The sequence below is a fragment of the Rutidosis leptorrhynchoides genome, chromosome 2, assembly GCF_046630445.1.
Source record: "Rutidosis leptorrhynchoides isolate AG116_Rl617_1_P2 chromosome 2, CSIRO_AGI_Rlap_v1, whole genome shotgun sequence".
NCBI classification, from domain to species: domain Eukaryota; kingdom Viridiplantae; phylum Streptophyta; class Magnoliopsida; order Asterales; family Asteraceae; genus Rutidosis; species Rutidosis leptorrhynchoides.
Window position 1 is genome coordinate 392,595,539 of NC_092334.1, and position 72,089 is coordinate 392,667,627.

Here is a 72,089-nt window from a genome sequence, read left to right on the forward strand (position 1 = left end):
AAGAAGTGGGCTTCGGCCCAACTGAATACATATTTATCTCGGCCCAATCTTCCATAATAGGACTCGGCCCAATCATAACAAGTCTCGGCCCAACAGCATAAAATGGAACACGGTTTTTTTTAAGAGGTCTTCAAGTTCACACAATAACTCTTGAACTTTATCTTCATCGTGACTAAAAAAAAATATGTATATCCCACAAGGTGTGGGTCTTGTAGTAAAAGAAAATATATACACACTCCTTTTATTCTGATGGACGAGTGTAATATCACAGGAGCCAAACGACTCCCTTAATCGATCCATTAACTTCTGGTAACAAGAGATTATTTTTTTTTATATATATATATCCAGTGGGGTTATCTAATCCATGGGTGTCGGCCACAATTAAAAACACTCCAAAAGCAATAGTCAAAAGTATGGTGTTCTTGTTAAAAATAAAATAAGCATACCATATCTCCTCAAGTGGCATGTGCGGTTTTATAATTTATCACATGTGGTTTTTGGGTGGACTAGAAGAAAAAACAGAAAGCTCACAGCAGGTATACAAATTCTTCGATTAGTCGTTTAATCAATGGTGGGTTTGGTGACCGGTTAAAGGTGAAGAAGAAATAACAAGGTGGTGGGTTTCGTTGATGTCAAAAAAAAAGATTGAGTTCGAATAAAAAAAATAAGGGTATGTTCATCATGTTAAATATTAAGATGGTGTTATGGTTGGCGATTGAGATAGGTGTCGTTTGTTGATTATTAAAAGAGAAAAGAAGAAATCACTCGACGTTTGTTGGTTTTGTACCGAACCCAAAACAGAAATTTGTCCGTGTAAAGGGTGCGTTTATGGTGTTGCATGTGTTGGTTTTTATGGTTCGTTTGATGGTGGGTTTTTTTTTTTTGAAGGTGGTTCATGGTGTTTGTAGATGATGGTGGTTCCTTTGGTTGTTCAAACCATGATCAAACGAGAGAGAAAATGATGATGGTGTTCTTGGGTGGTGTAGGTGGCGATTGAAGATGATTCAAGTGGGATAGAAAAGAGAAAGGGTTGATGGTTGCAGGGGTACTCGTTGGTTGTTTAAGATAGTGACTAAGGTGGTGGTGATGTCAAGGGTGATGGTAGTTTAAAGGTGGCCGGGTGGTAAGCCAATGAAATGGGTTTCATTTTGGTTCTATGATTAGTGTGTTGTTGATGTGTGGTGGCGATGGTACAAACCAAACAGAAGCAGTAGTATCTTGGAGCACAAAAAGGGTGATGAGCGTGATGTTTGTCGTTGGTTGGGATGTTGAAGCACTATTATGAGGGTGATGGTGGTTCCGTTGATTAAGGTGGCGATGACATTATTGAAGGAGAGGAACAATGTACAAGTTAGATGATTGATCAATTATTCCCATGCCATATGTAGCTTATATGTGTGTGTATATATATATATATATATATATATATATATATATATATATACCGTAAGTAGCCAAATAATAAAGATAATAATAATAAACAAAATATTAATAATTATTAAAAAAAAACGTGGAATAAGATACTGAAGTCTAGCCGCCCCCTATGTTCATCCGTGATTTGTTATTTTTATTTTTTTTTAACCCATATTGTTCACGGACTAGTATATCGTGCTCTCTTGTCAATTGGTGATGGGGTAAAAGTTTTCAGAAAAATTCCAAAATTTTAAATTAACCTTATTTATTTATTTTGATCATTATGGTATAAAATTTGATCATAAATTGTTAAATAAAAATTACATCAACTGTCCCTTCCATTTCTGGGTAAAATATAAAAAGTGTTGAAATTTATTAATTAGCTTCTAAATATATTTATAATAAGCCTAAAATTTATATGACTCATTTACGAATCACCGTTTATTTTAAAATCATGTAAGTTTGAATTTAACTTGTCTAATATCCATTGGATGACAATTGAGTGTTACCGTCGTTTACTATATAGATTCGAAATCACAAAATATATATTTAATATACTTTATTTATATACATAGATATGTTTTAAATAATAATTATCATAATATCATATTTTTATTTTATTTTATATAATTAATTTTAATACAACAACATATAATATTTAAAGTAAATTTCCAAATTATTATATTTATATATACATATATATTTAAATACACACAAATCTATTTACAATTATCTGTTCGTGAATCGTCCAAATTGGTCGAAGGTCAATTGAATATATGAAACAGTTCTAAATTTTTGAGACTCAACATTACACACTTTGCTTATCGTGTCGGAATTATAAAAGATTAAGTTTAAATTTGGTCGGAATTCTCCGGGTCGTCACAGTACCTACCCGTTAAAAAAATTTCGTCCCGAAATTTGAGTGAGATGGTCCTGGCTGACAATAAGTATGTTTTCATGACACATACGAGTTATAAATTAGTCTTTATCATCAGTGAGTAATATGAACAAGACAATTCGATTACTCGAAGCGTATGTGTGAAGCTATCACAAAATAGTGAAATGATGGAAATAAGATTTGTCTTGACTTTTGACGTAGTCCCGATTGAATTCCGGAATTCAAGGGATTTAGAGAAAATCTTCGAAATCTAAAAGATCTGATTCTTCGATAATTTAGGAAATTAAGATCTCCCTAATTAAATGTGAAGATCTGCCTTGATTTCCTTATCAGATATTTCACTATAAATTAACTTCTTCTGTTCCATTGATTTTACCATTCCTATACTAAATTTCCAAATTCAAAAGATTGTGAAAATGCTTAATCCAGTTCTGATCCTTGTCCTTATCCTGACTATTGCAACAATCATTCTCCTTTTCCAACTTTCACCGGAGGAATCCGTTTTCTTCTACTTCGCCCTTGGGGTTATAGTGTGTTTAATTCTCCCGTGTCTTTACGTTGTGATAAACATTGACATATACAGTTTGTAATTTATGTGTTGTTATCGGGCTTTATATTCTCCCTTATATTTCAAAGCTCTATGTTTTTTATTTTCTCTTCCCGACTTAAAGTCAAGCGAATAATGGTCCAGAATTTGTAGATATAGAGTTTCGAATTATTATAATGTTCTAAGCAGGAAGGAACGTGATAGTACGATTTGATTTTCAAATTTATCAACATCACGGAAGATAGAACTATCAAGAATACATTTTCTTGATTTGTTCAGGAGTTAAGTAGAATGAAAGAGTTATGTAACTTGGCACATGATGATGTTATGATCTGTGAATCATCACGTCCCATTAGAAACTCAGCATGACTTACTGTAATATAATCACGTTGATCAAGTGTCATTATATTATACTAACTCATGCATCAGTTCCCAACATTACTTCAATAACATTCATATTTTAAGCTCGAAAGTTTACAGAATATAGAAACTAACCGTTTCTATATGATGTAACACTGATAGTACTAAGAGATTAATGATTTCAGATAAGAATAATTATGAAAATATCTTCAGAAATATGGAGGATATTTATAATGAAAGATACGATGATATCTTGGAATTTCTAATATCGAAGGATGGTGAAGAAAATTTGTCCGCAAGAGTTTGGAGTCAAAAGCAAGGTATTCGTTAATGACTTCAGCAGGCATTGAATCATTTGGATTCTTTGAAGTCAAACTTATTCTTTGTGATTTGTCCACGGCTTCCTTCATAGTTTCGCATAATCCACTTTTCGGTACAAAATTTTCTATTGAGTGTTTCCAATACTCCATTCTTTATCATCAAACTTTTGATTGCTAAGGTGGTTTATAGTTTTTGCTGGTTCCATCAGCTTTTCAAAATTCAGAGCATTAATTTGCAGATTGGGTGCTTTTCAGAATTTCAGAATGAAAGATCATAACTCTAAGAGATAAGTGTCATACATATAACTGTTTATGTAGATATGCTGTGAGTTTTCAGAGTACTGATTGCTGATTCCTGGTAATTGGTATGGCAGTTCCCGTTACAAGATGCGGATGAGTATATGATAGGGTTTCAATGAATAAATATAATGATTTATCAGAGAGATTTAAGCCAAGAAGCATCGAGTTTGTTGGTACGTTTGCTGGTAATATAGTGGAATATAAAAGAATTCTCCGGTATCAAAAGGGTAATCGTATATATCAGGATTATAGTAAGACTACTTCGAATGAAAAGTCGAAGTTGACTTGCTGGAGCTGTGACAAAATTGGCTACTTTGAAAAGGGATCGCAAAGTTATTTTTGCTAATAAATGCCAAAGGATCTGACGCGGCTACGTGTTAAACTTTTACTCAGTTGCTGAGAGTTTCTCAGGTGCATAACTATATGCATAAATCTTTTCTTCTGTAGATGAAGTGTCGTTGGTTCATTCTCTCGATTGAGGTGTTTTTAAGAATCATGAAAGGTTTGAACGCAGAATGTGATCGTGAAGATACAAATGATGTTTAAGACGAAATCAAGTGGCAAACTTGAAGAATTGTTTAATTTCATATGTTATAATCAATATTTTAATTCATTTTAACTGTTCAATGTTGGTCCTCAGTCGATAGTCCACAGTTAATAATTCAATAATATATATACATACATACATATATTCGAATTAATTAATATGTAACGTGACCCGTATATGTCTCAGACTCGATCACAACTCAAATTATATATATTATTTGAGAATCAACCTCAACCCTGTATAGCTAACTCCCGCATTACTGCATATAGAGTGTCTATGGTTATTCCAAATAATATATATAGATGCGTCGATATGAAATGTCAAAACCTTGTATACGTGTCCCGACATTTAAAGTGCGTTAAATAAATAACAGAAATTAAATGACGATAAATAAAATTGCGAGAATTAAAATTGCGATAAATAAAATGCGATAAATAAATTGCGATAAATAAAAGGTAATACGGAATTAACAGTTAGCTAGGAACAGTTAGCTAGGAACAGTTAGCGTGGATTCTTAACAAATTTTCTCATAGTTAATTTGTTTGTTTCTAACAAATTTTATTTTGTCCAATGTTTTCTTCATTATGCCACTTGCTGGATTCTGATAGATCAAGATCCAAATATGAAATTGAATGAAAAGGGTTATTCTGCGGTGAACGAATACGTATATCTATGGGTGTAAGTAGGATAATAAATGATCGTTGAATCAGATTCGAAGAACGTACAATGTAACTTATTAATGTGAAATCTAAATATTCCTCGGGTATTACCTACCCGTTAAAATATTTTCACCATTAACAGTTTGTACAAAAGAATTTACAATCTTTATGAAAACATATATACTTATATATTTTTTTTTCAGATGTAATCATAGACTTAATGAGTTAATATGATATTAAATTCATTTGATTTACCGCTAGAACAAGAATATATAATCTCTAAAACATTAGAGATTACATAATTGCTATGTCGAACGAAGATAAATGATGGAGAACGTCATATAGAACGATGATTATACTCGAGGTACAGAATGATATGTTGATGCATGGATTGTTGATGATACTGGTGCTGTTGCTGATGGTACTGTTGGTACCGATGATGTTGCTGAAGCTGGTAAATTTTGCACCATATTTTCCAAATTTATTTCTCGAGCGCGAAGTTCGTTGATTTCTTCTATTATTCCGGGATGATTGTCGGTCGGAACGAGCGAATGAATAAAGTTTAGAATTGTGAATAGAATATAATCGTGTCGAGCTATTCTGGAAATGAGTGTGAAAATGGTGTTTCGGATAGGTTCGTCGGTAAGTACTTCAGATTCTTCACCAAGAGGGAACTGTGGTGGATGAAAGGGATCTTCTTCTTATCTCCAACGATTAAGTAGGCTACGAACCCATCAGATGAATTGGGGATGGCTGATTGGTTGATTCATTATGGTGACACCGCTTTCGAAGCTTAGGTGAATATCCATGTCGAAATAGTTGTCGGAATAACTATCGAAATAGCTATCGAAATCTGAGGGACTCGAACTAGTTGAGGGATTCATCCCGTACAATCAGATGAAGGATTTTCGATAAGAAATAGATTATAGGATATAGATTAGTACCCTGCAATACATAATTTACATATGCATATATAATACTTAAATCCCATAAGTTACGGAGAAATCTACGGAAGCTTTCAGGCAAAGGTAACAATAACAGATACGCTAAGATATGAATTAGCAGATACACTAAGATATGAATTTTGTCTATACACTATTCATGTAGTCAATGCAATAAGATGTGTCTAGACTAAGAATAATAAGCAGGTAATTTACTAAGGATGATAAGCAAATGATTTCCGACAAAAATGATAAGCAAAACTTTTGACATGCAGACACGGTCGAAGTCCCACCTGGGACATATACGTGATTGTAAATATTCGTGTTAATGAGTGTTGTGAATTTACCTTTCAAAAAAAAAAAAAAAAAGACACGGTCGAAGTCCAGACTCACTAATGCATCCTAACGACTTATCAGTTAGACACACTAATGCAGACCCGGTTCACTAAGACCACCGCTCTGATACCACATGTCAAACCCCGTCCTAATCCATCTGGACGAAGTCATCAACATCTGGTTCCATTGCGATGATCGACTTCAAATAATGTCTTTAAAATGAGCAAATGCACAGCGGAAGATTTCTTTCATACCTGAGAATAAACATGCTTTCAAGTGTCAACCAAAAGGTTGGTGAGTTCATAGGTTTATCATAAAACAATAAAATTCATCATTTTGATAGACCACAAGATTTAAATCCTGCATGGTACAAATGGGCCCGAATCCTATACCCACCTGTAATGTGCATGCAATATCTTTTAAATACAGTACACATTTCTCGTGTACGAAACCATTTTAACAGATCATAGTAACTGTACACATATTCCGTGCACAAAAATAACATACACATAACCTGTGTATAAAATCATTCTCTCAATACATAACTTTCATATCAATTGGTGGCAATTATCATGTCCACATAATTCGATGGTGGCAATTATCATGTCCACATAATTCAACAATAATCCGCAGAACTTCTGTCTGCATAATAATTCATTCGAGAAATGTTTTGCTTGTGTCTATCTCGTCAAACATTTATAAAAGCATTTCATGTATTCGCAGTTCAAAATGTATTTCAAAAGCATTTAATAAAGCAGTTATAAAAACAGCGCATGTATTCTCAGTCCCAAAAATATAAAGAGTAAAAGGGAGCAAATGAACTCACCTAATGTATTTTGTAGTAAAAATACATATGACTATATTGAACAATGCAGGGTTGGCCTCGGATTCACGAACCTATATCAAGTATATATATTAACATCTATACTTGTAATCGAACAACTAAGTTTATATATAATTAGTGATATAATTGTTGTTTTAGTAAGTTATATACTTTTATCAATAAGTAATTTAAATATTTCTATTTTTGTGTACCTTAACTAATTAATTAGTATTTATTTTAAAACGTTAATATAGATATGTTATATGTATTAACTATAGTGTTATATAACTAAAAATCATTTGATAACATAATATAAATGATAATGAATAAAAAGTTATATTATTTTATAATAATAATATTAGTAACTATACTTAATAATGACAACAATGATAAGTATGATAATAATTTTAGTAGAAACATTGTTAATACTAATAATAATAGTTTTAATGATAATGATAATAATACTTATAATAGTAATGAAGACGAAAATTTTAAATAAAATACCTTTGTTAAAATATATAATTTTAAAAATGATAATACTAGTACTAATGCTAATAATAACAATAACAATGATATTAATATTTATATAATGACATTAATGTAATAATAATACTTTGTATTATGATAGTAAAACTAATGAAATTCTTAACAATAATAACACTAACTAATAACAACAACAACAACAACAACAACAACAACAAACAATAACAATACAATAATAATAATAATAATAATAATAATAATAATAATAATAATAATAATAATAATAATAATAATAATAATAATAATAATAATAATAATACTAATACAAATTTTTAATATAAAAACTACCTCAAAAGAAGCCTTAAAAAGAAAACTGCGGCGAACGAGACTCGAACCCGTAACCTCTCGCCCACCCATAACATGGAACACCCCTTAACCATTACTCCATCCGTTTTTCCTGTTTTAACTCCCAAACTAAATCTATATAACCCGTCTTTTTTTTTTAAACAAAAGAAGTGGGCTTCGGCCCAACTGAATACATATTTATCTCGGCCCAATCTTCCATAATAGGACTCGGCCCAATCATAACAAGTCTCGGCCCAACAGCATAAAATGGAACACGGTTTTTTTTAAGAGGTCTTCAAGTTCACACAATAACTCTTGAACTTTATCTTCATCGTGACTAAAAAAAATATGTATATCCCACAAGGTGTGGGTCTTGTAGTAAAAGAAAATATATACACACTCCTTTTATTCTGATGGACGAGTGTAATATCACAGGAGCCAAACGACTCCCTTAATCGATCCATTAACTTCTGGTAACAAGCGATTATTTTTTTTTATATATATATATCCAGTGGGGTTATCTAATCCATGGGTGTCGGCCACAATTAAAAACACTCCAAAAGCAATAGTCAAAAGTATGGTGTTCTTGTTAAAAATAAAATAAGCATACCATATCTCCTCAAGTGGCATGTGCGGTTTTATAATTTATCACATGTGGTTTTCGGGTGGACTAGAAGAAAAAACAGAAAGCTCACAGCAGGTATACAAATTCTTCGATTAGTCGTTTAATCAATGGTGGGTTTGGTGACCGGTTAAAGGTGAAGAAGAAATAACAAGGTGGTGGGTTTCGTTGATGTCAAAAAAAAAGATTGAGTTCGAATAAAAAAAAATAAGGGTATGTTCATCATGTTAAATATTAAGATGGTGTTATGGTTGGCGATTGAGATAGGTGTCGTTTGTTGATTATTAAAAGAGAAAAGAAGAAATCACTCGACGTTTGTTGGTTTTGTACCGAACCCAAAACAGAAATTTGTCCGTGTAAAGGGTGCGTTTATGGTGTTGCATGTGTTGGTTTTTATGGTTCGTTTGATGGTGGGTTTTTTTTTTTTTGAAGGTGGTTCATGGTGTTTGTAGATGATGGTGGTTCCTTTGGTTGTTCAAACCATGATCAAACGAGAGAGAAAATGATGATGGTGTTCTTGGGTGGTGTAGGTGGCGATTGAAGATGATTCAAGTGGGATAGAAAAGAGAAAGGGTTGATGGTTGCAGGGGTACTCGTTGGTTGTTTAAGATAGTGACTAAGGTGGTGGTGATGTCAAGGGTGATGGTAGTTTAAAGGTGGCCGGGTGGTAAGCCAATGAAATGGGTTTCATTTTGGTTCTATGATTAGTGTGTTGTTGATGTGTGGTGGCGATGGTACAAACCAAACAGAAGCAGTAGTATCTTGGAGCACAAAAAGGGTGATGAGCGTGATGTTTGTCGTTGGTTGGGATGTTGAAGCACTATTATGAGGGTGATGGTGGTTCCGTTGATTAAGGTGGCGATGACATTATTGAAGGAGAGGAACAATGTACAAGTTAGATGATTGATCAATTATTCCCATGCCATATGTAGCTTATATGTGTGTGTGTGTGTGTATATATATATATATATATATATATATATATATATATATATATATATATATATATATATATACCGTAAGTAGCCAAATAATAAAGATAATAATAATAAACAAAATATTAATAATTATTAAAAAAAAACGTGGAATAAGATACTGAAGTCTAGCCGCCCCCTATGTTCATCCGTGATTTGTTATTTTTATTTTTTTTTAACCCATATTGTTCACGGACTAGTATATCGTGCTCTCTTGTCAATTGGTGATGGGGTAAAAGTTTTCAGAAAAATTCCAAAATTTTAAATTAACCTTATTTATTTATTTTGATCATTATGGTATAAAATTTGATCATAAATTGTTAAATAAAAATTACATCAACTGTCCCTTCCATTTCTGGGTAAAATATAAAAAGTGTTGAAATTTATTAATTAGCTTCTAAATATATTTATAATAAGCCTAAAATTTATATGACTCATTTACGAATCACCGTTTATTTTAAAATCATGTAAGTTTGAATTTAACTTGTCTAATATCCATTGGATGACAATTGAGTGTTACCGTCGTTTACTATATAGATTCGAAATCACAAAATATATATTTAATATACTTTATTTATATACATAGATATGTTTTAAATAATAATTATCATAATATCATATTTTTATTTTATTTTATATAATTAATTTTAATACAACAACATATAATATTTAAAGTAAATTTCCAAATTATTATATTTATATATACATATATATTTAAATACACACAAATCTATTTACAATTATCTGTTCGTGAATCGTCCAAATTGGTCGAAGGTCAATTGAATATATGAAACAGTTCTAAATTTTTGAGACTCAACATTACACACTTTGCTTATCGTGTCGAAATTATAAAAGATTAAGTTTAAATTTGGTCGGAATTCTCCGGGTCGTCACACAGACCATCTTGATTTCAATTTTCCAGGAAATAGCTTGAATCGTGAATTGAAAAGAAGAACTCTGTCTCCTTCTTTAAATTCTTTTGAACTTCTGATTCTTTTATCATGCCATTTCTTCGTTTTTTCTTTATAGATTAACGAATTTTCGTATGCTTCATGTCTTAATTCTTCTAATTCGTTTAGTTGACTTAATCGTAGACGTCCGGCTTCATGTAAATCAAGATTACATGTCTTCAAAGCCCAAAATGCTTTGTGTTCAATTTCTACTGGAAGATGACATGCTTTTCCATAAACAAGTCTAAAAGGTGTGGTTCCAATTGGAGTTTTGTAGGCTGTTCTAAAAGCCCAGAGTGCATCCACCAATTTAATGGACCATTCCTTCGGATTTGATCCTACGGTTTTCTCTAGAATACGTTTTAAAGCTCGGTTGGTATTTTCAACTTGTCCACTTGTTTGTGGATGATATGCGGTGGAGATTTTATGAGTTACTCCATATCTTTTAAGAACTTTCTCAAGTTGATTATTACAGAAATGAGTACCCCGATCACTTATTAAAGCTTTCGGTGTTCCAAACCTTGCAAAAAGACGTTTTAAAAAGTTGATTACAACTCGTGCATCGTTAGTTGGGAGAGCTTGTGCTTCCGCCCATTTAGATACATAATCAATGGCTACGAGTATATATAGATTATTATGAGATTTTGGAAATGGACCCATAAAGTCAATACCCCAAATGTCAAATACTTCACATACTTGGATGACATTTTGTGGCATTTCATCACGTTGACTTATTTTTCCGGCCCTTTGACATGCATCACAGGATTTGCAAAGAAGGTGTGCGTCTTTGTAAATTGTAGGCCAATAGAATCCAGCTTCATAAACTTTTCTTGCTGTTAGTTGAGGCCCATAATGCCCTCCTGTTGGTCCTGTGTGACAATGGTTTAAAATTTTACTAGCTTCATCTCCAAATACACATCGGCGTATTATTCCATCGGGACAACTTTTAAACAGATGTGGATCTTCCCAGAAATAGTGTTTTATATCACTGAAGAATTTCTTTCGTCTTTGGTACGATAATCCTTTTTCAAGGAATCCACAAACTAAGTAGTTTGCATAGTCTGCAAACAATGGGATTTCTTTGTAATCTATCTTCAATAGATATTCATCAGGAAAGTTGTCTTGTATGGCCGATTCATTCAGAACTTCTAATTCGGGATTTTCAAGACGAGAAAGATGATCAGCGGCGAGATTTTCTGCTCCTCTTTTATCTCGGATTTCAATATCAAACTCTTGTAAGAGTAAGATCCAACGGATTAATCTTGGTTTAGCATCTTGTTTTGAAAATAGGTATCTAAGAGCAGAATGGTCGGTATAGACCACCGTTTTTGCTAGAACGAGATATGATCGAAATTTGTCAAAAGCAAAGACAATAGCAAGGAGTTCTTTTTCAGTAGTTGTATAGTTCGTTTGTGCTCCTTGTAATGTCTTACTAGCATAATATATAGGTTGAAATCATTTTTCAATCCTTTGTCCTAAAACGGCTCCCATTGCAAAATCACTTGCATCGCACATTAGTTCAAATGGTAGATTCCAATTTGGTGTTATCATGATTGGTGCATTAGTGAGTTTTTCTTTAAGAATATTAAAAGATTTGATACATTCATCTGAAAAGATGAATGGAGCATCCTTTTCTAGGAGTTTATTCATAGGAGTGGCAATTTTAGAAAAATCTTTTATGAAACGTCGGTAAAAACCGGCATGCCCTAGAAAACTCCTAACTCCTCTAACATTTGTGGGATGTGGAAGTTTAGCAATTACATCTACTTTAGCTCTATCCACTTCAATTCCTTCTTTTGAAATTTTATGTCCAAGAACGATGCCTTCTTTAACCATGAAATGGCATTTCTCCCAATTAAGTACTAGATTTGATTTTTCGCATCTAATTAGCATTCGTTCCAGATTAACTAGACATGATTTAAATGTATCACCGAAGACTGAAAAGTCATCCATGAATACTTCCATGCATTCTTCTATCATGTCGTGAAAAATCGCCATCATACACCTTTGAAAGGTTGCAGGGGCGTTGCAAAGTCCAAATGGCATGCGTTTGTAAGCAAAAGTACCATAAGGGCACGTGAATGTGGTTTTCTCTTGGTCCTCGGGTGCTATTGGAATTTGAAAATATCCGGAAAATCCATCTAGAAAACAATAGTAACTATTTCCGGCTAATCTTTCCAACATTTGATCTATGAAAGGTAAGGGAAAGTGATCTTTTCTGGTGGCGTCATTTAATTTTCTATAATCAATACATACACGCCATCCTGTTACAGTCCTAGTAGGAATAAGCTCATTTTTCTCATTTGTAATGACAGTCATGCCACCCTTCTTAGGTACGCATTGAACTGGGCTTACCCATGGACTATCAGAGATTGGATATATTAAACCTGCATCTAGCAGTTTAATAATCTCTTTCTTAACTACATCTTGCATATTAGGATTTAGTCTTCGTTGGCGTTGCACATACGTTTTATGACCTTCTTCCATAAGGATTTTATGTGTGCAATACGAAGGACTTATTCCTTTAATATCATGAATCTTCCATGCAATGGCTGGTTTATGAGCTTTCAACACAGAAATGAGTTGTGATTTCTCATTTTCAGTAAGAGAAGACGATATTATTACAGGTAATTCAGATTCACCATGTAAATAAGCGTATTCCAAATGGTTTGGAAGTGGCTTTAACTCTAATTTCGGAGGTTCTTCTATCGATGATTTATATCGATATCTGTCTTCTTCTTTTAGCATTTGAATTTCTTCTGTTGTTGGTTCATATCCATTAGCTATGAGTGTAGCTAACATTTCAGCTTCATCAATTGGTTCATTACCTTCTCCTAAAGAACATTCTCCTGTTCCTTGTAATTCTGGAAATTCTTCTAATAATTCTGCATGTGCATCTATAGTTTGAATATAATAACATGTATCATCTGCAGATTGTGGTTGTTGCATTGCTCTATCAACTGAAAAGGTAACACTCTCATCCTCTATACTTAGGGTCAGTTTCTTACCGAACACGTCTATCATTGCTTTAGCCGTGTTTAAGAATGGTCTTCCTAATATGAGAGGAACTTGAGAATCTTCTTCCATGTCCAAAACAACAAAATCTACTGGAAATACTAAAGTACCAACTTTAACTAGCATGTTCTCCATTATCCCTCTAGGATATTTTATTGATCTATCGGCTAGTTGTATGCTTATTCTGGTTGGTTTCAATTCTCCAAGGTCTAGTTTAGCGTATAGTGAATACGGCATTAGATTTATACTAGCACCTAAGTCTGCCAATGCTTCTATTGAACTAAGACTACCCAGAAAACATGGAATTGTGAAACTTCCTGGATCAGATAATTTTTCTGGTATCTTATTCAACAGCACTGCTGAACAATTAGCATTCATAGTAACAGCCGAGAGTTCTTCCATTTTCTTTCTATTTGAGATTAGATCTTTCAAGAATTTAGCATATCTTGGCATTCCTGAAATCACATCAATGAAAGGAAGATTTACATTTATCTGTTTAAACATATCCAAGAATTTGGATTGCTCGGCTTCAAGTTTTTCTTTCTTCATTTTACTCGGATAAGGAAGTGGTGGTTGGTATGGTTTAACATAAGGTTTATCCTTAACTGTGTTATTTTCATTAATCTTTTCAACTACCGGTTCTTTTTCCTTATCTTGATCAGGTTGTGGTTCTTGTGGAGTAGGAATAGTTTCATCAGAAGTTACAGGTATTTCAGGTGGTTTAAGTGTTGTACCACTTCTTGTGGTAATAGCTTTAGCTGTTTCATTTCGGGGGTTAGCATTTGTATCGCTAGGTAGACTTCCCGGTTTTCTTTCACCTATTAACCTTGCTAGGTTACTTACTTCTTGTTCCAGATTTTGAATAGAAGCTTGTTGATTTCTAAATGCTTGAGCATTTTGTTCATTTGTTTGTTTCTGAGATGTGAAAAACTGTGTTTGAGTTTCAACTAGCTTCGTCATCATATCTTCTAAATTCGGCTTTTTATCATCGGTTTGTTGTGGTGGTTTGTTTTGAAAATTCGGTCTTTGCTGATTATAAGTATTATTGGATACTTGTTGATTGCTAGGACCTTGTTGGTTGTTGTATGGAATATTTCGGTTATAATTCTGGTTTTGATTGTAAATCGGTCTTGGCGGTTGATAATTATTCTGATAATTATTTCCAGGCCTTTGGTTTATGTATGAAATATTCTCTCTTTGTTCCATTGTTAATTCAATACTGAGACAATCTTTTGTCAAATGTGGTCCTCCACACTGCTCACAACTAATTCGTATTGAGTGAATATCTTTAGTCATCTTTTCCATTCGTCTCTCGAAAGCATCTATCTTTGCGGAAATGGAATCTAAGTCATGGCTAGAATCGGCTCTAGCTGCTTTAGATGATCTAATGATATCTTTTTCTTGGTGCCACTCATGTGAGTGGGAAGCAGTATTATCAATAATTTTGTAAGCATCAGTTTCGGTTTTCTTCATAATAGAACCACCAGCTGCTATATCTATATCTTTCCTTGTAGTGATGTCGCATCCTTGGTAGAATATTTGTACTATTTGACAGGTGTCTAAACCATATTGCGGACATCCTCTTAACAACTTTCCATATCTTGTCCACGCCTCATATAGAGTTTCATTTGGCTTTTGTGTGAACGTAACAATTTCTGCTTGAAGTCTTACGGCTTTAGATGCAGGAAAGAATTGTTTAAGAAATTTGTCAATTAAAACATCCCATGTATCAATCGCCCCTTCAGGTAACGATTCCAACCAATCTTTGGCTTCTCCCTTTAAAGTCCAGGGAAATAACATGAGATATATCTGTTCATCCTCCACTTCTCGGATTTTAAATAGTGTGCAGATCCTATTAAAGGTACGTAGATGTTCATTTGGATCTTCCTTCGGCGCACCACTAAATTGGCATTGATTAGTCACCATGTGTAGAATTTGTCCTTTGATTTCATAATCTGGCGCATTAATGTCTGGATGAGTAATTGCGTGACCTTGGCCAGTGCGTTTAGCTCTCATTCGGTCTTCCATACTTAAAGGTTCCAGATTCTCCATAATTGAATTTGTTGAATCGGTATCACTAGATGATTCTGATTTAATAGTTCGTTCCTCAACAATCTCTGTTTGAATGATTGGTGGTTCCGGAGGAAAGTTTAGTGGTTCAGGATCTATGAACCGTTCCTGAATATTCTCCGAATTCTCAATTGTGAGGTTGGGTTCAAAAAATGGATTATCGGAAATTTGAACTGAAGTACTTGGTCTACTGGATGACGATTCTAAAGAAAAATCAACGGCGGTTATATTTGCTAAATGTCTTGATCTAGTTACAGGTGGTGAACGTACAAAAGGTGACGAACGTCTTGCTCGGTGCATTCACTGAATATCCTATTAGTTTTTAAAAGGAAAGAAAAATTATAATAAGTTATCCAATCAATAGACTTTTCTGATTTTGCCCACGTTTCGAATAGCCAAAAGATGCAGCAGAGGGGCAGGATTCGTTTGGTCTCAATATAATTGAGGACTGTTTGGCTCCAATAACCCGGTCCACGTACAAATCCAACTATTACTACGAACCATAAAATTTTGATGTCTATCAATTTAACCACTTAAAATAAATTTTCGTAATTTTAAGAAATTTAGATAAGAAGTAGAAAAAATTCTAAGTCCTAAAAACTAGAATAGCGAGAAATAAGAGAGAAAAAGAGTTCGTCGCAAAAGGTCGAAAAAGAAAAAAAATGGTTGAAAAATAAAAGGTGACGGAAAAAAATAAAAGAAACTTATCAAAACTTAAAAATACTTTACTAACCTAACCTTATTACTACAACTAACTTAAAATTATAATCGCAAATTGAAATTACTAATTGGAATGATAATTGGTACATAGTAAAAGGTCTAAAAATATTAAAGCTTACAGGAAAAACTAAATCCCAAATGGAAATAACTTAAAAAGAAACTAAAACTTAAAAAGGCGTCGCAAAATTCTAAAGCACCTAAATCTTAGTCTAAAGAAAAAGCACTTAAGGAATTCTACGGCAAAGCCTAAAAATCTAGGAGTAAAAATAACTATGGCAAAAACTAAGTTTAAAATTAAATATGAGCGAAAAAATACAAATATTACGCTACAGCGATTAAAAAGGTACAAAATATAAAAATATACAAAAAGTTGTAAAAAGTACTATTTTTATAAAAATATTATTTTTATATTATTTATTTAATAAAACTACTAATTTTACAAATTAATAAAACTAATTAATACTAAATAAAACAAATTAAATAAAAAGTAAAAATAAAAATAAAACTAATAATAATAATAATACATAATTAGGTTTAAATAATAATAATAATAATTAATAACCCGTAATTAATGCAGTTTTAGGGTTTTTGTCCGTGTGTCAGACGGTCTCCGCGAGTTGCGGCAATTAAAGAAGAAAACCCCGCGAGTCGCGGGGTTCAGAAATTCAGTTGACAGCTTTCAATTTTTACGCGTTTTTCTTTATTTTTTTTTTATTTATTTTCTGTTTTCTGTTTTTTAATAAATAAAATATTTTAAAATAAAACTTATATTTTTATAAACTAAAATAAAAATAAAGAAACTTATAAAACTTAAATATTTAACAAAATCTTAAAAATACATATATTTTTGTTTTTCTTTTTATATTTTTCGAATATTTAAAACGTATTTTTACAAGACGAATTTTAATAAAAGTAAACTAAAATTTTTTTTTTTTATATTAGCGTTGCGCTTCCGGCTTTTAAGATGATTCCCCGGCAGCGGCGCCAAAAATACTTGATGTCAAAGCAGAGGGGTATAAAATACTATTAATTTTTAGTGCGAAAATACTATTAAATACGATACAATTTTACACAAGATATTTATTTATTTATAGAATGGATATACTTAAACCTTGCTACAACACTTATAGGCAGTGTACCTAATCGTACAGTAGTGTAGTTTTTAGTAAGTCCGGTTCGTTCCACAGGGAAATCTTTAAACAAAGCTCAACGCTATATTAGTTTACTTTTATAAAAATACAAATATATATATAAGTAATATTATTATTATAAAGGGGGGTTTTTACCGTTTAATGACCGGTTTGTCGATTTTAAGACTTTAGTCGCAGTTAAAACCTAATGTAAAATATAAAATAAATACAAGACTTAAATTAAAGCGTAAAGTAAATAACGATAATGAAATTGCGAATAATAAAAGTGCGATAAAATAAACTTACGATAATTAAAAAGTACGATAATTAAAATTGCGATTAAATAACAATAAATAAAAGTGCGATAATTAGAAGTGCAATTAAATATAAAATAAAGGAAATTAAATATGAAATAAAAGAATTATGCTTATTTAAACTTCCGTAATCATGATGTTTGACGTGTTGATTTTAGTTTTATGCCCATGGGTTAATTGTCCTTTGTCCTGGATTATTTAATATGTCCGTCTGGTTTTTGTCCATAACAGTCCATCAGTCATAAATATAAATTGCAAGTGTCCTTGTCAAATTATTATTATACCCGAAGATAAATATTCCAACTAATTGGGGATTCGAATTGTAACAAGGTTTTAATACTTTGTTTAATGAATACACCAGGTTATCGACTGCGTGTAAACCAAAGTTTTACTACTTTGTTAACAATTACACCAATTACCCTTGAATGTAATTTCACCCCTGTTTTAATTATTCTAGTGGCTATTAATCCATTCCCGTGTCCGGTTAAATGAACGATTATTCGTACATATAAATACCCCGCCCATCGTGTCCGATCGAGTGTATATGGTAATTTATAGGGACGCCCAATTGTAAATCTTTATATTAACATTAACAAACTTTCATTTAGTTAAATAAATATAAAGCCCATTAATAGCCCATAGTCTAATTTCCACAAGTGTCGTTCTTTTGTCCAAACCCCAATTATGGTACAAAGCCCAATTACCCAATTTTAGTAATTAGCCCAACATCATGATTACTTCGTTTTAAATAAGCATAATAATAACTTAGCTACGAGACATTAATGTAAAAAGGTTGAACATAACTTACAATGATTAAAAATAGCGTAGCGTTACACGGACAGAATTTCGACTTACACCCTTACAACATTCGCTAACATACCCTTATTATTAGAATTAAAATTAAAATTAAAATATAAATTATATATATATATATATATATATCGTATATATTGAGAGATGAGAGAAATAAGATATGAAATTTGATCAGAATTCGGTTTGCTTTATAGCCAGAGTTGAATTTTGGGGCTCCGCGACTCGCGGCAAAATCCCCTTCAAACTCCGCGAGTCGCGGAGATAGTATTTACAGCTCAGTCCTTGGAGTTTTCTCTGTCGACGGTTTTATATATATAAATATAATATATATATAATTAATATAATTAATTATATATTATATTATATTTATATACATAGTTAACTTGTAATTTTTAGTCCGTTGCGTCGAGCGTTAAGAGTTGACTCTGGTCCCGGTTCCGGATTTTCGAACGTCCTTGCGTACAATTTTATATTTTGTACTTTGCGTTTTGAATCTTGTACTCTTGTAATTTCGAGACGTTTCTTATCAATAATTGGAACCTTTTTGATTGTCTTTTGTACTTTTGAGCTTTTTGGTCGTTTGCGTCTTCAATTCGTCGAATCTGTCTTTTGTCTTCACCTTTTATTATTTAAACGAATATCACTTGTAAATAGAACAATTGCAACTAAAAGCTTGTCTTTGTTGAGGAATAATGCTATGAAATATATGTTCGTTTTTAGCATTATCAGCCATCCAAGGATCCGTTGAAGCTAGATCCATTTTTCTCTTTTCCAGTAGGTTTCTCCAAGGAACTTAAGGTAGTAATGATGTTTATAACATCATTCGATTCATACATATAAAGCTATCTTATTCGAAGGTTTAAACTTGTAATCACTAGAACATAGTTTAGTTAATTCTAAACTTGTTCGCAAACAAAAGTTAATCCTTCTAACTTGACTTTTAAAATCATCTAAAAACATGTTCTATATCTATATGATATGCTAACTTAATGATTTAAAACCTGGAAACACGAAAAACACCGTAAAACCGGATTTACGCCGTCGTAGTAACACCGCGGGCTGTTTTGGGTTAGTTAATTAAAAACTATGATAAACTTTGATTTAAAGGTTGTTATTCTGAGAAAATGATTTTTATTATGAACATGAAACTATATCCAAAAATTATGGTTAAACTCAAAGTGGAAGTATGTTTTCTAAAATGGTCATCTAGACGTCGTTCTTTCGACTCAAATGACTACCTTTACAAAAACGACTTGTAACTTATTTTTCCGACTATAAACCTATACTTTTTCTGTTTAGATTCATAAAATAGAGTTCAATATGAAACCATAGCAATTTGATTCACTCAAAACGGATTTAAATGAAGAAGTTATGGGTAAAACAAGATTGGATAATTTTTCTCATTTTAGCTACGTGAAAATTGGTAACAAATCTATTCCAACCATAACTTAATCAACTTGTATTGTATATTATGTAATCTTGAGATACCATAGACACGTATACAATGTTTTGACCTATCATGTCGACACATCTATATATATTTCGGAACAACCATAGACACTCTATATGTGAATGTTGGAGTTAGCTATACAGGGTTGAGGTTGATTCCAAAATATATATAGTTTGAGTTGTGATCAATACTGAGATACGTATACACTGGGTCGTGGATTGATTCAAGATAATATTTATCGATTTATTTCTGTACATCTAACTGTGGACAACTAGTTGTAGGTTACTAACGAGGACAGCTGACTTAATAAACTTAAAACATCAAAATATATTAAAAGTGTTGTAAATATATTTTGAACATACTTTGATATATATGTATATATTGTTATAGGTTCGTGAATCAACCAGTGGCCAAGTCTTACTTCCCGACGAAGTAAAAATCTGTGAAAGTGAGTTATAGTCCCACTTTTAAAATCTAATATTTTTGGGATGAGAATACATGCAGGTTTTATAAATGATTTACAAAAAAGACACAAGTACGTGAAACTACATTCTATGGTTGAATTATCGAAATCGAATATGCCCCTTTTTAGTCTGGTAATCTAAGAATTAGGGAACAGACACCTTAATTGATGCGAATCCTAAAGATAGATCTATTGGGCCTAACAAACCCCATCCAAAGTACCGGATGCTTTAGTACTTCGAAATTTATATCATATCCGAAGGGTGTCCCGGAATGATGGGGATATTCTTATATATGCATCTTGTTAATGTTGGTTATCAGGTGTTCACCATATGAATGATTTTTATCTCTATGTATGGGATGTGTATTGAAATATGAAATCTTGTGGTCTATTATTATGATTTGATATATATAGGTTAAACCTATAACTCACCAACATTTTTGTTGACGTTTTAAGCACGTTTATTCTCAGGTGATTATTAAGAGCTTCCGCTGTCGCATACTTAAATAAGGACGAGATTTGGAGTCCATGCTTGTATGATATTGTGTAAAAACTGCATTCAAGAAACTTATTTTGTTGTAACATATTTGTATTGTAAACCATTATGTAATGGTAGTGTGTAAACAGGATATTTTAGATTATCATTATTTGATAATCTACGTAAAGCTTTTTAAACCTTTATTGATGAAATAAAGGTTATGGTTTGTTTTAAAATGAATGCAGTCTTTGAAAAACGTCTCATATAGAGGTCAAAACCTCGCAACGAAATCAATTAATATGGAACATTTTTAATCAATAAGAACGGGACATTTCACATATATGGTCAACAAGGTGGTCTTGATAGTATGTCATTCGAATGGTCATTCAGATCTTTCGTAAGGCGAAACGCGATAATCTTATCCTTAGTAACTCGTTACGGATTAAAGCTGGAAATAGATCTTTGATTAAGTTTTGGAAAGATAATTGGAAAGGAGATGCTACTTTATGTTCAAACTTTCATAGAATGTTTCATCTAGACGCCAATCCCGATTGCTTGTTATCCGACCGATTAGTTACAGACTCATAGTCAGGGGATTGGCATAGGAATCCTATAGGTGCTTGCAATGATGTTGTTTTACAGCAGCTTCTGGACAAAATCACCACTCCTACAATCGTTCCCATGTTAGCTGACGAATAGGAATGTAGCCTCTCGGATGACGGTATGTTTTATGTGAGCTGCACATGTAATTTTTTAGAGAATGTTATGTTACCGAGAACGGATATTAAATTCAAATGGGTTAGATAAATCCCCCGTAAGGTGGTATTCCATAGAAGAGTTCCGTGGGATAGACTACCTACCCGTTTAAAATTTTCTATTAGAGGCATGGATATTGACGATATTTGTTACCCCATTTGTTATAATCATATTGAATCCTTTAATCACGTTTTATTCGAGTGTGACTTGGCTCGTGAATTGTGGAGGAAATTTATGATTTGGATCAAGGCAGTCTTGATGCATGATTTTGATTCATGGAGCGAATGGTTCAAGTGGTACCACGCTTGGCATGCTAGTGCAAACTCCAAAATGAATCTCTTTGTGATCGTCGCATCGTTCTTATTGATTCTCTGGAGATACCGCAATAACGTTATTTTCGATTCGCGTACAATGATGAAAGATCATTCGATTCGTGATTTTTCCTTTAGTTTTGTAATAGAGGAAAAATTATAGTTGGTTGGAATAGTTGGTTGCTTAATCCTTTGTAATCATTTTGTTATTACTCTCTAGCGCCTTGCTAAGGAGGTTTAATAATAAAATTCTTTTTGTTGGTAAACAAAAATACGCAAGGAAAATGAAGACAATCAATTTCTTGACCATAACTCCTTTTGAAATACCGCCGTATTAAGAACCTGGGACACGCTGCACTTCCGCCCTTTGGGAAGAAGACTTTTAACACCCAAAACCGAGCCATAATCCAATCGTCGTTACTCACTTGAGAACAATCCAATTCTCTCTGTTTCTGGCAGATATCACACTGAACTGTGAGATAAGATCGGAGCCCGACTTGACTTTAACAGCCCTATCAGCCAAGTGATACATCCATACACAATGCAATCTACACAATCTATCTCTCCAACAAAGAATATACAACTTGGCATATAAAACCCATTGAGATAACCATCAAGACATCCGTGAGAGAACACCATCACATCCTTGATCTTCAACCCCACCACTTTTCCTTTCACCGTTGGAACACTGACCACATATGTTCGCACGAAGACCAACCCAATTATTCAACCCGAGTCTGCTCCTACCGTAAGGATGTAGTAATACCAGTGACTCCCACAAGAATATCATGTTCTTCTTCTCTGGTCAATTGCAACATAGTTTCCATTGGATGTGATTATCAGAGATCTTGAAAACACTAGTGTTTCCAAATCGACAAACATATTTAGCGGCTTCAAAACTCCCACTTAAACCCAATTCCCCATTAGTTATGTGTCTTCCGAAGCTCCCACTCGACCAAGATCCCTCAACAAAATCAGAAAGTTCAAGCACGCTATAATTTTCAACACCTAACCTCCTACCTAATTGTTCCTCAATATAAAACTTAACCATATACATGGTTCCCGTCTTAAACCCGTGAACAATAGTTCAACCGCCCCTAAACACCTTTCATTGTTGATCTACAAATAGAACATAACAACTATCATCATCTAACTACCCAACAGAGATCAATTTACTCATGAGCTTGGGAATGAATCTCACGTTCTTCAAGGTCCAACGTAATCCAAGTGTCTTATAGAAAGATCACCAACAACCACAACATCATGTGATTTTACATACGGATATCGAACCCTAGTAGAATACCATCTCATCCATGTATCGGGGAGGATGATACGAGGCACCCGAATCTAAAACTCAAGATTCGTCAAGGAACTCCTCATGGCACATCAAATCATCTTCAACCACCATTATGTTCTTACCTGCATTCATTCCCGTCAATGCGATCTAAAGTGACTGACTTGCTGACAATTCCACCATACAATGTTTCTCACCTGTGATGGATCTCTCTTAGATCTTGTCCTGCTTCTACTTCTACCCCTGCCTCTACGCGTTGCACTTAAAAGAGAACCCGATGTCCTAGCTGAATCTTTCCTCCTGATTCCCTCACTTAGAATTAAATTTTGGATCTCTTCAAAAGGTCAACTTAATAGTTCCATATGATCTACTAACAACTGTAACCCTGCCAGACCAACTCTGGGGAAACAAGGACAAATAACGCATCCAGCTTATCCTCAAACTGAACCCTTACTAATTTCAACCAAGTCAAAATCAGGTTAAACTCTTTCACATGATCTGCTGCAGAAGAACATTCCTTCATCCTTGCATTAAGTAGTTACCTAATCAAGAAGACTTTATTCAAAGCCCAGGGTTTCTCGTACATATTGGACAGTGTTGTCAACACTCCTTCAGTCTTAGTTTCACCCATGATATCGTATACAACATTCTTGACCAGAGAAATCCAGAATACACCAAGTGCCTTCCTATCCAACAGTTCCCACTCCTCCGGCTTCATCTCTTCCAGTTTAATACCAGTGATCGGATGATTTAAACCCTTCTGATATAACACGTATTTGATTTGCATATTCCAGAAGCTAAAATCTGAACCATCAGACTTATCTATTTTAATCGTGTTATTATCTGCCATTATTCCAGGTAATGCTCGCAACGCAAGCTCTGATACCACTTATTAGCAACTTTTTCGAGGTGTAACAAGAACTTGATAAACCTAGTTATCATTTCCTAGCAACAAATAGATTAATAACAAGAACACGCAAAGATAACGAATAAAGAAACATAAATAACATCGAAATTTAACGTAGTTATGTCTAATCGTTTAATCTAACAATTGGTATAGTCCATGGACAAATAGAGATAGTTTTATTGATAAAATTTCGTAGGTGCTGCATATACAATGAGGTTACGGTTACAATATATAGTGCATAATGAAATAAGAAAACAAATCGTTCGACTTGTCCTGCAAGACAGAGCCTCGCTATCGCGAAAACCCAATTATGATCACGAGGTCTTCAGTCGAAACTTCCAAACTTCTGTTTGCCACTTCGCGGCCGCGAGCCTAGCAATTACTGTCGCGAAAATTTTCATTTTATCTGTTTCAATCCTCTTTGTACTCCAACAAATGTATCAATATTATACGCAGATTATAGGTTCAATCCCAGCCTCTTATCTCTTTAATCACGAGTTACATGATTTTCCTCTCTTGTGTTAACCATGTGACCGACCGATAGTGTTGAAAAATATTCCATACATTAATTAAGTTAGATAAAATAAATCAAAACTGATTTTCTAGGATCAACAAAAGATACTAAGCTTTCCTTGGGATACAGTTTCTCAATTTATTTATCTGTAAGACAATAAATAAAGAGTAATCATGGTTAAAATAAGTGTCTTTACCTAGCGTAAAAATCTGATTTCATGAACTAATATCTCCTCTTTCTACTTGTATCAAATTTATTATACAATATTTGATCAATATATACATATAACTGAGAAAATCTTCTTTGTATTCTGCCAATTTTGCTTTTGTTTTCTTTTAATCTTTTGTTTGGATGACAAACGGTCCAACAACTAATATAAGAGAAAATAGAGAATTATTTTTTATATAATTATCTTTAATGATCAAGTGATTATCAAATAACAAACTATCAAAATATACAATAATCCAATCAGCAAAATATCAACAAAATTGTTACTTATGTCACGGTTAGTAAAGGCGTACATATCTTTAATTATACTGAAATTGTCACATGGAACTAAAAGTTCTATGTTACTTTGATTCCATCCAGGATGAAATGGAACATGTTCTAACTTATGGATCAATTATTTCAAGTAGATACACAGGTCTAGTCTTAAATGAAACTGGTAGTGTAAGAACGTACATCTAATAAGTTTGTTGCTATTGCAAAAATAAATGGATAGAGCAGGATGCTACCTTGTTTAAACTTGACACTAAAAATCAAGTTAATCATCGAAAATGTTGTTATAATTCTAGTCTTAAAGAAGATCAGACATGCTCCTAAAACAAAAGCTAAGTTAGAAATTCTTATAGTTACTTATGATTATCAACCCAAAAAAGAAATGAGTATTTGGATAACCTTCATTCAAAATTTCAAGTAGTAATTAATTATGTGTTAACATGTGTATGTGTATTGTATAGGTTTTGCCCAGTATCTTTATAAATTAGGGCTTGAGCTCATGACGTACTCTATATATGTTTGTATTGTAACATTGGAATACATAAAAAATAATTACTCAATATGGTATCGGAGAGAAAATGATCGTCTTACCAAAATTTCAAACTACCTTCTACACTATTATTGGAAATAATTTATTTCTTACCTCCAATTACGTACACTTCTTTATTCCTCAAATCTTCAATTTTTATTTATTTTTATTTCTCATTAACTTGATCAATTTTCCATCTTATATCCACCACCTAAACAACCGACATCTTCATCCTAATTCCGGCCATACTTCACCATCTTTCTCCATTATTTTAGTTCTCCACTTAAACGTACACACCATGACCACCATGGCTTATAGTAATTATTCTTATATCCCTCCCACCTTAAACCTCGATTACCTAAACTAAGACGCTTGGATGGATCTATTTGAAACCCACTGTATTGGTTTTGATATTCTTGACCATATTAACCCCACATACGACAATACCCCAACACCATCTGATCCCGAATGGATTAAAATTGATTCCATCTTTCGAATGTGCATCTATGGTACCATCACACCTGATGTTATTGAAAACGTCCATGAGAAAAAGACTACCGCACGTACTACATGGCTTAATATCGAAACTCTTTTCTATACTACTCCCTATGTCCCAATTTTACTGTCCGCTATTCCTTTTTGGGATGTCCAAAATTAATTGTACATTTTCATAAATATATGAAAATAATGTAATAAAAGTCATTGTGCCCCCGCTTTATACATGTATGATAAGCAGATAGGTATAAAGTAAGGGGTAAGACTAAAAAGTTAACAAAAAATTACATGTTCTTGGTATGTTTTCATAAACTGTGTATTTTTGTCTACAGATAATAGATTTGGGATTGAGGGAGTAACAAAGACTGCACCATTCTTCGACTTGATATTGATTTCGTAATATCAAACTCGGTAGCATGTTTATCAAAGACTGTTGCACAATGATTAAATATATGGTTGACCTTTTAAAAAATATTGGCGAACCTGTTTCAAACAAAAACCTTGTTGCCTACACTCTTCAAGGTCTTCCACAAAAATGGAATGATGTTACACGTGCTACTAATTTACGAGAAAATCCACCAAAGTGAATGCAATTTTTCTTAGCGAAGAAATAATACTTGAAGACAACTGTTTTGGCGCATCATTTTCTCCAAATTGTTTGTTTGGTTGGTCTCCCGGCATTGATAATCAAGGGGTGGTCCTCGCAATGATCGTCAGAATGGCATTCGTCATAATAATAGTCGTCATCTGCCACAAACAAATGGCCAGTGGGTATTTGTTCCTTCATCTCACACGAACAAGACAAAGACATCAAGAAACTTCCAAGCCACTTAAATCTGGAATTAGACTCCTAATCCACATGTTGGGCTCCTCGGAAGACCACCATTAGGCCAACATAAATTAACACATAAACATCCATTAATCAGGCCCATGTCACTACTAGATCCCTCATTTGACCTAATACTTCAGCTTATACAACAACATCAAATGAGGCCCACTTAGCACCTGGATTATTTTCACCATCTGGACAGCTCATTAATCAATTGAATTAGGCCACTAATGGAGATCAGCCCACTACTTTACCTTATTTATTTAATACCATGACTTTACAGGAACCCGTCAGTTCAGGTTGGATCATGGATACAGGAGCAACGGATCACGTTCACTCGGATGCAGGTATACTTAAGTCTATTTCCAACAATCATGATACTCGTACTATTTATGTTAGTGATGGTTCCTCAATACTTGTAATGACCACCGAAAAGATAATCTTCATAATCCACATTGTCCACTTCATTGTACTTATTACACCTAGAATTTTTAAAAACCTTATATCAATTAGAAAATTTACAATTGATAATTGTTTCTCTTAATTGATAATTGTTTCTCTGTTGACTTTGATCCTTTTGATTTTACTGTGAAGGAATACCGTACCCGTCAACCTCCAATCCGATGTGACAGCAGTTGACCTCGTTACCTTATGACATAATCCTCTACACAAGTCCTACTGCATCTAGCTCATCACTTTGGCACCAACGTCTTGTTCATCCTGGTTACCAAGCGCTTCAACATTTTATTTCTAGTCAATTTATTTTTCTGTAATAAAGAGAAGTCGTGTGTTTTGTGCCAACCTTGTCGACTTGTGAAACACGTCCGACTTCCATTTAGTACTTCTAATTCTATTATGTGTTCTCTATTTAATATTGTACACTTAGATATTTAGACTTCACCTATTACTAACATGAGTGGTTTGGAATACTATATTATTTTTCTTATATTATTTTACTTGATCATTATAGTTATTACTTATGGGTTTATCCACTACGACACAAATCTGATGTGTTCAAAAATTTCTACATCTCACTTCTTATATTAACAAACCAATATACATGTATGATAAAATCATTTCAATGTGACAATGGTCTTGAATTTGACAATACATCATTTCATGACTTCTTTGCAAACCATGGCATCCTTTTTCGCTTTTCTGCCCACACACGTCTTATCAAAATGGTAAGTCTTAAAGATTGTTTCACACCATTAACAGCACCATTCACATCCTTTTATTTCATGCTCATCTTCCTCCCACGTAGTGGGTAGAAGCTTTTCATATGCCAGCTCATCTCCTCAACATCATACCCTCTTCTGCCATTCAAAATGATACACCTCACTTTCGACTTTTCAAGCAACACCCAACCTACGCCCACTTACGCATTTTTGGTTGCTTATGCTTTCCTCATATGAATACCACTCACAAACTTGCACCACGATCCACACCGTGTATAATTCTTGGATATCCATCAGATCATCGTTGTATATTGTACCATGTCCTTTCAACTAGTAAGATCATCATTTCTCGCCATGTTGTTTTTGATGAAACCGTGTTTTCCTTTGTTTAAGTTACTCCTACACAACCTCCATCCTATTACTTTCTTGACAACTCTTCCCCTTCGTTTCTCCCAGCCTTTCAGCCAACCTCCCCATTGCTATCCTTGGATGTTGCCAACCCATATCAGGCGATCTGCCAGCACCTGTAACTCTACCTTCTACTACTTCGACCATAGACTCACCTGCTACCACCCCAAACACATCCCCATCACCTCCCCTAGCACACCCTATGATGACCCGCAATCAGTGTTTTAAATCTCGTTATATCTCCCCCAGTATCTTCCTGAGATCTCGTTTTTGGAAGGCAACAAAGACGAGATGTCCATCTCCCAGATATATCGATCAACGGGGTCAAACTTGGTCAAAGCTATGATTTCTCAAATTTTCTCGCTCATTCTTGGATATTCTCGTAAAATCTCGGATTTTCTCGCAAAATCTTCGAATTTCTCGCAAAATCTCGGCTTTTATTGCTAATTTCTCGGATTTTCTTGTAAAATATCGTAAAAATGTATATAAGTATACATATATTTATTTATTTATTTTTATATATCAATATTAAAAGAACTAAAAATTCAATGTAAGTCAATGTCCGAAATCTTCTCGAGATTTTCCCGAGATGCTGAGATCTCCCGAAAAATGTCGAAATGAGATCTTCCCGAGATCTGAGTTCTCCAACCTTGCCCGTAGTAAACACAACATTATTAAACCCATCACTCATCTTAACTTACACACCACTACTACCCCTTTATTTGTGCCCATGTCATATTTATAGGCTCTTGAGGACCCTCACTGGCATAAAACTATGAATGAGGAATCTCATGCTCTTGTTTCTAATGGTATTTGGGTACTTGTTTCACGCCCTCCTACGGTTAATGTTGTTCGCTCTATGTAGTTATTTAAGCATAAGTTTTATGCTTCTTTGGCTCGTTACAAAGCGAGATTGGTTATTAATGGAAAAGGTCAACATGTAGGGATCGATTGTGATGAGATAAAACATCCACTATTCGCATTGTCCTGAGTCTGGCTGTTTCATGTCACTAGCCCATTCATCAGTTTGATATGAAGAATGCCTTTCTCCATGGTGACTTACATGAGATAGTTTACATGCATCAGCCTCCTGGATATCGCGATCCTAATTTCCATGAATATATCTGTCTGTTGAAGCACTCTTTACATGGTATGAAACATGCCTTTCGTGCTTGGTATCAATATCATATATTAAACATCATGAGGACTTCATAACCAATTGAAAAACAAATTGCATAATGAAAATCTTTAATTAAGGAAACCAATTGCAATGCAAATTTCTTTATGAAAATATCCAATTGAGGCTCGAACTTGAGACCACTCTAACTGTTAGGTCCAAATACGGTGAATGTGCGTGAACATGGTTTGATAATCCATGAATGTCAAGAGAGCAAAAGTCAAATAGTCAAAGTGTATTCCATGACTTTCTTAGACATCTTTACAAATCAATGGTTATCACACTAAACTAGGAAGCTTTGGGGTTCCATACATAGCCCTTATCTATAGAACCCTTCTATAAGGATTGAAACATAATCTACTCATTTTTAGGGTTCTAACAATCTTCTCCATGAGTTGATTATGTTTCAAAAATAGTTGCCTATCTAAATAATACAAAAATACATAAAATGATTAATAAAACCTTGTTATAATATATAAATATATATATATATAAATGGATAGTCAATTATTGATACACAAAAGTAATATTATTGTATTACCTAAACTTGTGATATTTTTGCTATAAATAGCCATGAATGCAAGCATTAAACTTGCACCATTTCTCACACTTACAAAGTGTTTCTTTCTTTCTCTCCATTATCATCTTTGTTCTTACACTTCATTATTAGTATTCTAAATCAAGAATCAAATCACTAAAGGTAGTTATAAGCCTACTGAATTATAACATCAAGAATCAAACCACTAAAGGTAGTTATAAGCCTACTGAATTATAACACGTTATCAGCACGATAATCTTAATACTAATTATGGTTGGCTCTGCCACCTAAATGATATATGGTCGGTTATACCACCTGAATAATATATGATCGACACTGTCGTCTAATTATCATTTATGTTACTAACATTTATATTTCAATTATCTAACATTTATATGGCCGACACTGTCGCCTAATTATCATTTATGTTACTAACATTTATATTTCTATTATCTAACATTTATATGGCCGACACTGTCGCCTAATTATCATTTATGTTTACTAATATTTATATTTATGTTATATAACATTTATTAATGATTACTTACATATGGTCGACACTGTCACCTACTTATCATTTATGTTATATTAAATTTATGTTTAATGTTTATATACTTATGAATATAAAGTGACTATAATTTATCATGTTGTTTGTTTTAATAGAAAATGTCGAATCTGGAAAAGCTTAAATTTACTCCTTTAGAATCAACTGGAAACAACTACATGCCATGGGTTATAAAAGTAAAAATGCATCTTAAATCAATGGGCATTCTTGAAGCCATAAATGAAAACAACAATTGTTCTGAAAAAGAACAAGCAACGGCATGTTGCTTTATTCATCAACATATTGATGAATGCTTACAAAATAATTATGTGACTGTAGAAGATCCCCATGTTTTATGGGAAGGTCTCAAAAGCAGATTCAATAATCAAAGAGAAATTTTACTTCCAGCTGCTATGGAACAATGGAGAACATTAAGGTTCCAAGACTTTAAGAAAGTAAATGAATATAGCTCAGCTCTGTATAATACATGTTCACAACTTAAATTCTGTGGACATGAAATAAGTGATGCGGACATGATGGAGAAAACTTTCTCCACAATGAATGCTGCAAACATCACAGTGCAAAGAAATTTGAGAATGCTAAAGTTCAAAACATATCCTGAACTTAATTCATATCTCTTAGTTGCAGAGCAAAATGATGAGCTATTAATGAAAAATCAGCAATCCCGTCCTACTGGTACACTTGCAATCCCTGAAGCAAATACTGCAAATAATTATAAACAGGGACAAGGACGCGGGCAAGGTCGTGGTTATAATAACCATCACCATCATCATGCCAAAAGCCATAACTATGGTAGAAACCATCCTTATGGTAATGGTAATGGGCGAGGACGTGGTCGTGGTCGTGGCCGTGGTGGTCAAAGAAATAATAATCCACGAAAATATAAATATCAACCACAAAACAAGCCCACTAAACAAGATGTTGAAGAAAATTCTTCTAAAAATTCTGAAGAATCTTGCTACAGATGTGGTAGAATGGGCCACTGGGCTAATACTTGCCGAACATCTAAACATCTTGTTAAGATGTATCAGGATTCGCTGAAAGATAAAGAAAAGGAAGTAAACTTTGTGGATAACGTCGATCCAACAGTCACTGAGAAACCATCTGATTTATATGAAGATTTCTTGAATGTTTAAGTTGTGTGTCTTTCGAAAAATAAACGATTTAATATCGTCTGTCTTTGTCATTATGTTTGCTAAATGTTTCAGTACTATCTATTTGCATGTAAAATATTGTGTAATATTAATGTACTCACTATTTATTTCTTATATATGAAGTTCAATATGAATTTTGCTGGAATACAACATCAATCAAGTGGTGGAGATCTCTGTATAGCAGACAGTGGAACTACACATACTATACTTAAATCCGAGAAATATTTTATTGATCTAAAACCAACGGAAGGAACTATACATACAATATCAGGACCTGCTAACTTGATAAAAGGGATAGGAAAGGCAAATTTCATACTACCAAATGGTACAAAATTTTTAATAAATGATGCCTTATTTTCTCCCAAGTCAAGCAGAAATTTATTGAGTTTCTCCGACATATACCTTAACGGGTATGATTATCAATCAGTGACAACAAAAAATGAGAAATATTTAAGTATCACTGACAAGAGTCATGTGGTTGAAAAACTGCCAAGACTTAGTTCTGGATTACATTATACACATATAAATGTACCAGAAATACATATGGTAGTTAACGAAAAATATATTGATCCTGGTGTATTCAGTTTATGGCATAACAGATTAGGCCATCCAGGATCAACAATGATGAAAAGGATTATTGAATGTACTCATGGACATCCACTAAAGGATAGAAAAATCCATCATGATACAATGGTTCCATGTACATCTTGCTCTCTTGGAAAATTGATAACTAGACCCTCACCACTTAAGGTTGAGAAAGAATCACCAATGTTTCTTGAAAGAATTCAAGGTGATATATGTGGACCAATTCATCCACCATGTGGACCATTTAGATATTTCATGGTTCTAATAGACACATCTAGCAGATGGTCTCATGTTTGTCTGTTATCAAGCCGTAATGTGGCATTTGCAAAATTTCTTGCCCAAATTATTAAATTGAGAGCTCATTTTCCTGATTACACCATTAAAAGGGTGAGACTTGATAATGCTGGTGAATTTACATCTCAAGCATTTAATGACTATTGCATGTCTATAGGAATTGTTGTTGAACATTCTGTTGCTCATGTGCATACACAAAATGGTTTAGCCGAGTCATTGATTAAACGTTTACAGTTAATTGCTAGACCATTGATAATGAGAACAAAACTCCCTGTATCTATATGGGGTCATGCAATTTTACATGCTGCTGCATTGATTCGCATCAGACCAAGTGCAAGTCATAAATATTCCCCCCTACAACTTGCTTTTGGTCAAGAGCCAAATATTTCCCATCTTAGAACATTTGGTTGTGCAGTGTATGTTCCAATTGCGACACCACAACGTACAAAAATGGGTCCTCAAAGGAGGTTGGGAATATATGTTGGATATGAAACATCTTCAATATTAAGGTATATTGAACCTATGACAGGTGACGTTTTTACAGCACGTTTTGCTGATTGTCATTTTAATGAAACATTGTTCCCTAGATTAGGGGGAGAAATGAAAAATAAAGAAAATGATGTTTCATGGTGTGAACCTCAATTAAAGTATCTTGATCCTCGCACAAAAGAATGCGAGACAGAAGTTCAAAAGATAATGCATATACAAGAACTTGCAAATCAATTGCCTGATGCATTTACAGATACAAAAACGGTGACAAAATCATATATACCAGCAGTAAATACTCCAGCTCGAATTGAAATTCCAAAAGCTGGCAATAACATCACTCATGAATCTTTGCCACGTCAGAAACGTGGAAGACCAATTGGTTCAAAGGATAAAAATCCTCGAAAAAGAAAATCAGCTGATAATGAAGTAAAAGAAAGTGTTCAAGAAGAACCACAAATCAGTACTCCTACTGCAGAGGAGATTGATGATGTCAATACAGAAATTGCAATCAATTATGCATATTCAAAAATATTATGGAACCGAAATGAAATGAAAAATCTTGATGAGAAATTTTCATTTAATGTTGCATATGACATCATGAATAATGATGATGATCCAGAACCAACATCTATGGTTGAATGTCAAAATAGACATGATTGGGCTCAATGGAAAGAAGCAATACGAGCTGAATTAGAATCACTCAATAAAAGAAAAGTTTTCGGATCCATCATTCTCACTCCTAAAGATGTGAAACCTGTAGGATACAGATGGATTTTTGTCTGAAAAAGAAATGAGAAAAATGAAGTTACAAGGTATAAAGCTAGACTTGTAGCTCAAGGTTTTTCTCAAAGACCGGGAATTGATTATGAAGAAACTTATTCCCCTGTTATGGATGCAATTACTTTTAGATACTTAATCAGCCTGACAGTTTCTAAAAATTTAGAAATGCATCTCATGGATGTTGTGACTGCTTATCTATATGGATCACTTGATAGTGATATATATATGAAGATACCTGAAGGATTTAAGGTACCAGAAGCATCAAATGCAAAACCCAAAGAAATGTATTCGATTAAATTACAAAGTTCTTTATATGGGTTAAAACAATCGGGACGTATGTGGTATAACCGATTAAGTGATTACTTGATAAGCAAAGGGTATACAAATAACATTACTTGCCCTTGTGTTTTCATTAAGAAAACAACATCCGGATATGTGATCATAGCTGTTTATGTTGATGATCTTAACATCATAGGTACAAATAAAGAGATCTATGAAGCCATTCAACTTCTAAAGAAAGAATTTGAAATGAAAGATCTCGGAAAAACCAAGTATTGCCTTGGTTTACAAATTGAGCATATGCCTAATGGTTTACTTGTACATCAAACAACATATACTGAAAAGATTTTGAAACGTTTCAATATGGACAAGGCAAAACCATTAAGTACTCCTATGGTTGTTAGATCACTCAATGTTGAAACTGATTCATTTCGTCCATGTGAAGATCATGAAGATATTCTTGGACCAGAAGTACCATATCTTAGTGCAATTGGAGCTCTTATGTATCTTACAAATTGTACAAGACCTGACATTTCTTTTGCAGTTAATTTGTTGGCAAGGTTCAGCTCTGCTCCTACCAAAAGACACTGGAATGGGATCAAACACATATTTCGATACCTTCGAGGAACTACTGATTTAGGATTATTTTATTCTAACGAATCAAAACAAGATTTGGTTGGTTATGCTGATGCAGGTTATTTATCTGATCCACATAAAGCTAAATCTCAAACTGGATATGTATTCCTAAATGGAGGTACTGCAATATCATGGCGTTCTCAAAAACAAACACTTGTTGCTACATCATCAAATCATGCCGAAGTGATTGCATTACATGAAGCTACTCGGGAATGTTTTTGGTTGAGATCAATGACACAAATCATTACTGATTCTTGTGGACTAGAACGCGATAAAAGTCCAACAATTATCTATGAAGATAATGCAGCTTGCATAGCACAGATGAAAGAAGGGTATATCAAAAGTGACCGAAACAAACACATACCTCCTAGATTCTTCTCATACACTCAAAATCTCATTAAGGACAACGAGATTGAAATGAGATATGTTCAATCCAGCAAAAACTCTGCTGATCTTTTCACGAAAGCACTTCCAACTGCTATTTTCAGAACACACGTTCATAACATTGGCATGAGACATGTTCAAAAGATGTAACAACCGAAGCGATGTCTACTTGAGGGGGAGTCAACTCCATGCTGCACTCTTTTTCCCTTAGCTAAAGTTTTTCCCACTGGGTTTTCTTTAGCAAGGTTTTTAACGAGGCAGTAACTTACAGTTGATCTTCAACAAACAAAATTGCTATCCAAGGGGGAGTGTTATAATATATAAATATATATATATATAAATGGATAGTCAATTATTGATACACAAAAGTAATATTATTGTATTACCTAAACTTGTGATATTTTTGCTATAAATAGCCATGAATGCAAGCATTAAACTTGCACCATTTCTCACACTTACAAAGTGTTTCTTTCTTTCTCTCCATTATCATCTTTGTTCTTACACTTCATTATTAGTATTCTAAATCAAGAATCAAATCACTAAAGGTAGTTATAAGCCTACTGAATTATAACATCAAGAATCAAACCACTAAAGGTAGTTATAAGCCTACTGAATTATAACAAACCTCAACTTTTATTGGTTGATGTAGTCTTCAGTACCAAAGTAATAAAATATTCCATCCTCATTAGCCTTCGTTACTTGAGATAACCCGTGTTCAGTTAAACAATTAACAGCCGTCGTTAAGTTCTTTAAAAGATAATTGTTGTTGATCCTTGATTGAACACTTTAAATCATGTTTACCATCATCACACTCTAACCAATATCACGTGACATGGACCTTGGATTCCACTTGTGTCAGATTTTGTACAGTATGTTTGTTGAATGCTTCTAAGACCACCCTATGATTAGTTACCCGCCCATTACCCGCTCATTATCCGTAACTAATCATAGACACCACTTAGTTACCCGCGTTAATTACCCGCTTTCATCATAGATTTAACGGAAGAGTTATAGGAATTGCGGGTCCCAGTACTTTTTATTGTTGGACTTAATGCTTTATTGCTTGTACGTTGTATATTAAGAGGAGTATTGTTTTAATCATAGGGAGTGTTTAGTTATGCGTTAGTTATAGGATATTGGTGTTGATGTGGCGCTGATGTGGAAGGTTAAGAGGATGAATAGTTTAGTTACGATAGGGAAGGGCCTAACGAGCATCGAATTCCTTCATGAATATGTTAAAACAACAAACTTCAATTTGATTAACCTAATAGATTTCCAATATCCTTCTACATTAGCCTAGAACACACTTTTTTTTTTTTTTTTTTTGCAAAGCAAGCAGCCTAGAACACACTTTGAATCATTCCACTTCAATATCACAATCGAAATGATTTCTTCTATAAAATTGTTACAAATCCATCACATAACACTCGTTGATTTATTTCAAGAACCAAAAACACCTCTATAATTCTAATTTTGATCTCAAAAAATTGGTAATTCAACCTTGACTTTTCTCCATCAGCTTTGACCAGACAGTTGAATAATTAAACATATGAATTAAGAGCTGAAAATTTGCAGAAACATTCATTAGATGATTGTGAATAACTCTACATATTTACTTTACACCAATGTTCCTGAATCATTCCGAGGACCTAAGCCGTTGACTTTTCGGTTGGTGATGAACTCGATTTGAAAATCATTGAAGCAAAGCTTGTTGATAGAGTGTGACGATTGACGAAGGTTAGGTTTTGGTTGATGATCACAAATCTAAGCCCAAATTTGAATTTATAACCTCTAAATGATGATCGCACAAATATGTGTAAATGAGCGGTTATGTAGATGAAGATGAACTTGTAATATGTTTTTGTTCCTGTTTCTGAATCTGATGTTTAACGAGTGTTAGTAGATCAAATAGAATTCAAAATTTCAAATAAACTTGATGTTTTATCTATGAATTGATTCAAGGATGAAGGAAACATATTTGATGATGATGAAATTTTTAATTAAAAATTGATTTTGAGCTGAGATGAAGTTTCAAATAGAATTCAAAATTTCAAATAAACTTGATGTTTTATCTATGAATTGATTCAAGGATGAAGGAAACATATTTGATGATGGTGAAATTTTTAATTAAAAATTGATTTTGAGCTGAGATGAAGTTAATATGATGATGATGTATATGATCTATGATGATGATCTGATGATTTGATAAAAAGAAACGAAATTAGATGTTTATTTCTATGTTTTTGTATAGTATTTTGATTAAAAAAATATATTCGACGAAATTTGAATATTTAAAGATTTGAGGTTTTAATGATAAAGGTTTAAAGAGATATATGATATGATTAGATGTTGAAGATGTTTATGATGAAGGTTTGAAGATGTATAGGATTAAGTGTTGAAGGTTTGAAGGTGATCATGCACATTCATGATGAAAATGTATATGATCGGGACTAGAAAGTTCTAGAATTCGCTCTTATACCAATTGTTAGGTCCAAATACGATGACCGTGCATGAATATGGTTAGATAAACAATGAATATCGGAGATCAAAAGTCAACTACTCAAAGTGTATTCCACGGCTCTCTTGGACATCTTTACAAATCAATGACTAACACTAAACTAGGAAGCGTTAGGTTATATATATATATATATATATATATATATATATATATATATATATATATATATATATATATATAGACACACTAGTTTTTTTGAACATGTGCATTGCGCGAGTGTGTAAAAAGATGTGAGAAAATGTAATTTGCAGTTCATATTAGTATGTAAATGACTAAATTGTGATACTAAAAAATTGAAAAAGTATAAGAATTATTTAAGAGCCCGTGGCGTTGAAAATTTTTAAACATTGTGCGTTACACGATGAGTAAAATAATCGTGTAAAATTAATTAATTTTTTCAAAACATTATTCTTTTAAATTTAAGAGCCTGTGATGTTGATAAATTTTAAAAGTTTTTTTGAGTTTAAGAGTATAACACCCCGAATTCTAATATAGGCATCTGTTGCGCTGCGACAGGTGCTGGTGGGTTGCTATGCAATTTATTTTATTTTGGGGACTTAAATGCGATTATACATGTGACGGGTTATAAGCATCCAAAACTGATATTGAGCTCATTCTATCTTCAATTCCTATCACCAAACTCACTTTAGAGAGAGAGAGAGAGAGAGAGAGAGAGAGAGTGTGTGTGTGTGTGTGTGTGTGTGTGTGAAGGGAGCTAGAGAGAGAGCTCAAGATTATGAAGAAGATGGTGATGCATGCTCGTTTTGGAGTTCATCTTGGAGTGTCTAACTTCTAGGCTTCTCTTTGGATCTTGAGGTAAGCTCTATTTCGAACTGTATTGTGTAATTTTGGGTTTGTGTTAGTGGTGACCTATAAACCCTAATACCTTTGAATTTGGGGTTTTTGGTGTAATTTTGGTTGTGTGAACCCTAGTGTTGTAGTCTAGGGTTTGGATGACGAATTTTGGGTAAATAGTCATAATTTTGGGTGTGAATCACTAGCTAATATGCTAGTGGGTGTTTTAGGTGTTCTTAAGAACGTGTTGGTAAGTTAAAATTAGATGTTGACTTGATTTGGGTCAAACTAGTGTTAGTCATATGTGTTGGTGGGTTAAGTACTTAAAGTACTTGGTACATATTGTAAATTGGTAAATTGGTGACTAATGTTGATATTTGGTCAAAATGTGTAATTTTGGGAAGTAAGTACTTAAGTACTTGGGTTAATTGGGTAATTGGTGTTTTGGTAACATAATGACTAGTAATAGTGATTATGGGTGTTTTTGACTTGTATCAAACTATGTTTTTGTGCATATCGATCAAAATGGTACTTGTTTGTGTGTGGGTTGAAATTACCACAAGTAGTGGTAAGTCGGCAGTGTCCATTAGGTGTCTAAATAGACGGGTTTTAGTGAGCAAGGTGGGAACCTTTGGTTAAGGGTGGGGGCGTTAGATTCTCTTTTAGAGAATAAGTGTTTATGTGTTGAAATGCCTATGTGTTAAATAGGTGGATACTTGCTCGAATGAGAGGACGAAGGTTGTACATACATGGCGTGTACTTGTGCATGCGTTGCTAGGTGAGTGGAATAATTATGTATGTATGTATATGATTTACTTTCTTGCGGTAGGTGGATTATATGGTGTGTATCGTGTGTTCATGCCACTAAGGGTTATATGGTGTCTATCGTGTCTTCGTACCACCAAGGGTTATATGGTGTGTATCGTGTGTTCGTGCCACCAAGGGTTATGTGGTGTGTATCGTGTGCTCGTGCCACCAAGAGTTATACGATGATATCGTGCATTTGTGTCACCATGGGGTTAGTGTGTATCGCGTTTTCGTGCCACTAACGGTTGTTGTGAACAATCGATGGTCCTTGTAAGAACCACTCCCTTGTGCTAATTGTAAACCATGAGGTATGTGTTCAATGTTGTTTTATAGCATACTATTATTATATTGTTGTTGTTAGCATGTTATTACGTTTATGCCATGCTAGTTGAGATGCTTGTTGCGGTCCTTCGTTTGCTATATTTGTGTTGTGGTTGCGGGTCGGTAAGTTGTATGCATATGTGTACAGTTGTTCTCCTCACTAAGCATTGCTTACCCTCTCGTTGTTTACCTTTTTATAGGTACCGGTTGATTTGGCTTGAAGCAATCTAGTTGCTAGACTAGACGCTTAGGAGTGCTTGAGCTTGGCAGATAGGTTTGTAGCCTTCTGTGACGACCCGGAAATTTCCGACCAAATTTAAACTTTAATCTTTATATTATTCCGACACGATAAGCAAAGTTTGTTAAGTTAAATCTCAAGAATTTTAAACTGTGTTCATACATTCATTATAACCTCGACCAAATTCCGACGATTCACGAACCGTTATATATAAATAGATATGTATATGTATATATATATTATAACTTGAGAATATTAATAAAGTATTAAACGTATAATACCTTACACGAACGTATTTGTTTCAATATGATTTTCGATGAAATTAAAAAAATATATTAAATGATTGAATTATCAGAAACATTGAATTATGATTACAAGTCTCTGTTGAGAGGTCCACTATGATTTGAGAAAATCTATTCCTCTTAACGATATTCAGAATAATTTGTAAAGCTATTTATAAATAAAAACAAAAAGTGTCATTTACGAAAGTTAGACAAAAGTTAGTGGAGAATTGGTTTCCATAATATTCTATTAATTTAGTTTCAAAAGTACAAAAAACGTTTTCAGTTTAAAAAGAACTTTATTATTAAAACGTATATATCTTTTATAAATATCTAGAACCACTTTTGACAACTCATTACTTAACCAGTATGATAAAGATAACGATATTTATATTTTATTTTATTAAATATATATAACGATTTAAATTAATATTATATATACTTATACGCGTATTATATGTATATAGTTTTATACTTTTACTATACTTTAACTTTACCTTTACTTTACTTTTATTTTACTTTAACTTTAATAATTCATACTTTAATAATTCAATTTAAAAATTCATACTTTAATAATTCACTTTAATAATTCATACTTTAATAATTCACTTTAATAATTCACTTTAATAATTTATACTTTAATAATTCACTTTAATAATTCACTTTAATAATTCATACTTTAATAATTCACTTTAATAATTCACTTTAATAATTCATACTTTAATAATTCATTTTAATAATTCATACTTTAATAATTCACTTTAATAATTCAAAAATCTGTTATAAATAGAATTCAATAGGTTTCATTATTTCATAGAAACTTGAAAATATATTTCTCTAAACTCTCTCAATCGAATTACATATATATATTTTCTTTGTATTATTTCAAGATATTATTAGTATACATAAAATATTACGACGGAGTTGTAACATCCCGCGTATTTCCGTTAAATTTATTTTAACACCGTCTTTTTTTTTTTAAATAATATCTTTCGTTATTTAAATTCGTATTTTCCGTTGACTAACGTTCATAATATTCCCGTTATTTAATTATAACATCACTCGTTTACTCGAGCGTTTTTAAAATATTCGTTTGGTTAATTCCCGTACCCGCTTTGAAACTCGAGGGACCAAAGTTGCAAAGGGGCCTAACTAGTGACTAGGTCAACTAGTCAAACCCCATCTCATCCATTCATTATCACCACCCACCTTCATCCTTCCCTTTCTCTCTACTTCCCATTTTTGAACACAAACCCCAACTTCATAAAATCATCATCTAAATTCGGGATTGGAAGCAAACTTCAAAACAAATTACATTTTCGTGATCCTCTCTTCATCCTCTACATTTTGATACCAATTTCATCAAGTTTGGGTCAAGGCTAAGCAACTTTCATGCACACGTTTACTTTGTGAAGTACTTTATACTCGTGCACTCGAGGTGAGATCATAGTCCCATCTTTCAAATAACTTTTATGCTTTAAACTATGGGATGAGAAACATATACGTATCATACTTTTATACATTGAACACAAGTACGAAAACGAACATTCCACGTACGGGTTTGAACAAAAATCCTCAATTCAATTATCATTAGTTACACTTGCAGGGTGTAAACGTGAACTTATATTATGTGATCACATGGGCTTGACGAGCCTCATTCGGACGGTTCGCTACCGTTAGCGGATGAAATATATTTTCGGGTCTAGTGTATGTTCTAACACTACGCAAAGGGTGCAAAACAGTTAAGTTTGATAATTGGGTGCCCGCGATACAAACAACAACTTTGGAATGCAAATGATTTGATAATCATCTTATACTAAATCTTGTGGTTCAAATACAACGTTTACTAAAACACCTATGATTTCACCAACGTTTTCGTTGACAGTTTTCTATATGTTTCTCAGGTTCATACTTGGCTATTTGATACATGCTTCCGCGTACACTCATACTTGCTTGGAGTCGAGCATACATGCATACACTCTAATTTCTTGCTTGGGGTCAAGCATACATACATACATACGCTAGTGATAGCACCTTTGGATTCAAACATATTGTTTACATACTTACGCTATTTATAGCAACCGCGATTTTAAACTAATTATGTCGCAAGTTATTTCATTTATACTTTATACTCTTGTAAACTTAAACTTGTCGTCGAACAGTTTTGTAAACTAAACTTTGCAAGCATGATACGTTTCAAGAATGCGACATAATTTTGGTCAAACGAGTCTCATATAGGGACTACGACCACGTAACGGGACCTAAGTAGTCGGCGCCGTCAAACATGATTTGGTCGGGTCGCTACAAGTGGTATCAGAGCCAGGTTGTAGGGAACTAGGATGTGCATTAGTGTGTCTGACAGAGTCGTTAGGAAGCATTAGTGAATCTAGACTACAACCGGATAGTTAGCATTTGCATTCTGACATACATTTGCTATAGATAGCACTTACTTGACTACTTGTGCATTATACTTGAATCATTCTTAGGCAAACTTTTTAATGGTACCCAACCTTCATCATACGAACTCGTATTCCGCCACTTTTTGGTAACACACGTAAATTCATGATTCATACACGTATGGATGACGACGACTTCATTAGTCACACTTGTTCGGGAACTCTGTCTCCCGGATTGTTATTTGCCACCGTTTCAACTTACTATCGGTTTCCCACTGGTGTTTCTTACTATCTACTTTTTGGTGTTACTACCATCACTACTCAAGGTGAGTATCGTCATCAACATTTATCACTACGGTTGCGTGCTACTCGTTATCATGACTCGTTACTCTTTTCATACCTGAATACCTTATTGTCTGACTCGAACCACATTGACGTGAACAATCATTTATACACTTCCCTCGGGGAACGCTTCTTTATAGTTGCACTAATTCTTTCGATTCAATACGAGTCACGTTAGAGACGTCGTTACACTTTGTTTATTTTAAACTTCACGATTACACGAACTTGAATCTATAGAGTGATGTGGGAATGGAGGTATGAGTTAGCGTAATATAACGACACTCGATCAACGTGGTTATATTACGGTAAGACATACCAAAGTTCTAGTGACACATGATGGTGGTTAGACTCGATCAACCTAAACACCACCATGAGCCATGTACATGACTTCATCTATTCATGTTGGACATCTGAAAACTCCGAGAATATTGATAACAACCATACCGGGGACACACCTTCGATTTTTGTCGAACTATACTTATGCTTCCGAATGAATTACCGATTCCTTTCGACTTCAACCGTATGTTACAAGTGTATACTATCTCGTCCTCGCACAGTCTTATTGACTAACTACAATTTACTCGTTATGCTCGCATCGAGGCGGAAACTTCTCTCGCCTTACACTCGTAATTCTGGTTCAGGAAATCTTTTATTTTAAATTCTCAATGGAGAGAGACTCTTCACGTTATACTAGTATTCGCCTCGAGGGTGAATAGTCCTAACGAACGTTTTTAGAAACCGATAAATCTTCCGCGGCGCAAAATTCTTGAGAAACAGAAACTTGTTCCAACAAACGTTTTCAAGTCCTAACAAACTTTTTCAAATATACCTTAAAGAAATGTACCTCGTTTCGGATCGAGATTCTCATTTCACTTCTAGATTTCAGAGTGCCTTACAAAAAGCTTCGGGACCACGTTTAAACATGAGTACCGCGTATCAACCACAACCCGACGGACCGAGCAAACATACGATTCAAACCTTGGAAACCGTAATACGAATTTGTGTTATCAACTTCAAATTTACTTGAGAAAAGTTTTTGCCTTTAACCAAATTCTCTTACAACGATGGTTATCATTCAAGTCTTAACGTCACACCTTTTGAAATCTTATATGACCGGAAACGTCATTCTCCTTTTGTAGAACCAAGTAAATGATAATCAAGTCACCGAACCTGGACTCATTCATGGAGTAACCGTTAAAATTATTCAATTCCAAGAAGGGCTCAAGACGGCCCGTATTCGCCAAAAGAGCTACACCGATGTTAGACGTAAACATTTCAAATTCCAAGTGGGCAACCGCGTAACGTTAAAAGTCACACCTTGAGAAGGTGCAATCCGTTTCGGGAAACATAGAAAGCTAAATCTGCGATACACAAAACCTTTTAGAATCCGGGGGCGTTTTGAACCCGTTACTAGCCGTTTAAATTTTCCGACACGTTTGAGTCTCCGTTCATCCTACATTCTATGAATCAACTTACAGAAGTGTCTTGCGAAAAAAGAACTTGTTATTCCTTTCGATGAGCTTACTATCGATGACAAACTTCACTTCCTAGGAGGACCGGTTGAATTATAAATCGTGAAACCAAACTTTAAAACAACGTAAAATCCCAAATGTCAAGGTTCGTTGAAATAACCGAGGGAGTACCTTCACTTATTCGTAGAACCGACAACGCAAGATCTCGAGGAAGAAACAACGACTACTACTTCCAACTAAATTTCGGGACGAAATTTCTTTTAAGGTGTAGGTAATGTAACATCCCGCGTTTTTCCGTTAAATTTATTTTAACACCGTCTTTTTTTTTTAAATAATATCTTTCGTTATTTAAATTCGTATTTTCCGTTGACTAACGTTCATAATATTCCCGTTATTTAATTATAACATCACTCGTTTACTCGAGCGTTTTTAAAATATTCGTTTGGTTAATTCCCGTACCCGCTTTGAAACTCGAGGGACCAAAGTTGCAAAGGGGCCTAACTAGTGACTAGGTCAACTAGTCAAACCCCATCTCATCCATTCATTATCACCACCCACCTTCATCCTTCCCTTTCTCTCTACTTCCCATTTTTGAACACAAACCCCAACTTCATAAAATCATCATCTAAATTCGGGATTGGAAGCAAACTTCAAAACAAATTACATTTTCGTGATCCTCTCTTCATCCTCTACATTTTGATACCAATTTCATCAAGTTTGGGTCAAGGCTAAGCAACTTTCATGCACACGTTTACTTTGTGAAGTACTTTATACTCGTGCACTCGAGGTGAGATCATATTCCCATCTTTCAAATAACTTTTATGCTTTAAACTATGGGATGAGAAACATATACGTATCATACTTTTATACATTGAACACAAGTACGAAAACGAACATTCCACGTACGGGTTTGAACAAAAATCCTCAATTCAATTATCATTAGTTACACTTGCAGGGTGTAAACGTGAACTTATATTATGTGATCACATGGGCTTGACGAGCCTCATTCGGACGGTTCGCTACCGTTAGCGGATGAAATATATTTTCGGGTCTAGTGTATGTTCTAACACTACGCAAAGGGTGCAAAACAGTTAAGTTTGATAATTGGGTGCCCGCGATACAAATAACAACTTTGGAATGCAAATGATTTGATAATCATCTTATACTAAATCTTGTGGTTCAAATACAACGTTTACTAAAACACCTATGATTTCACCAACATTTTCGTTGACAGTTTTCTATATGTTTCTCAGGTTCATACTTGGCTATTTGATACATGCTTCCGCGTACACTCATACTTGCTTGGAGTCGAGCATATATGCATACACTCTAATTTCTTGCTTGGGGTCAAGCATACATACATACATACGCTAGTGATAGCACCTTTGGATTCAAACATATTGTTTACATACTTACGCTATTTATAGCAACCGCGATTTTAAACTAATTATGTCGCAAGTTATTTCATTTATACTTTATACTCTTGTAAACTTAAACTTGTCGTCGAACAGTTTTGTAAACTAAACTTTGCAAGCATGATACGTTTCAAAAATGCGACATAATTTTGGTCAAACGAGTCTCATATAGGGACTACGACCACGTAACGGGACCTAAGTAGTCGGCGCCGTCAAACATGATTTGGTCGGGTCGCTACAGGAGTGCTGTCCGAGTGATTTCAAAATAGTTTTTTTGAATGAGTCGAAGCTAAGGAAATTATGGGTTATAGCTATGGAGGTGATGGGTATGGTTCATGGGTATGCTCGTGAGGTCAATCTAGTGTTTATCATCTCCGTTGCGTCTATGTACTTTCCTGCAATATTGAATCTCAATATTGATACGTTCGTGAATCCGAGTCCAACCTTGCACTTGTTAAATGACGTTATATGTATTTTTACTACGAAATACAGTATTGTGAGTTTCATTTGCTCCCTTTTATATATATTTTTGGGACTGAGAATACATGCGCTATTTTTTATAAATGTTTTACGAAATAGGCACAAGTACTAAAACTAATTCTACGTGGGTTTAAACCAGAAATATACCCTTAGCTTGGTAACATTAAACTACTTGTCTATGTACGGTAGGCGCGAATCCTAAAGACAGATCTATTGGGCCTGACAAACCCCATCCTGACTATGGGATGCTTTAGTACTTCGAGGTTATTTTAAACACACCTGATCTGGTGTACTTCAGAGGGTAAAACATGAACGTTAAGGCTTGTTACCGGGTGCCTACAACTTATAGAATACTTTTATACACTTGCGAGTGTACATGTATTTATAAACAGAAATCTTGTGGTCTATTAATATATTGAAATGATTGTTATGATAAACCTATGAACTCACCAACCTTTTGGTTGACACTCTAAGCATGTTTATTCTCAGGTATTAAAGAAATCTTCCGCTGTGCATTAGCTCATTTTAAGGATATTACTTGGAGTCATTCATGGCATATTTTGAAAGACGTTGCATTCGAGTCATTGAGTTCATCAAGATTATTATTAAGCCAATTATAGTTGGATGTATTATGAAATGGTGTGCATGCCGTCAACTTTCGTTGTAAAGAAAGTTTGTCTTTTAAAAACGAATGCAATGTTTGTAAAATGTATCATATAGAGGTCAAATACCTTGCGATGTAATCAACTATTGTGAATCGTTTATAATGTATATGAACGGGTCCTTTCAGTTGGTATCAGAGCGGTGGTCTTAGCGAACCAGGTCTGCATTAGTGTGTCTAACTGATAGTCGTTAGGATGCATTAGTGAGTCTGGACTTCGACCGTGTCTGCATGTCAAAAGTTTTGCTCATCATTTTTGTCGGAAATTATCTGCTTATCATTCTTAGTCTAGACACATCTTATTGCATTGATTGCATGAATAGTGTATGGACAAAATTCATATCTTAGCGTATATGCTAATTCATATCTTAGCGTATCTGTTACTGTAAACTTTGCCTGACATATTCCGTAAATTCCTCCGTAATCTACGAAACCTTTTGCTCTATATAATTAGAATACCACCTGATAGCTGGAAAATCATTTCATATCGAAAAATTCTTTATTCAATCGTACGAAATGGAATTCGTCATTAGTTCAAGTCCCTCAGATTCCGAAATGGAATCCCACTCAAGTTCCGAAAGCAGTGTGACCGGAATGGATCAACCAATTAGTCATCATCTATTCTGGATGAATTGGGGATGAGTTCGTAGCCTCCTTAATCATTGGAGACAAGAAGAAGGTGATCCTTTCCATCCACCACATTGCCCTCTTGGCGAAGAACCTGAAGCACTTACCGGCGAACCTATTCGAAACACCATTTTCTCTCTCATTTCCAGAGTATCTCGTCATGATTATATACTACACCAAATTCTAGATCTTATTTATCTGCTCGTCCGAACCGACAATCACCCCGGTGTAATAGAAGAAGTCAACGAGCTTCGCGCTCGGGTAGTGGCTTTGGAGAATATGGTGCAAAGGTTACAAACACCAGCAGCAGCACCAACAACATAACCAGTACCACCATCAACAACATCAACAGTACCATTACCACCACCAACAACAACCGCATCGCAAACCTCAACTTCACAATCTGTCACATGAGCATCGACGTCATACGCCCTGTAGATACTAAGGAATACCACAACGATGAAGTATTGATTCATAACTTCATTGGGGAAACATTCTATGACGATTATGTAATTTCTAAAGTTTAGAAATTATCTATCCTAGCCTTAACCATAAATTAAGTGAGTTTAATTTAATATTAACTCATTAAATCAATATTACATCTGAAGAAATATACACATATATTTCCATAAAGACTGTAATAAAATTCTTTTGTACAAAATATTAATTGTGACAATTTTTTTTAACGGGTAGGTAATACCCTAGAGATATATAAATTCACAATTAATATGTTACATTCTTCGAATCTGATTCAGCAAATCATCCATTATACTCCCTACTTTCACAACAATATACATTCTTTTATAGAAATCAAAACAACCATACTCATTCAAAAATCTAATTACATATTCTGATTTTGAAATCGCCGAATTCAATTCAAGTTATAACCGGTATCATCACTCTTAGATTCTTACATCTTTCAAAGCTATACTTTAACTTCAAAACTGTGTTAGAACATCGTATGTATATTAACGATTATAATCTGTGTTCAAGCCCTTCGAAATACCTGAAGACACTTCAAATAATGAACAATCGAGATGATGATCCAACCACATGTTATCCACAGTTACGTACCTGATAAACTCTTGAAACCAAAGTCATAATTTAACATGTATCCATGTCAGACCTTTTGACATTTACTAGCTAAAATAACTTTTCAATCCCTTCTAAAAATAGACGGTTTTGTCATAGCTCTAGCAAACCAACTTCAATTGTTCAATCGAATAAGCCTTATTATAATGATTACCTCTTCATCAATATTACCGGGGAACCTTTCATATCTCGCCACATTAGCAGTAAACTTATTAATAACTTCATTGATCTTTGACTTTCTGAAAAATCTTTATATTTATCAAAACCCCATCATTTACTCATCTGCATCTTGTAACGAGAATTGCCATACGAATCATCGGAAATTAGCAATCAGTATTTTGAAATCTCGCAGCATGTCTACGCCAACAATTATATGTGTCTATCTTCTGGACTTATATACTTTGAATGTGAAGTTTCTGAAAAACACCCTAAACTGCGAACTAGTTCTCGAAATACTGATGAAGCAGCAAAAACTATAAACGACCTTAACAGTAAAAAGTTTGATGATAAAGAGTAGTGTGTTGGCAAAGCTCAGAAAAATAGAATATTTGGTACTGAAAAATACGGATTGAGCAAACCATGAAGAAGGCTGTGGATAAATCACAAGGACGAAATCTACCTTCAAAGAATCCAAATAATTCCGTGTCTGCTGAAGTCATTATCGAATACCTTGCTCCTGACTCTAAACCCTTACGGACAATATTCTTCATCATCCTCTGATATTAGAAATTTTAAGATATCATCGTATCTTTCATTATAAATATCCTCCATATTTCTGAAGATATTTCCATAATTATTCTTATCTGAAATCATTTACCTCTTCGTGCTGTCTGTATTACATCATAAAAGAAACTATTTTAGTTTCTAAATTCTGAAACTTTCGAATTTAAAATAGGAATATTTTTGAAGTAGTGTTGTGAACTGAAGCATGAACTAGTATAATATAATGACACTTGATCAACGTGATTATATTACAGTAAGTCATGCTGAGTTTCTAAATGGAACGTGATGATTCACAGATCATAACGTCATCATGTACTATGTTACACGACTCTTGTATTCTCTTTAACCTCTAAAATATCAAGAAAATATTTCTTGATGATTCGGCCTTTTTCGAGGTATTCTAGTAATTTGACAAGTCAAGATCGTGCCATTACAATTTCCTTCTTAGAACATTAACAATGTTCATTCCGAAATTCATATATGCAAATTCTGGACCATTACAAGCGGTGCTTAATCGCAAGAAGAAGAAACGAAAGGACAAAACTCCGAAATAGAAATTGGGGTATAAATCGCAGCAAATAAAAGAGAGCATTAATTGGGGATGACAATGATTATAGAAGAAGCAAGGACTTTGAAATATAAGGGAAGATATAAAACCCAACAACAACCCAGAAATCACAAACCGTATATATCAATGCATATAGCAATATAAAGACACGGGAGAACTAAAAACACTATAAAACCAAGAGTATAGTAGAAGTAAATAGATTCTTTCGGAGGCAGATGAAAAAGAAGAGCGACAGATATGAAAGTGAGGAGTATATCAAGAATCAGCACTGGATGAAGCATATTGACAAATACTTTAAAATATGAGTTGAGAAGGTGTGAGTTGTAAGAAAACAAATGAGGTGGATTTATAGTGAAATATCCGACAGAGAAATCAAAATGGATTATCGCATTAATTCAAAGAGGATCATAATTTTCTTAATCGCCGAATAATCAAATCCAATATAGATTACAAATATTTTCTTTTCGAAGATCAATCGTGATGACGTCAAAAGATACGACGAATCAATATTATCTTATTTCATTCATTTACGATAACTTCACTCACACGTTTCTATTAATCGAATTATTTTATCCATTCTTCTTGAACATGATAAAACTCTATAATCGTTATAATAACATTCTCATTGTTAGTCATGACGACCTCTATCAAATTTCGGGGACGAAATTTCTTTAACGGGTAGGTACTGTGACGACCCGGAAATTTCCGACCAAATTTAAACTTTAATCTTTATATTATTCCGACACGATAAGCAAAGTTTGTTAAGTTAAATCTCAAGAATTTTAAACTGTGTTCATACATTCATTATAACCTCGACCAAATTTCGACGATTCACGAACCGTTATATATAAATAGATATGTATATGTATATATATATTATAACTTGAGAATATTAATAAAGTATTAAACGTATAATACCTTACACGAACGTATTTGTTTCAATATGATTTTCAATGAAATTAAAAAAATATTTTAAATGATTGAATTATCAGAAACATTGAATTATGATTACAAGTCTCTGTTGAGAGGTCCACTATGATTTGAGAAAATCTATTCCTCTTAACGATATTCAGAATAATTTATAAAGCTATTTATAAATAAAAACAAAAAGTGTCATTTACGAAAGTTAGACAAAAGTTAGTGGAGAATTGGTTTCCATAATATTCTATTAATTTAGTTTCAAAAGTACAAAAAACGTTTTCAGTTTAAAAAGAACTTTATTATTAAAACGTATATATCTTTTATAAATATCTAGAACCACTTTTGACAACTCATTACTTAACCAGTATGATAAAGATAACGATATTTATATTTTATTTTATTAAATATATATAACGATTTAAATTAATATTATATATACTTATACGCGTATTATACGTATATAGTTTTATACTTTTACTATACTTTAACTTTACCTTTACTTTACTTTTATTTTACTTTAACTTTAATAATTCATACTTTAATAATTCAATTTAAAAATTCATACTTTAATAATTCACTTTAATAATTCATACTTTAATAATTCACTTTAATAATTCACTTTAAAAATTCATACTTTAATAATTCACTTTAATAATTCACTTTAATAATTCATACTTTAATAATTCACTTTAATAATTCACTTTAATAATTCATACTTTAATAATTCATTTTAATAATTCATACTTTAATAATTTACTTTAATAATTCAAAAATATGTTATAAATAGAATTCAATAGGTTTCATTATTTCATAGAAACTTGAAAATATATTTCTCTAAACTCTCTCAATCGAATTACATATATATATTTTCTTTGTATTATTTCAAGATATTATTAGTATACATAAAATATTACGACGGAGTGCTGTCCGAGTGATTTCAAAATAGTTTTTTTGAATGAGTCGAAGCTAAGGAAATTATGGGTTATAGCTATGGAGGTGATGGGTATGGTTCATGGGTATGCTCGTGAGGTCAATCTAGTGTTTATCATCTCCGTTGCGTCTATGTACTTTCCTGCAATATTGAATCTCAATATTGATACGTTCGTGAATCCGAGTCCAACCTTGCACTTGTTAAATGATGTTATATGTATTTTTACTACGAAATACAGTATTGTGAGTTTCATTTGCTCCCTTTTATATATATTTTTGGGACTGAGAATACATGCGCTATTTTTTATAAATGTTTTACGAAATAGGCACAAGTACTAAAACTAATTCTACGTGGGTTTAAACCAGAAATATACCCTTAGCTTGGTAACATTAAACTACTTGTCTTTGTACGGTAGGCGCGAATCCTAAAGATAGATCTATTGGGCCTGACAAACCCCATCCTGACTATGGGATGCTTTAGTACTTCGAGGTTATTTTAAACACACCTGATCTGGTGTACTTCAGAGGGTAAAACATGAACGTTAAGGCTTGTTACCGGGTGCCTACAACTTATAGAATACTTTTATACACTTGCGAGTGTACATGTATTTATAAACAGAAATCTTGTGGTCTATTAATATATTGAAATGATTGTTATGATAAACCTATGAACTCACCAACCTTTTGGTTGACACTCTAAGCATGTTTATTCTCAGGTATTAAAGAAATCTTCCGCTGTGCATTAGCTCATTTTAAGGATATTACTTGGAGTCATTCATGGCATATTTTGAAAGACGTTGCATTCGAGTCATTGAGTTCATCAAGATTATTATTAAGCCAATTATAGTTGGATGTATTATGAAATGGTGTGCATGCTGTCAACTTTCGTTGTAAAGAAAGTTTGTCTTTTAAAAACGAATGCAATGTTTGTAAAATGTATCATATAGAGGTCAAATACCTTGCGATGTAATCAACTATTGTGAATCATTTATAATGTATATGAACGGGTCCTTTCACCTTCGGACTTGGGTGGGGGGATTGGTAAAATTCCGGGATCATGCTCGTGATTTTGGGTTGGGTTGTGGAGTCAAAACGCGATGCGTTGTGTGTACTTTGGGTCGTAATGTACACTTGTTAAATTACGGGTCTTAAGTACCCGAATGTGTAAACTCGTAACTTGGTTTATTTTGCGTCGTTATGATTTTTGAACAAGTTGTTGTCATGTTGGTTTCATTGTTTTGAGACTTTGGAAAATGAGTTAAACACTTGTGTAAATTTGTTAAAAACATGAAACTGACCCAGCTAGAGGTTGCGACGCGACCCCCTTCAATCACGACGCGAACAAAACTTGAATTTGGATACCGAGCATATTTTAAGGGCTGAACATCTAGTACAGTGTAGGGTCGCGACGCGACCATGCCAGGTCGCGACGCAACTCGGTGTAGGTGCAAATGGTCTGGAATGGTAACTATGCTCGACATCAGAAACACACATGGGACCGCGCCGCGACCAGTTTGGCTCACGACGTGATGGTCCCCTTAAAAAAAGTGTCTTTTTCGGTTAACGGGTTTGAGTCGTTTCAAAGTGTCTGTGGTGTTGACATATTTAAAAGTGGATTTGAGTGGTGTTAGTAACTTAATATCTACAATTTTTTTTTTACCATTAATATCTTTTTAATTATTAAATAATTATATACTACGTAATATTTAGAGAAAATATGAGTACATTGAAAATTTGTCATGGAACTTAACGTTATTAAAATCTAAGTTTTATTATTTTAGAATTATTATATACAATTATTTTTTGATTAAGAGAGTAATCCGCGAGTTTAATTTTATGGAAAGTTGTTAGTCATTTCAGCAAAATTTTGTATTTTTTGTGTGAGGACAATTATTCTTAGACGGAGTGAGTATTCTAACACTTAAAATAAAAATTTACATACGCCTACTACGAAAGTGTTTATATGGAGTACCTTACGGTCCGCCTGTGATACTCAATTTCTACGACATTTTTTTTTTTTTTTGGAATAGCCATTAAAATATAAACATACTCACTCTAGAAAGAAACTAGAGGAGCAACCAAGGTTGGAGAACTCGGATTTCGGGGAGATCTCGTTTGGACTTTTTAGGGGGATCTCGGCATCTCGGAATAATCTCGGGGAGATCTCGAACGTTGACTTACGTTGACTTTGTAGTTTTTTTAATTTAAAATATACATAAAAACATAAATATATGTATAATTATATACTTTTTTACGAGATTTTAAAAAAATATCCGAGAAATGAGTGAGAAAATCTTAGAAATTACGAATTTTACAAGAAACATATATATATATATATATATATATATATATATATATATATATATATATAACTTACAAACTAGCAAGAATATTCGAGAAATCGTGGCTTTGACTAAGTTTAACCCCGTTGACCGAGAAATCTCGGGAGATGAACATCTCGTCTCGGTTGCCTTCTAAAAACGAGATCTCGGGGGAGATCTCGGGGAGATCTCGGGAGATTTACAACACTGGGAGCAACAAACAAGTATTACAATGGCTTATAGAGCCAATCGTTTTTGGAGATATTACATTTTCTTCTATATCTAATCCAATGAAAAGAAAAATTACATATAGAGTCAAACAATTCACTTTTCTTCATCTTGTTAGTCCGAATATCACGTTGTTTCTGAATCTCCACATAATCCACATGTACGCCACCATAATGATATACAAGTGACTTTAGTTATAGCTGTAAAATTCCAATTATTGAGCCAAAACAAAGCTTGACTCCAAGAACAAAATTGACGCATATCCACATTAGTCTAAAGTTGAATCCTAGACCATACTTCATGAGCAATTTGACATTCAAACAAAGCATGATTAGTGGACTCAACACAAAAACCGCAAGTAGGACAATCAATACGAGGAATTTCTAAACCATTTTTTGAAAGATTAAGTCGCGAAGGAAGCTTGTCCACCCTCCATACAAAGATGTTGACTTTGCGGGGCAAGGTAGAAACTCAATGAGTCTGATGATCTATCGAATGTAAGCAATGATCATCAATAATCCTTCTGCCATCTTTCACTCTATAAATACCTTCCTTTGACATAGAACACAACCAAGAGTCCGCATTCTCTGACTAAGAAAACGAACTTACCATAGCATTCAACTCTTCCAGCGAAGGAAGATGACGACATGAAGTTAATGGCCGAGACCAATTCCAATGCCACACACCATCAAAAAATTTGTCTGCAATCTTACAATCACTATCGAGTTCAAGAGCAAATAGTCGATTAAACTTGGACGCAAGTGAACAATCTCCGAGCCACATATCTTTCCGTAACTTTGTATTTGATCCATCACCTATCTTTTTCTGAAAAACATTATTGGAAATGATATTTTTATCATGTAAGAAATGCCATGATGAACAAATGGAACTCCAAACCCCACGATTAACAAGTCTAGGAGCTGCATGACCAACACCATCTCCATTAACTTTTACCCACAATGCTTTACCATCAATCAAAAATCTGCATTTCCATTTTAATAAGAGCGTCAAATTGAATGCATTTAAATTCCCCACATTAAGACCACCTTTATTGAAGGGAGCGAGAACTTGATTCCAATTAACCCAAGCCATCTTTCTCCCTTCATCACCACATCCCCAAAAGAATTTCGAACGCTTACTCTCCAACCTTTTAATCACACCACCCGGACATTTAAATAAAGAATGAAAATAAATGCCCAAACTACCTAGTACTGATTTTATAAGAGTCAATCTACCTCCCGTTAAAAGCATGCTACCTTTCCATTTAGATAAATTTTTTATCGAACGCTTACTCTACGACATTATTATGCTGTATTATATTATGTTGTTCCTAATTTTTAAAATGAACTTAAACTTGGACCCTATCAAGAATCAAGAATCTATATATAGTCTAATAAACCTCTAAAATGATGACATCATCATTAAGTTAAATTACTATTTACTTTTTATAATGATGATGTCATAATTATATATTAATTTAATTAAAAGAATAATAAAAAATCTTTTATAAAAGGAAATATTAAACTCTCTTAAATTGTAATTTTATTTTTCTAAAAAAATTTAAAAGACATTTATTATTATTAATAATTATTATTATTATTAAAAATATAAATATAAATATTCAACTTTGAGCGAACTTTATGTTTGTAAAATCAACGACAAGTTTCTTAGTCAGAATCCGTGGTTCCATGGGGCAATAAACTAAATGACTTTAACATTTACATTTACATTCACTTAATACCTAAAACATATCATTAAACTGTTTCTTTTTAACAAACCCGTGTTTGTACGGGTCATTTCCCTAGTAAATAATAAACAATAAGTTTTTTTGTAAGTTGGGAAAGAGTAAAATATATCACGTGATAATCATGTAAGTAGTTAATAATATACTCCTCATTTACGCATTTTCTGATAGCTTAAAAATATAAAATTTCCATCATTTAATTTGTTCATTGCAATCTTGAAATAAAAAAGGAAAAATTCTGATTAGACATTATTTTTGCATTTCAAATTGTGATTGTGCTTCAAATTCAAATACTCGTAAAAGGAAAAAATCGAAAACATCATTACACTCGCCCTCGGTCCATGACTACCTCGATCTCCTTTACAAGATGAGATAAGATTATTTTTCGCCATGTGGCAAACAATTTCTGGTTGTTTAATGATAAGGCATGCAACTATGTGGACACAATGCATGAGCCATAACATCCACCAGCCAAAATCACTAAAAGTTAACCATGATTTGTATCTGTCTATGAAGATGCAGCCCAATTGCTCCCTAAACAACCATTATATATAGACCTTTGAATTCTAAAGTCACTCATCTGATTTGCAAAGGCTAATCTAAAAGCAAAATTACTAAAATGGCCTCAATTTCTTCCTCTGCCATCGCAACCGTCAACAGGACCGCCTCCGCTCAAGCGAGCTTGGCCGCTCCTTTCACCGGTCTTAAGGCCAACACCTTCCCTGTTACCAAGAAGTCTAACGACTTCTCAACCCTTCCTAGCAACGGTGGAAGAGTTCAATGCATGAAGGTAATTAATATTTTTGGTACAGTTATGGTTCCGCTTTATTAAAGCGGAACAATTGTTGTATATAATTGCTCTGTTTTGAAAAACATAACAATTAAACAATGTTTTTTATAAATATTAAGATCAATTGTTCCGCTTCAATAAATCGAAACACGTTTATATATAATTGCTATGTTTTGAAAAACAGAGCAATTAAACAAGATTTTTTAAAATATTAAGATGTTAGCTATTGCTCCGCTTCAATAAATAGAAACAATTGTTATATATAATTGCTTTGTTTTGAAAAACATAGCAATAAAACATGTTTTTTAAGATATGAAGATGTTTTTGTTTAAATGTATGTATAGGTGTGGCCACCATTGGGTTTGAAGAAGTTCGAGACTCTTTCATACCTTCCACCTCTATCTAATGAAGCTTTAGCTAAGGAAGTCGACTACTTGCTCCGCAACAAATGGGTTCCTTGTTTGGAATTCGAGTTGGAGGTCTATTTCTTATTTTTTACACAATTACTTATTTTTAGGATTCCACAAAATCTTATAAGAAATGAAGCTCATTATGTTTAAAAGATACGAAATACGATTTACAACAATGTACATTTCAAGTTCATATAGTTCAGTTTGAGAAATCTAGATATATGGTTATTCATATCATTTCTTAATAATTAAGTGCTCATTGTAGTTACAATGAAAGTATTAAACCATGAACAACAAATTTCTTACTTATAGATCTTGTAATCACATATTAACATTGAATGAATCAAATTGTTAGGACACTAGGACATTTAATTATTATTGCATAAACAATTAACGAGTTCCTATCAAAAATGATTTTTAGGTTTTTATCGTCTAGTAAAATTATTACTAATGTCTTGCTCCATATTATTTTAGCAATGCTATACTTACAAATTTATACAAAGAGTTTACAAAATGATTTATGGTTCAATTTTTCTCTCATTTTGATCTCAATTACAAAGAGTTTACAAAATGATTTATGGTTCAATTTTTCTCTCATTTTGATCTCAATTATCTTAACTTTGTTAGCTCATTTTGAAAAAAGATTTTTGCGAACTTTTCGTAAGTAAATCATTTCTCTATTAATTTAGCAACATAATCGTTAATACAACCACATGTGAGAACATTCTGATATATAGTTACCAACTTATGATAATCAATAATTCAACACAAATGAGAACTTTATGATAGATTGATAGTTAACAACTTCTATTATGAGTTGCACATGACATTTCCCTATGTATTACTGTAACATTTTATTGGTTAAATAAATGGTCTCTTATTGACATATTTTGATACTATTATAGCACGGTCACGTGTACCGTGAGCACGGTAACACCCCAGGATACTATGACGGAAGATACTGGACAATGTGGAAGTTGCCTATGTTCGGGTGCACTGACTCTGCACAGGTGTTGGCTGAGGTTGTTGAGTGCAAGAAGGAATACCCACAAGCCTTCATCCGTGTTATCGGATTCGACAACGTTCGTCAAGTGCAGTGCATCAGTTTCATCGTTTCCAAACCAGAAGGCTACTAAGCAAGTACCTATAAATTTTTCGATCTAACCTAACCATCTTATAATGGGATGGTGGGGTTTGTTTGAATGTTTAGAGTTCTGGCTTCTTTAAATTGTTTTTTTAATTTGGAATTTGTCAATTTCATGAATTTTTGTTCATTGTGTTGTTTATTCCCGGATTATATGAGGTGGATAAAAGATAATCACATATATAAAATAATCATTTGTCATAATGTGTTGGATTGTTTTGTACAAAGAAAACACACACACACACACACACACACACACACACACACATATATATATATATATATATATATATATATATATATATATATATATATATATATATATATATATATATGCGTATATTCCATTGTTATGTCATTCGATTGGTGCCTTCTTTACTTGTCTAGACAACCATTCAAAATTTCTGACACGACTCTCGTAATTCATGACGAAAGTAGCCCACTTTTTTTTTTCTAAACTTTTTTATATTTCTAGCTTTCCAAATCATATATCTATGTATCCGGTATCCATTAATAGACCGCTGGCTATATATTTTTTTAACCAATTATCGATCTAATTTGTTCATTTGTGCCTTTAAATGCTTGTCAAATGCTTAAGTTCTTCAATTCATAAAGCCCCACCATCAATATACTACATCCTAAATCTCTATTTCTTGTTTATAAAAGATTAATACATGTTCTACCATCTCTAAATCATCACCATACATAGTACGGAGTATATCTTCTCTAAATCCTCACCACACATAGTACGGAGTATGTCTTAGTGTTTTACTGAATTCAAATTTGTACCGACAATCTCCTTATCTTTGGTCTTTATACGAATATACCAATCTTTTGCGTAACAAGATTGTTTCTTCTCTATGATCCCTTATCTTTTGCAGCAAGTGTTTTAATTTTAAACCCTCTACTGTCATCTAAAGGTCACTTCTACTTATCCATGGTCTTATCACCACTATATACTAAAAGTGATGGAACGGTCGTTCTTGTGTGTGAAACTTGCCCAAAAGTTAATCTTGCATATATAAAGATATAAAGCTTGCTCTAATGTGAGACCACGCTCGATTTTATTATTTTTAAATATTTATTATATTTGTGTTGTCAAATTATTACATCAAAAATTAATAAGCTTGTAACATCACTTATTTAACATAGGGTTTATTTAATTCTTAATTTAAATAAATAAATAAATAAATAAATGGGGTGTGTAAATTTCCCAATATCTAAAAATCTACTAAACTTTAAAAGTGACTTATAATAAATTTACTATCAATTTAATAAATTCTCTAATACTATAACTAATAATACTCCCTCCGTCTTAATAGTTATTAGTTGACTTTGTTTTCTTAAACTTGACAAAAAAAAAAAAAACAAAGTTTATTTTATTACATATGATGAAATTTATATGAATAAATTAAGTTATACATGTGTTTTCATTTGATATAAATTTCATCAAATTCAAATATTATATAACAATAAAAAAGAAATTACAGTCAAAGTTATGAAAAAAATATCAACTCATTACTATTAAATTGAGACGGAAAATATATATTACTAATTACTACTAATTGTTAGAGTACAGCAACAACAAAAAGTCAAATTACCATATTTGGTAATTTGAATATGGTAATTTGACTTTTGGGATCAGAAGGTTATATTCATCATTTCCCGTTAGAGACAATTCACAAGATCACACTAGCAGCCAAGATAACGGGTCAAACTACAGCCTGCACTACCATATTTGTAAAGGGGGTTTCAAAAGTCTATTGGAGTCATCCCTTAAGTAGAAGGAGTTGTTGTTAGTTTTGTGTATAAACACTAGCTGTATGAACACTTGAAATCCAATTCAATTTGTATCAAAAACTTATTATTTGAATACAAAGATCAGATTATCATTTTATCATTATCAGATTATCAATTTATCATAGTATCAAAGCTAATGGTGTAGATCCAAGGATCATTACACTCGTTTCTTGCTTAAATCATTTACCATATTCTTTGAAGGGCCACCATGTCTCAGACGGAAGCCCTCCTTCAACTCAGTCAACCCACACAAGCCAATTTAATGATTTTACAAGTCAAATTGCTGACGTGTTAAGAAACAGTGTGTAGTGACCCGAACTTTTCCATGTTTACATATATTAAATGAAATTGATATCTACATGATTAAGTGTTTCCAACATGTTAAGCAATCAAACTTGTTAAGACTTGATTAAGTGAAATAGATTTCATATAGACAATTGACCACCCAAGTTGATTGGTGATTCACGAACGATAAAACTTGTAAAAACTATATAATGACATATATATGGATATATATATATATATATAGTTAACATGATATTATGATAAGTAAACATATCATTAAGTATATTGACAATGAACTACATATGCAAAAAACAAGACTACTAACTTAATGATTTCGAAACGAGACATATATGTAACGATTATCATATTATCATATATCATATTAACTGTATATATATCATATTAAGATATATTAATACATCATATTATCATGATAATATAATAATTTAACATCTCATTTGATATAATAAACAATGGGTTAACAATATTTAACAAGATCGTTAACCTAAAGGTTTCAAAACAACACTTACATGTAACGACTAACGATGACTTAACGACTCAGTTAAAATGTATATACATGTAGTGTTTTAATATGTATTCATACACTTTTGAAAGACTTCAATACACTTATCAAAGTACTTCTATTTAACAAAAATGCTTACAATTACATCCTCATTCATTTTCATCAACAATTCTACTCGTATGCATCTGTATTCGTACTCGTACAATACCTAGCTTTTAAATGTATTTACTATTGGTATATACACTCCAATGATCAGCTCTTAGCAGCCCATGTGAGTCACCTAATCATTTAACATCTAGCATGAAATATCTCACAAAATTACAAACTAATGGAGCCTATATGGAGACTAACAATTCACGTGAAGGAGAGGTACCAAAAACACATTCACTTTGCAATTTTCTTGAATCAAACTACTCTCTCTCAAGTGTTCTTCATTTATTCTAAGTGTTCTTCATCATCTTCAACAAAATCTAGCTCAATCTAGTTCATAAATACATACATAAACCAAGTTATAAAACAACTACTCAAGAACACACCAACAACACTTCCAAGTTTGCTAGCTTACTTCCAATCTTGCAAATCCACTTTGAGTGATCATCCAACCTCAATAAATCTTTCTTATTTATAGTAAGATATCTTTCTAATATAAGGTAATACTCATATTCAAACTTTGATTCAATTTCTATAACTTTAACAATCTTATTTCGAGTGGAAATCTTACTTGAACTTGTTTTCGTGTCATGATTTTGCTTCAAGAACTTTCAAGCCATCCAAGGATCCTTTGAAGCTAGATTTATTTTTCTCATTTCCAGTAGGTTTATCCACAAAACCTGAGGTAGTATTGATGTTCATAACATCATTCGATTCGGATATATAAAACTACCTTATTCGAAGGTTTAAACTTGTAATCACTAGAACATAGTTTAGTTAATTCTAAACTTGTTCGCAAACAAAAGTTAATCCTTCTAACTTGACTTTTAAAATTAACTAGATACATGTTCTATATTTATATGATATGCTAACTTAATGATTTAAAACCTGAAAACACGAAAAACACCGTAAAACTGGATATACGCCGTCGTAGTAACACCGCGGGCTGTTTTGGGTTAGTTAATTAAAAACTATGATAAACTTTGATTTAAAAGTTGTTCTTCTGGGAAAATGATTTTTCTTATGAACATGAATCTATATCCAAAAATTATAGTTATACTCAAAGTGGAAGTATGTTTTCCAAAATGGTCATCTAGACGTCGTTCTTTCGACTAAAATGACTACCTTTACAAAAACGAATTGTAATCTGTATTTCTGACTATAAACTTATACTTTTTCTGTTTAGATTCATAAACTTAAGTTCAATATGAAACCATAGCAACTTGAATCACTCAAAACGGATTTAAAACGAAGAAGTTATGGGTAAAACAAGATTGGATAATTTTTCTTGTTGTAGCTAGGTGAAAATTGGTAACAAATCTATATTAATCATATCCTAGCTAACTCATATTGTATTATACATATATTCTAATATATTATGTAATCTTGGGATACCATAGACACGAATACAATGTTTTGACATATCATATCGACCCATCTATATATATATTTCGGAACAACCATAGACACTCTATATGCAGTAATGTTGGAGTTAGCTATACAGGGTTGAGGTTGATTCCAAAATATTATATATACTTTGAGTTGTGATCTAGCCTGAGGCTTGTATACACGAGGTCTTGGATTGATTCGAGATAATATATATTGCTTTAATTCTATACATCTAACTGTGGACAGCTAGTTGTAGGTTACTAACGAGGACAGCTGACTTAATAAACTTAAAACATTAAAACGTATTAAAAATGTTGTAAATATGTTTTGAACATACTTTGATATATATGTATATATTTGTTATAGGTTCGTGAATCGACCAGTGGCCAAGTCTTACTTCCCGACGAAGTAAAAATCTGTGAAAGTGAGTTATAGTCCCACTTTTAAAATCTAATATTTTTGGGATGAGAATACATGCAACTTTATAAATGTTTTACAAAATAGACACAAGTACATGAAACTACTTTCTATGGTTGAATGATCGAAGCCGAATATGCCCCTTTTTGCTTGGTAGCCTAAGAATTAGGGAACATCACTAATTTTGAGAATTAGTGCACGCCTAATTGACGCGAATCCTAAAGATAGATCTATTGGGCCTAACAAACTCCATCCAAAGTACCAGATGCTTTAGTACTTCGAGTTTTATATCATGTCCGATGGATGTCCTGGAATGATGGGGATATTCTTATATGCATCTCGTTAATGTCGGTTACCAGGTGTTCACCATATGAATGATTTTTATCTCTATGTATGGGATGTATATTGAAATATGAAATCTTGTGGTCTATTATTATGATTTGATAAATATATAGGTTAATAGACTTGATAAATATATAGGTTAAACCTATAACTCACCAACATTTTTGTTGACGTTTAAAGCATGTTTATTCTCAGGTGATTATTAAGAGCTTCCGCTATTGCATGCTATTATATAGACAAGATTTGGTGTCAGCATGCTTGTATAATATTGTTTAAAACTGCATTCGAGATTTATTTTATTGTAACATATTAATATTTTTAAACCAATATGTATTGGTAGTGTGTAAGTGTGATATTTGTTAGATTATCATTTCTGGATAGTCTAAGTGGTGTCTTTTTAACCTTGTCCATAAAATAAAGGTTATGGTTTGTTTTAAAAACGAATGCAGTCTTTGAAAAACGTCTCATATAGAGGTCAAAACCTCGCAACGAAATCAATTAATATGGAACATTTATTATCAATATGAACGGGACATTTCACAGTGCAAATCTGTCACAACCGAAAATCTCAGACACCTTGAAGATTGGTGTTAGTTTAAACGGTTATAATTATATCTTATGGTCGATGATGATGATGGTCGCCATTGGAGGGAAATCCAAGACTCTCCTTGATCATCTAACCAAAAGTCCTCTTGATCCTAACCATGAGAAATACGAACATTGGGAACAAGAATAACTCATTGTCTTCTCATGGTTAATACAAAACATCGAACCAAACCTTACTAGTAATTTAACGTCCTTCACAACACCTAAGCTATTTTTGGATGCCCTAGTTACAACTTACAGTAGTGGTGGTGACAAACTGCAAATATACGATTTATATGTCAAAGCCACCGAAATCAAGCAAGGCAACATGAACCTTGAAGAACTTTGGATCCGGATGCAAGGCATCTGGGGGGACCTCGAAATTAGATATCCAAACCCCATAGAGAACAGCTGATATCACAAAGTATAGCAAGATTCTGGCAGAACACTAGCTATTCCAATTTAAATGCACTAGACAAAAGGCACGATACAATCAAACGTGAACTCCTTCATTTGACTCTGATATGGCCAAAACGGACCATTTTATTTATGCGGTGTCGTTAGGTCGCAACACATCAGAATCGATTATCAAAAGAGAGTAATGGTTTTATTATTTATATTTAGCTGGGTTTCCTAGCTATAGTTCACCTACTTGTCTTTCTTTTAACGAGTAAGTGGTAAATATAACTCAGTTCGTATTTTTGTATGTTTGCTCAGTAACGTGGGATAAAAGTGCCTAAATAGTTAAACATAGTGACAAGTGGTGATAGATTAAGATTAACTAAGAGTAATACAAACTATAAAGATAAAAATGGATAGGTATGAAGAATAGAATTCTGATGGGGAACTATTATGAGAATTTAACTTCCTAGAATAAACACTAAACCTCAATCAACTGGGCTATGAACCTAATTGACTTGTCACTAAGAGTTTAGGCTTTAAAGATTCTGGCTAAGACGGATATCCCTACTCCCAACGTTAACCTAAGAAGGTTTAAATGACCTTATGGATAGAATCCTAAGTACATGAATAAAGTGGTATATCCCTAAAGGAAAGTCTCAGCTTTTCTTAATCCTAGTTGGTCTAATTACAATAATATTCCACCACTTAACACTAAGCTATGCCTTAACATTAACAGATGTGCAATCTTAGGTATTCTAAGGTACTGCTAATTGGATTAGAGGTCTCTCCTTTGCGATCACTTACTCAACCTCGGATCATCTTACAACATCTCAAGGACGTTGCTTCTGACGCCAATCATGCTTCTGAGTAAGCTAGTGTTCATTGAACTCTATATTGCCTACTCTAATCACAACCTAGATAGGCAGCTCTTTTTTGATGAATAAATGGTTATTCGTACATAGGTACTATATCCCTATTGTGACGTTAAGCACACATAACTACTTACCTTGTATCATAGGGTTAATCAAGTCCTAATACTAGGTTATAGCCTTGTGAATAAGCGGAAAGGGTGATCCGTAAATTAGACTTCTAAACCGTCAAGGTTTCAGCATAACAATAGCATAAGTTTCAGATAAGTTATTCAACATTTAATAAACATTTGTAACGGATAGATAAGCATGCAAGATGAAAGCAACTTAAAGTAACAAGATAACTTTATTAAGTTAAGGAAAGCATTCACCGTTTACAGACGAGATCTGGACCATTACAAGTGATGACATCCTCTAGACCGCTCCTATTACAATCTTCGGCGTTCGCCTCCGGGTACTTAATTTCCTTCTCGGAGGTGAGAAGGCCTTGAAAGCTCTAGTGAGAGAAAGTATATTATAGTGAGAGTGAAGAGAGGTGTGTTGAAAATAGATGACAAAAAGTCTTTAAATAGAAATGGGATTTGCCTGCAAACGGCTGGCAGGCCGTTTGGCAAGCCGTTTGCAGGGCCCGTTTGCTCTTTTGGCACGTTTTTATGCCCGTTTGCATGGCCCGTTTGGCAGGCCATTTCCCATTATGGCAGGCCGTTTGGCAAGCCGTTTGGCCTGCCTGGCTTGATGAATTTACTGGGTCGTAACTTGATTTCTTGTCTTTTACCATTTTTGCTCTAGAATATTCATTTTAGCTCCGATTTTCTTGATTCTTTTTGCATTGTCTTCAAAATTACTTAATCTACAAATTTGACTGAAAAAGCAATTATTTTGCCGACAAAGTTTGGAACTTTATGTTTTTGGGACTCAATATCGGGGGTAAAAACGTGAATTTTTAGCCGATATCAGACTCCGTTACCAACAGCGGAGGAGGCCTACGCTGCTGTTAGAGAATAAGCAACCCATAGACAAATTTTTGGGCTATCTTCAACTGATCTTTCAACACAACATGAAATTGCTACTGGTTTAGTAGCAATTGATGGCAAAAGATCGTCGAGTCATCTAACCCAAGTGAACCGTTCCAATTTTACACAAAAAACTGACAAATCAAAGCTTCATTGTACAAAGTGTGGTAAATCAAGACACACAAAAGATTAGTGCTTCAAGATAAAGGGTTATCCGGAGTGGTGAACCAAACCTGGCAAGGCGGCGGCAGTAGCAGCGATAAACGAGCCAACCACCACCACCACTGACCACGGCTTTGGCGGTATTGCCACCACACCTAAACCCATCGGTACAAAACTTAAACCTTTTATCTCGTTTTTTAAAAATATAGAAAAAACTGAATCTAGGGTTCATGAGAGTAGAGATAGCAATGATAAATTAAGTAGCCAATTGGGGATAATAAACAATTTGGGGATGATAAATTTGGGAGATTGAATCAACCATCTGTGAATAAAACACGATTTGGGGAAGGTAAAAAAACAGATATCGATGGGTGAGGGTGGATACAGTAATCGAAGGGTGTAATGCTCGTGGTATTGATACAGTAACCAATGGGATTAATAAAGTAATTGATTTGTCTAGGGTTGGGCCAAAAGACAATAAGCCCATAAAGGTGGGCTCTAAAGGAGGACTAAACAAATTTATAAACCAACAGCCTATACATAGTAATTTATGTAGATATGGACTTGATAAGCCCACTAAACCTGTACATGTTAAGCCCACTAAACCTATTTGGACTAACTATATTAGACATAAAAATAAAATAAAGTCAAATTACATAAAACCCGAGTCAACTATACCATGTCAAAATACGTACTCCGTTTTACCTAAAATATAAGATGATTTTTATAAAGAAAACGTCGCTTCTAATAATGCAAAATCCACGTCTTGGATTCTTGATTGTGGAGGAGGAACGAACACTATGACTTTTGATAAAAATGACATTCTTTTTAAAACTAAACCTAGGAAAGATAAAGTACAAACGGCTAATGGTGGGATTGTTCAAGTTAAAAGTGGTGGAACTATTTAAATTTCACCCACAATTAAACTACCTAATTGTCTATATATTTCAGCTTTATCTCATAAGCTGTTATCAGTAAGTCATGTTACAAAAGAATTAAACTGTAAAGTTCTGATTTATCCGACTTTCTGCATCTTGCAGGACATTCGGACAGGACTGTTGATTGGGCGTGGCACTAAAAAAGGAGGGTTGTACTATGTTGACGAGGTTTCTCAACAAGGTACTGTGTCTCTCACTCACGGAACACCTACGAGAGAAGCCTGGTTATGGCATAGGAGATTGGGTCACCCGTCAGCCCGATATTTACATGCTTTATTTCCTAGTTTATTTCCGTCAAATGTTATTTTGAACTGCGAAACTTGTATTTTGGCTAAAAGCCACCGTAGTACATTTAAACCTACTAATACCATGAAATATGTACCTTTTACTTTGATTCATTCCGATGTGTGGGGTCCAGCTCCGGTTAATGGGGGGAATCTTCGTTATTTGGTACTATTTATTGATGACCATACAAGGATGACATGGATTTATTTTTTAACCCACAAGTCTGAAGTGTTTGAAATTTTTTCCCATTTTTATAAAATGGTACAAACGCAATTTAACAAAAATATACAAATCTTAAGATCTGATAATGGGGGTGAGTTTGTCAATACCTTGATATCGACCAAAAGTCACGTTTTTACCCCCGATATTGAGCACTAAATCAATAAAGTTTGAAGCTTTGTTGGCAAAATAATTGCTTTGTCAGTTTATTTTGTAGATTAAGTAATTACAAAGGCGATGCAAAAAGAATCAAATAAAATGGAGCAAAAACGAAGAATCTAGAGCAAAAACGGTAAAAGACAAATTACGACCAAGTAAATCAAGTTACGATCCAGGAAACAAGCTGACCAGGGCAGGCCAAACGGCTTTCCATACGGCCTGCCATTCGGCCTAGGCAAACGAGCATCACAAATGGCTGACCAGTGCAAACGGGCTTGCCAAACGGCTTGCCAGCCGTTTGCAGGCAAAACTCAAGTCTATTTAAAGGGCTTCTTCCATTCATTTCAACACACACTCAATTTGTACTTCACTTTATATTTTCAAGCTTTTTTGTTAGTTTTTAGTAGTAGCTAGCTTAGCTTTTATTTTCCGGAGGATATCCTAGCGAGTCCCTGCGATCTCGGGCAGATTTCTTCAGCTTTTTCAGGTTTTTATCTGAAACGCTTGTCTTTTGTATTAAACATGTATTGTTACCATTTATGTTTAATAATGCGTTCTAATATTACCATGTTACCTTAATTAATCTGAATGTTGCCATGATAGAAGTTTGGGTTAGCGTAGTTATGTTAATTTAGTATGGTTACCGTTGTTATGCTGAACTTGTGAGTCTGATAGATTTGTATGCTAGCATATTAAGGATTGACCAACATAGGTTGTGATCAGCACTTGTCCACCTATATGAACTTAGCTACTTCATAGGATTAAGACCCGTGGTTATACTATATCTGAAGATTCTATGAACTCGGTATGGCCGGAGTTCCCGAGAGGCATCTAATGCGCTTTTAGGACACGGAACATAGGAATTGAGACATGAATGACCTAGTATGTCCGTTGACTGTTCCAGAGAGACCTCTTAGGAGCTGTTAAGATCTAGTTAATGCCTTGACTTATGACCCAAACCTATTGTATGTTCTTGTTTGATTGTTGCCCTAGGATTAAGTCATATCAACCGTTTAGGTATCTGTTAGGTTTCTATTTGCTTTACTTTCAGTATATAAACTGTAAAGCTGTATAATGTTTGGATTAGTATGATCTCATTAGTATGATGAAATGGGTTGTTAGTTTTCATTTTACGGTTTTGTCAACTTAACCCGACGGACTCCTTCCGTTTGTGATCAGTGTTCAATCAACACGGCATGTTCTTATTCAGTTACCTACACTGATAACGAGGGTTAGGATTAGAGCTCAACTCACTAACAAACCTAGTGCTTTACTGAGGATAACCTCCGAGGTATAGTTACATTTCAATTATACAACCAAGTGACATACTTTTCACTACTCAACAAGAATTCTGAGAGTCTAGAGATAAGTAGGTCTATGTAATTGGCTCATCCAACCAGATCTACATCATTTCAATCTTAGCTTTAACATAAACATAATTACCTTTCCCTAACCCAAACTAATATCTTGGTCAACATTTCCCTGATCTGCATACTCCGGATATCCTTCCACATTCTTTACTTTTCCGCAATTGGGACTGCTAGCTTAAAACCAACTACTATCCTTTACCTAGGTAATTTAAACAAAAGCAATTATCCACTTGATCTTTAATTCGTTAAACCATTCAAAAACACGACCCTAGGTAAAGTTTACACCTTGAAAATCTAAAATTTAAGCCTTGAAGTTTACACCTTCTACCTTAGAAAGTTAAAGTAAATTTAGGCCCCGCAAAATATAAATAATAAACCACTGTTCGCTACCCTGAACAACTGATTTTGACGCCTTGCGGCCTAACGACACCACACGAATAAAACGTCCATTTCAGTTATATCATCGTAGTAGATAAAGTTTCTGGCGCCGCTGCCGGGGATCGAATATTTTGATTGAGAAAGATTTTAAACAGACAAAAGTATTGTTTGGTGGTGTATAATAAAGACAATTATACAGGGACTTGGTTGTTGGATTTTTCGAACAGTCTCCAATTATATTAGAACCAAAAGGATGCCGCCTCTTTGTAGTCGGTCTGGCCACCTAGATACGAAGTAATCTATGAGAAGTCCTATCAGTTGGAATATCCGATAAGGTTAAGCGACCGAATTTCATGAATAGTTGTTTTTATTAAATTATTGATCCTTTTAGTCAATTAATATTCTCTAAAAGTTACTTTTAAGTCTTTTTAAACAGAAAAATCTAAAAAACAAATGGAACAACAAAACACCCTTGCTTCTATGCAAAAGTCATGCTTAGAAGAAAGAGGAGGACCAATCACCTTAGGAACCGAAGGAATTCCTTGTAACACCCCGTTTTCCCCGTATATGATTTATAGGTGTATTGTGTATGTACGATAGGCGTATGAAGGGTTCGGGACATGTTCGGGTGTTGAGGTCTTGTATGCAAGAAAATGACTCAGATCACGCTGTGTGTCGCGGTGCGACAAATGAGGCCGCGGCGCGGCAATTAACTGGAAATCAGATCAGGAGTCCAACAAAAAATGATCCCAGACCTAGGCAAATGTCGCGGTGCGACATTTAAGGCCGCGGCGCGGCAATGTGGGCGAACTGGTTCCTGTTTTCGCAATATTTAGGTAAAGTGAGGGGCATTTTGGCCTTTTCGCGTTTGAACCAGATTGAGATCTTAAATCTCATCCACTCCTTTCATTTCCTAATTTCTTTTCCCTTTTCATTTCATTTTCCTCTCAAAAACTCAAACACCCAATCGGATTCAAACGGATTTTTGGAAAGGAAGAAATGGGATTTGATCTTTGGCGTAGTTGACAAGTTTGTTCTCCTCGTTCTTAGCTACACGGTGATACTAGTGGTAAGCTCTAACTCCGAATTTCATTTTTGTGTTCATCATTCAAATTTGGGGCTTTTGATGGTATGATTCATAGGTGAAACCCATTTAGTTGTTAATTAGAGATTAACACCAATATTCGGGTTTATTGTTGTTAAAGGCGGGTTTTGAGTTAGTTAATGATTTAACCATGTTTAAGACTTGTAAATGGTGTACAATCACTAGCATTAGTGATTATTGGTGTTTTGGAGACTTTTAGGGTTTTCGTGGTTGACTAATTTTGACTAGAGTCAAAAATAGGGTTTGTTGAGGATTATGACCCGAATGTCGATTCGATGAGGTTTGTAAACTTAAAATGGATTAAGTTGATGTATAAAACCGAGTTAAACATGTTTTGGTGTCAAAACTTGTAAATGGTGAGATTTTGACCTTATGGGTCAAAATTAGGGTTTATGGGCGATTTTGAGAATGATGAGTGTTAACACTTGTGTTCGGGATTAATTGGCATATTAGGACCATTATCACTTGTGTTAGTGATTATTGGTTAGTTTGGGCGCAGTTTGTCCTTGGAAGTGCATTTGGGTCGAAATTGCACTAAGTATCGAATTGGGTTGGTTTGTAGATACAATCTAAGGGTGTTGTTAAATTTGTGATAATGGATTAGGTACTTTCCATTGACGAGTTGCGGATTACTTGGAAGCATTTTCTTCAAGGTGACAAGGTGAGTGTTAATATCCTATGTGCATATGTATGTGTAGGATGGGTGCGGGTCGGGTGAAGTGGTTCTCGGTCATAGAGCTCACTTCACATATAGGTGGATTGATGGACTTGTGTATAGGTCCAATTGGCACGTTTGTGCGTTATTGGCTGACCACCTTTGGCGAGGTACATGCTTGTGTGTACGTTATCACACGTGGTTGTAATTTGGATGTTATAACCCCAATGGCGAAGGGTTGATATTGT

General features: G+C 33.7%; 1 protein-coding gene and 1 long non-coding RNA gene across 2 annotated transcripts; one reads left to right on the top strand and one right to left on the bottom strand.

Annotated features, from left to right (window-relative positions):
• Positions 1–29,998: 29,998 nt before the first annotated feature.
• LOC139892162 (uncharacterized) lies at positions 29,999–37,690 on the bottom strand. The gene is made up of 3 exons (XR_011774001.1): positions 36,912–37,690; positions 36,197–36,867; positions 29,999–30,329 (listed from the first exon to the last, which is right to left on the bottom strand). It is a non-coding gene; the product is annotated as an uncharacterized lncRNA (long non-coding RNA).
• Positions 37,691–57,017: 19,327 nt separating this feature from the next.
• Positions 57,018–58,999, top strand: LOC139894479 (ribulose bisphosphate carboxylase small subunit, chloroplastic-like). Its single transcript, XM_071877799.1, has 3 exons — positions 57,018–57,241; positions 57,586–57,720; positions 58,557–58,999. Exons 1-3 carry the CDS (start codon positions 57,071–57,073, stop codon positions 58,785–58,787), a joined length of 537 nt encoding a protein of 178 aa, XP_071733900.1. The 5' UTR covers positions 57,018–57,070; the 3' UTR covers positions 58,788–58,999.
• The last annotated feature ends 13,090 nt before the right edge of the window (positions 59,000–72,089 follow it).

Bases quoted from the DNA above. Each gene is read 5' to 3' on its own strand.
- LOC139894479 (XM_071877799.1), top strand. From the start codon at position 57,071: ATGGCCTCAATTTCTTCCTCTGCCATCGCAACCGTCAACAGGACCGCC. The intron at 57,242-57,585 runs GTAATTAATATT...ATGTATGTATAG, and splicing joins GAAGAGTTCAATGCATGAAG to GTGTGGCCACCATTGGGTTT. The intron at 57,721-58,556 runs GTCTATTTCTTA...ATACTATTATAG, and splicing joins GTTTGGAATTCGAGTTGGAG to CACGGTCACGTGTACCGTGA.